The sequence below is a fragment of the Mastigoproctus giganteus genome, chromosome 11 (assembly GCF_048544385.1).
Source record: "Mastigoproctus giganteus isolate SK-2022 chromosome 11, ASM4854438v1, whole genome shotgun sequence".
NCBI lineage: Eukaryota > Metazoa > Arthropoda > Arachnida > Uropygi > Thelyphonidae > Mastigoproctus > Mastigoproctus giganteus.
Genome location: NC_143585.1, coordinates 74,332,360 through 74,404,448, shown reverse-complemented (window position 1 = coordinate 74,404,448; position 72,089 = coordinate 74,332,360).

The following is a 72,089-nucleotide window of genomic DNA, read 5'->3' as shown; positions in this document are numbered from 1 at the left end:
CCGCTCTCCGCTCTGTTTTCTTTCTACTGTTAATTTTTCTTTCACCCCTCTTTATTTCTTTCTGTTATTCTTTCTCTTTTTTTTCTCTCTTTACTCCCTCTCTTTTTTATTTCTGTTATTCTTTCTCTTTTCTCTCTCTCTTTTTTTCTTTCTCGTGTTCGCTTTTCTTTCTTTCATCTCCCTTTCTCTTCCCTCCCTCTGTTTATCTTTTTTTTCCGTTTTTCTTTCTTTTATCTTCCTTCCCCCCTCACTTTTTCTTTCTATTGTTTCTTTTTATTCACTTCTCTTCCTTTATTTTTCCTGTCGTTTCTTTTCTCTCTCTTCCTTTTTCTTTCGTTCTCTTTTTCCCTTCTCTTTTTTCTCTTTCTCTCCTCTCTCTCTTTTCTTCTCCCCCCTTTTTTGCTTTCTCTTGTTCATTTTTATTTCTCTTTTTCTCCCTTTGCTTCCTCTCTTTTTTTCTTTTCTATTGTTGGTTTTTTTCCACTTCTTTCTCTATTTATTTCTGTTCCTTTTCTCTCTCTCTATCTTTATTTCTTTCTGCTCCTTTTCTCTCTCTCTCTCTCTCTCTCTCTCTCTCTCTCTCTCTCTTGCTTTAACTAAAGAAGGGAAGGCTAATGGCCGGATCTGAGGGCACAGAAGGTTACTAGTATACGACTTTCTGGACAGGTTTTGATTACACAAGACATATCATAACCGTTCACGAAAAACAAGATAAGCAGAGTAAAGAACACTGTCGTCCTCTCTCTCTCTCTTTCTCTGATAGGACAGTGTAGTGCAGTGCAGAATTTTTAGGCCTAAAGTACCAACAAGTGCACACACACACACACACACACACACACACACACACACACACACACTGCTTCCTGCGTAAATGGACTTCCATTCTTGCCCTGAGAGCTCCAATACTACTTCCTAAACGATGGGGGGGGATTCTGTGGATGTACAAAAAATTTGACTTCTTAAAATTAGCGCGCACTCGGTTGAACGTTGCGAGTGTGACAAAAGAGTCGGATCGTTGCCCGTGAATAAGATAAACAGTTGACTTCAGTCCTTGATAAAGTACTTTGGACTTTTTATTTATTATTACTTTTTGCGACCGGGAATACAAGATGAAAGCATAACAAGTTAGAAATTCGTTTAATGTAAAAGCATACCATTCGGATTTGCGAAGATCAGCTGGAAAGTGTGAACCATTTCTTATTCTGAAAGACCAACGTTTAAGATCAAATGAAGTAAGATAAAAGGGATCCTCATTCCAGAATGTTCACAACTCGTTTGTTGCTCCACCGAAAAAAAAAAAAAAAGTAATAAAATGAGCTTTGTAGATTACACGAACAACTTCGGATAGCACAGAATAACTCGAATAACAGAGAAAATTGAAAAATAAATTGAACACAACCACATAACAAATAGGAGCCATCGTACACGAGTGGGAAAAAAAGAAGCGCACACAGAAAGAAGGGATGGGTGGGATAGAAAAACGAGATTTAGCTCCCGAAGATAAAGGAATAAATAGCGTATAGTACAAAGAAGAGAGAGATAATAAATGAAGGAAGATTTTGGACTAAATCGATCAGCAGTGACGAAAAAAGGAACAACCCTCACTTAGATAGCCCAAGTGGCAAGTTATAAACAAGGCACGAGAAATTTCTGGAACATCTTCCTCTTCCTCCGATGTGTCTCCATTAATTTACTTTCTGTTTACCGTTGGGCTTGTTAATCACAGACCTTCCGGCTTCGCTGTAGCCAAATCACGAGCCTTCTTGTTGACTAACGGACATCGCTGGTTCGTGCCGCCTGCGGATGGACGTCCGATACGTAATCTTTCAATGCCGAATTCGTAATCTTATAATCCGAATCCCTTGAGTAATTGATCACGTGGTCGGGACTTTCTATCTTTTGTCATTAGTACCGCGATTCATTTGTGAAGACGATCGCTTCCCCCACTAATTTGCTGGCTAACGAAGCCTAACGCTCAACTTTAATTAGCTCCTTTGTGTACTTTCTTATTTTGTGCCTAATCACGTATCCTGCATTCCTCCCCCTCCCCACTTTTTTTTTTTCCTTGTAAGAATCCGTGACAGCGTTCTTTCCCGGGATGCTGCTTATTTATCAATTTTTACATGGCCGTTATTCAGTTTGTAATTTTCTTTGTGCGTTTCTGATCATTACCAGCTTTCTTTTCTTCACCGTTCCGACACCGAATTTATCGTCATTGTCAGGCAGATTTCCTTTTTCTTTTTCTTAATGACTTCAGTTACTTACTACCTTGAAAGGCTAGTTGATGTCCCCCCCACCTCCTTACCCTATCCTTAGCTCTCATTTAAGCTTAATTTAATTTTTCTTTGAAAAATTCCTTGGAATGTCTGTTGCTAAGTGATATCATGGCTGGATGTTAACTGATTGCATTCAAAAAGTACTCATTAGCTTGGTTTCTCGGAAGCTAAAGGATATTTGACCTGCCATTAGGCAAAAGATTGTGCCTCTAGAATTCTAGAGGCACAATCTCTGATTAGACAGTGATGGGACAGTGTGTTATTAGCATATTTTTATATGTATATGATGATTTTTGTTAATGGAAAAGATTATAGATAGGTGAACTCAGGGATACATTTATCCACGATCAGGATTCTTACGGAACGCCGATTTTAAAATCATTTTGAATCCTTAGTAAAACTTAGGGGACAGAAAGATAAGGTAAAGGACAGTAAGATGTGATTCAGAATGTATTATACTCCCTCCCTCCCTCCCTCCAGTAACATTCTCCTTTGATGCTGCAGTCATAAAACATGTGCATACAAGTTAAAAATTCAGCTTTGAAAGGGCCTGACGGTTGGTCGAGAGCAATTTGTCGACGGATGGCTAATCGAAAAATTAATAAAAAAATAATTTACTAAGGCTAATAATCGCTGTTATCCATTTTGACTGTAATACCTAACAGGTGACAACGAACTGTTCTGTTGACCAATTAATTATCTTTCGATAAACTGTCCAGCTTTGAACATATGCCAGTACAAGGATGAGTCAAATGAAAAAAAAAAAAAAAAAAAACTCTATTTTCTCCACAACCAGAGATATGAATGATGTTTTAATATTTTTTCTTCCCAACCAGCCTTGAATGATGTTTTAATATGAAACGACGTGACTGTTTCACTTTGATACGTGCAGTGGTACAGCAAGAAACCTGGTGAATTGAAGAACAATACGAAATGATTGATCATTTCGTCTGCTTATCGAAAAATGGTATTATTATTATTATTATTATTATTATTATCATCAGTTTATTTGTCAACAAAAACGCAAACCATCTCGGGACGACTGTGTTCCAGGAGGATGTGCTATTTACAGACTGAGGTACGAGGTACCACATGTACAGTGGGTTACAAGTAGAGTATATGCGGGCTTGACCTGGGATATTTCAGAATATTACTTATAAATAAAAGATTGAAATAATATATACAAAGTTTGAAAATTATACATATAGTCTAAAGTTAAACTAAATTATTTTTAATAAGGCATTATTGGTCAGGTGCGAGTATCCATCACAGATTCATCAGTTTTCTTTCTGAAGAGCTTATCTTCGCAAAACGTATTTGGATGGATGCCTAATTTGTTGAAGATTTCAAGGCTCTTGGCAGGAATTATGTTCCTCAGAGATTAAGATTTGTCATAGTTAGCCGCAGAGAGAGGCAAGCGTCGGGGGCGATCTCTTCTTGCCTTCTTTGGACCGGGGATTAATAATGATACAGTTGGGGCATCTGTTCGCCCCGTTATAAGCCGTGCTAACACTGGGGTAATTTCTTGCAGTCATCAGATGGCTCTAGGGAGTGGTGTGTGGTGTCCATATTTGCTTGGAGGACGGATCTGGAAATTAAGAAGGTTGCCCATCACCCTGTTCATCCATTTTAGCAACCAATATTTTAAACCGAGGTACTTGTTTAGGTAGGAGGCAGGAGCAGTGGACCAAATTTCAGAAGCGTAGAGCGGTATTAAGTGTAATGCATACACTTCAGGATGTACTGACAAAGCAGCACTGTATTATGCACACCCACGAGCTCCTGTCATACCGCCCACAGTGCTGCGTAGGTCTTCTTTCTTATCCTGTCAAAGTGAGGTTGGAAAGTGAGCCCTTCATCCAAGGTGAGGCATAGGTCTGTGTGGGACGTCACCGTTTGCACTCGTTTACTGCTTACAAAGATTTGAATATCGTTTTTAACAATATTTTTTGGGAAATCGGTATTCGAGATGATTTTGAAGGGTTCAGATGCAGCCCAAATGTTTCAAGATATTTTTCTAGTCCTAGAAGCATGGTGGTCTATATCATGGTTCTGATTGGAATTATCTGAACTCACGTAGAACTTCAAGTCGTCGGCATAGGTAACAAAATTTAAATTAAGAAAGGCACCAAAACTGCTACAAAAAAGGATAGCTGAAAGCATACTCCCCTGCGAGATGCCTCGTGACGTCGAAGGTTACCTGGACGGTGTTGTGGGAAACAAACAGATGTCTTGAAAGTAAGATTGACTTCAAAATTTGTAGTATAGTATCTGAAAAGCTGAAGTAGTGTTTCAGTATAGTGAAAATAGCTGGTAGATATATATTCTGTCATACTCCGATTTAATCCAGGAAGATAATATCAGTCTGGGATTTTCTGTTGAGTGCCTGTTGTATTCTGAAGAAGGTATCTAGAAGATTGGTAGTTGTTGATCTTTTGTGTATAATGGTATTTAGGTACTGTGTCCAAAGCAATGCTAGGCAATTGTTGGCTGAATCACATTTTAAAATATTTTGAGTAGGAAACAGCTGATGGAGATTTTGGCTTCTTAATCTTTGGAATAGGCTTGACGTTATATGATTTCCAAATTAATGGAATGATTCCAAATTGCAAAATTCGTTTGAATATGCGAAGGAGAAAATCTACAATATATGTGCTGCATATTTTTGTTATGAAAAGTGGAAAACCATCTGGATCCACCCCAGTAGTTTTGTTTGGTAATTTGTTTATGACATCAATAAGGTTCTCTCTATATATTTTGATATCATCTGTCTGCGGCCCCTAGGTAATCAGCCATCCTGTGTGTGTGTGTGTGTGTGTGTGTGTGTGTGTGTGTGTGTGTGTGTGTGTGTGTGTGTGTGTGTGTGTGTGTGTGTGTGTGTGTGTGTGTGTGAGGATTCTGTATCAGGTAAATCTGTCTGCATTGTACCCATTCCTGGACTAGCTTTTGGTCACTGACGGAATGATGAGGACGGTGAGAAATAAGCTTAGTAAAGAGGTTCTTTTCTGGATTCTCATTACACAACTCTAGAGTCTAGACTAACGCTAAACTTATAGTCCACTTTAATTCTGCTGTCCTATCTGGTTTTTATATTCTTCCTATTTAATGAATAAAATAGAAAATATTCAGATACGTATCTTAAAATATTTACTTAGACAAGATAGAATCCTTACTTATCACAGTCATAAATGTCACTCTTATCTCGCCAAATATAAAATTAAACCCCCTGTTTATAAGAAGATACACTCAATGTTTGAGATTTATTTACAAAATCATACATAGTAAATATCAAAACATCTTATTCTCTAAAATGAATTTTAATATTCCCAAGAGAAATATACGTTCTCACAAAAATTCTTTATTGAGTTTTAGAACCGATATTGGCAAATTCAGTCCAATAAATGCTTGCCTTCACACTATTTTATATTGCTTTAAGTTACCCAGTTTTATCTTATTTTTAATTATTTATTCAAGCAGTCATTTGCCGTATTTATTGTGTTGCATTTGTTGTATTCATTATATTGCATGTATTATATTTATTTATTGAATCTGCTTTTATTGCTTAAACTTACTCCATCTCTTAAGATGCTCCTAAAACACTACTACAACAATAATTAAAATTAAAAGTTCTGGAATACAGTAGGTTTTTTTTTTTGTTTCTGTTTTGTTTTGTTATTCATGCACATGGTTCGATGTGGTGGGGTTTCAATCTTACAAATATAGTGGTATCACTACGTGTCACAAAATTGGACCTCGCGGGTGACGCAGTGGTTATATTTTTTTTCCGAGGAACTGGGGGTTTTTCGTCCGGCAAACAACAAACTGAACGAAAAATTAATACAATTAGAGACTCACACTGTCGCCTCATCGCCTTGGTTACTTAACACACCTAACCTAACTAATTTGGATGCTGGGTTTCGAAAATGTCGGACGTCGCCGAGTTGGCTGCTGCCAGGGTGCAGAAGCACACGCACTTTGAGTGGACTTTTGACTCAAGCCTACGTGACTGCTAAATACGGTTAATGGTTGTATTCGTTGTCAATATGATTAATGTAAACTTCCCTAACCTGATAGTCGTTCCTAAATATAAACAAAAATCCTTAAAGACCTTTGTAATCAGAGCTACAGTTAGCTGATCTCTGGCGGAGGGAGTAAAGTTTTCTTCATGATTTATCCCGGGTTTTCAGTTCGCTCCACATCCAAAAAAACGTACGAATACCATAAGAAGAACTGGTGCACTATGACCTGAGTAATCAATAAATTAGAAATTCCCGAGGATTAGAATAGACCTCTTCATTCAAAAAAACATCTCAACGAACGACCATGATTTATCAATGACGGATAGATAGATCATGGATAACTACATTTGGAGAACATTCACTTGATTATCACACGTGACAATCCCTTGGTGCTCTATTAAATAAATAACTGCTCAGCAATACTATCAACTACTGAAGATTTGAAAGAAAAAAAGATTCATAAATTTTATGAGTCATCAAACGTTTCATTGCAGCCATCTTATTTTATAGAGGGAGTACCCACACTTTTGGCTCGCCCTATTTATCCTCAAGGTAAACATTTCGTTTTTTCTGCGAACTGTAAAGGATCATACAGAAATGAGGTTCGTTTTGAAAGTTGGCTATGAAGCTATGAGAGCAGTGTGGGAAGAGCGAGTTGGAATTTAAAATGCTTAACAGAAAGGAGATACCAAGAACATGACTATTAATAACTGGCTTTCGTAGGTTCTTCAGTGACCCCGTCTAGCTGGTCGAGAGCCAAATATGTCGGTCAGAGTACGGCTGCATTTCTCCAATCCATTGGTAAAGTCTAAGTTATTCCCAAAGCGGGTAAGGAGCGGGGTAGGATGGGGGTCAGGAAGGTGGATCGGGCAGTTATTTGTGTAGTTGCCGGTCGGTTTACATTCGTTTGTTTTCTCAGGTTGTATTCGCAGCGGCGTTGCGACTGAAAATTGGGAATGAAAAATGACTTCCGCAACTTGGCCATGTGGAAATATAGTTACGGCTGACCTGTGAACGATCGCTCCAACTGCCATCGATACCAGATCTGCTGTATATCGACGGAAAATAAAGAGAGTCTGCCGAGTTAGATTTATACTTAGATTATCCCCAACAAGTGCTGTCTCTATACGCTGCTTCCTTCACATACCCTCAGAAGACGCTGTTATCATACAAAGAAACTTTCCTTTTCGAAGGGATCAAACTGTGGAATCGCTTTTGACATCGAGCTTTTCGAAATGATCTCACTACGTAATTGCGTTGCCATGGTTACTGCCTTCCATTCTACCCGTAGTAACCCTGCCTTTTTAAATCACAAAGACTGTTTTATTAAGCGGCTTGCTTCACTGAACCTTTCTGGGATTTAAAATATCAAAAATTTTTGTCAACTGCCCTGTAAGGATAGCAGACCTGGTACCTTCCTTACCGAACACGAAAGCATTTTTTGTTGAAGGTGAAACGTTTCAGTTCAAAATATTGTATATTGTCCTGATGTTTACTGATCATGGAGGAAAAACGCGTATAGGATTCTTCTGGTGAAAGCTGCTTAAGTAGATTTTAAATATACATAAAAATAGAACCAATTATTCGTCATTTGTGGGGGGGGGGTCGCCAAGGTCACCACTATTATAACCTGAGTCCGATCAATGTATTCTTTAATCAATTCAGTGTACATTGAATGGACAGAAATCATGGAATACGTATCTAGTAACGGTTAGGCCCACCTTTTGCCAGGATGAGGGCAGTCACACGGCGAGGCATTGAATCCACTAGTTCACGAAAACATTCAACAGGTATTTCCATCCATGCTTGCTGCACCGCTGTACATAATTCCGCCGCATTCCTGGGTGGAGGATCCAAAGCTCGAACGGACCTTTCCACAGCATCCCAAAGATGCTCCAGAGGGTTTATGTCCGGTGAACGGGAAGGCCATTCCATGGTGGTAAAATCTGCGGAATGCTCTTCGAACCATGTTCTAGTTACCACGGCTCTATGGGGAGGCGCATTGCCCTGTGGGTGCACGATGACCATGAAGGGATGCAGATGGTCTGCAGAGATGGACACGTAACTTGAACCGTTCAGAGATGCGTCTAGACGTACCATAGGTCCCAATGTGTGCCAGTTGAACACGCCCCAGACCATTACCGACCGTCCAACTGCCTGAACAGTTCCTTGTTGAAATGACGGGTGCATAGCTTCGTGCGGTTTCCGCCTGATATGCACCCTCCCGTCCGCTCGAAATAACTGGAAACGGGACTCATCGGACCAGGAAACCCGTCTCCAGTCATCCAAGGTCCAGTGCCGATGTTGTTTCGCGCAGTTGAGGCATAGAGACCTGTGTCGTCGTGTTAGCAATGGGACTCTTGTGGGTCGGCGGCTCCCATAAGGAGGCTAGTGATCGCCTGATGGTCTTGATGGAGACGTTTCTGGCACCTCCCTCGTTGAAGTCGGCGGTGATTTGTGCCACTGTTGCTTTCCGGTTGGCAAAGCAGGACAGAGGCCGACTGCGACGTTCATCCACCACATTTCTCCGCCCACAGCTTTGTCCACAATGAGATGGTATTCCGAAAATGGCGTATTCCCGATACACTCCAGGTACTGTCGAACGGGATAGTGCAATTTCTGTACCACTCCGGGGTAGAGTGACCCATGCATCGGGAACCCACTATCATCTCTCTTTCAAATTCGGTTAACTCACGACGTTCATCCATACTGACATCGAATTACGTGAATTCAGTGAACCGAGTGGTGCGTTGGTCCACTAGCGAGAGGGGTGACAGAGTCGCGTTGCCCAGCAACCAGAGGGTTAATGTTCGGTGAATTCTGCTTTCAGCGTGTATAATTATGCTATTCGATATCCAGTATTTTCTTATGATATGTATTTTGTGACTAATGTTCTGTACACTCACTTAATGATTTAGTATACTCAAATCCTTTCTCTATTTTTCTAATACTTTATTTAACTTATTCATTATTATTTTATTCTCAAATTTTTTTGGTTTATTCAGGAAACGGTCTTTACTTACATTGTTAATCCCTGGCCACTGCGACGTGACTGGCAGTTGCAACTGCACGACTATGCACATCACTATCTCTGTGTTACAATAAAGATTTCTCTCTCTCGTCTCTCTCAGGCGAATGGGTGGGTTTTTTTTTTTCTTTTCTTACTGAAATAGTTTTTCCTTTTTCCTCCGTGGAACGTGTAAGTTCTTGCAGACTTGCCTTGAATATACCCAATTTTCAGACACAATATATATTCTCTCCTCATGACCTTTGTTGCCCTTTGCACGTTTCGTTAACTACACTTTGAATTGACAATGAAAATGCAGTGTTACTGCAGCTGAAATTATATAATGCGCATGTGTAAAAGGCCACCAGTACCGTTCTTGTAAGCATTTTATTTTATTTTTTCCTTTTGTATTATATCAGCAGCTCGTTTAATTATAGTGAAATTAATTAACTTTTGGAATAATCAGCAATACTATTTGATTTTTTTAAATATTATTTAAAAGTACACGAAAGTTGGTTGCGACAGGGCGTTACTGTTTCTGTACGTGCACTCCCTTCTTGATTAATTAGTAAATCAATTAATTTACGTTTTTTTCATTTTACGTATTAATTTACTTAATGAATTCGCAAATTAGTTTCTTGTAAATTGAATTATGATTTTTATAACCCCGACCTTCTCTTACAGATTTCTAAATACGTCTCGGGAGCTTGAAACGTGCTGTTGAAGTACTTGCACAACTACTGTTCTGAAGAATATTTGCCGTTTAACACTAGAAAAACTTTCTGCGAGAAAGGTAGGTGGCTCCAATCTATCATAAGGAATAAGCTTATTTTCTTACCTCAAGATGAAAATTTCTGTAGCACTGCATTATCTTGAACATCACGATCAACATGTATATGATTCATCGTATTTTTAAGAGGGTTCCTTCTGTGTTTATTCATTACTGATGATACACTGGTGTGCAAAACTTAAGGACCAGTTAGGTTTTCACCTGTAGCTTCTCATAGGAGTAGCTTGTATATGGGAAAAGCATACCAAAGGAACCTCGTGAGGTACAGGAATGATGAAGGAAGCAACACCGACACAACAACGGAAACAAAACGGTACAAAGGGACTTTATTCAAAAATGGCAACATAGCACTGGCTGCCATGATACAGATGCATCACTGTCAAAGATGGAACAAAGGGAAGAGGTGGTTCTCAGTAGGAGATATAGCCACCCCTAATGTCGATGCAGGCTTGGCACCGCCTGTCCATACTTAGAACAATGTTGATAAGTTCTTGCGGTAACATCGTCCATTCCACTGTCAGTTCCATCTTCAGCTGGTGAACATTTTCTGGTGGAAGTGCCGCTAGGCATCTCCCCAGAGCGCCCGATCTAAATCCCATGGGATTTAGATCGGTGGGAACGGGCAAGTCAGTCCATACGAACAATGTCCTCACTTTCCAAAAACATATCAACAGGTGCAGTGCGATGGAGTGTGGCGTTTATCATCCATAAACACGAACTCGGGTCCAATGGCACCTCGGAACAGACGCACTTGAGGAAGGAATACCCCAGTACAGTAGCGTGCATTCGTTACAGTACTGCCTTCCAGTATCTGGAGTTGTTTACGTCAATCCAAGATAACGCCTCCACAGACGAGAACACATCGACCGCCATGTCGATTCCTTTCAGTGATGTTTGCGGGGTGATACCGTGTGCCAACCTCTCCCCAATTATCTGACATCCAGAATCGCTGCTGAGACTGAATCTACTCTCATCAGTAACGAGTACCTTACCCCATTGCGCTGCTGGCCAGTCCTTTTGTTCGATGCACCACTGTAAACGGTGTCTCCGATGGGTAGGTGTTAAAGGGACACAGCGTATTGGCCGTCGGGCAAACAGTCCACCTTTGTGGAGTCGCCTGGCCATTGTAAAGCGCGATATCCTGTATCCTGTGCAGCTGGTTTGCAATGGATCCTGCTGTCTGGTGTCGGTCCCTGTAGGAGTATATAGCTGTCATCATTGAGCGTTGTTTTTCGTGGACGACCACCACTGGTACTTCCAGAACGACTGTACCTGTCGTTCTGGAGGCCGACCACGCACGTGAGACGATGCTATGGGCGATACCAAACTCTGCAGCCACACTTCTCACACTTTGACCTTCCTTGAACTTCCCAATTATTCAGCACCGGGTAAAGTCATCCAGATGGTGTCTACTGTCCATTTCGTTGTCTGTAGCACTGTATGAAACCAATCGAGCGTCTGTAACAATCTTGCTCATCATTCGGTAATTTTCACATAACTGCTGAACTGCTGCTTTTATCTGTTTATGTGAGCCCTCTCATCACGATTCAAATTTTTGCTTGTGCACCAGCTTTCTACTGAACGGCCACAGTTATGCAAATCGCCACAGGCTGTTTCGTTTGATTTTGTGGTTGTAACCTTTAGAAATAGTGTTGGTCCTTAACACCAGTGTGTTTTGTCAGTATAAAGTACTTCACGAATCTTGAAGGATTGCTATATAATACTTGAGCACTGACATGAAACTGGTGTTTCGTGCCCATATCGCTTGGGGGACGACAGTTTGTATTACGAGAATGCAAACCACCAGGTTATATTTTTATTGCTAGTATCTACAAGGTGTCCGAAAAGTCTGTATCCAATGGCAAAAATATGTTTTTCTCTACAGGTGAAAAATTACATTAACACTGGATGAAAGTGTGGAAATAGTCCTTCTTAGTGGTCGTCAGGGATGGACCCAAAGGGAAGTGGTAGATGAGTTTAATGCTAGACATCTTGAAAGGAATCCAATAACGCACAACGTAGTTGGGAAACTGGTAGGAAGAAATTTAAAGAGACTGGATCTGTCGCCGACAAGCCTCGATATGGTCGCCCTTCTGTAAGTGAAGACACTGGAATTGGAGTCATTGCTAAGTTTCATGCCAGCTCACAGTAATCCGTTCGACGGACCAGTGCTGAAATCGGAGTGCCCAAGAGCACGGTGACATTCTGAACATCCGTAAAAACTGATCCGTACTTCCCAATATGCTGAGAAGAATCCAAACAAACATGGTAAACCGGCTGAGAAAATGCGTGGAGGGTCAGGGTGGATACGTTGAATACATATTGTAAACGAGTTGAATACATATTGTAAACCAATGTAAGTATACATTGGTTCCAGACTTTTCGGCTACCCTGTAATTCATGAACAAGTTTCTTAATAAATTATTAATTATTAACTTTATTAATTATTTATAAATTATTAACTGTACAGGATGTTCCATAAAAATTTTGTCATACTATCATGTTAATTTACGTATTCGACTGAGTTGTTGCTTACTCATAATGCCCTCGTATATAGCGCAGTTGATAGAATCACCATCCTCCGCACACCCGGTGGAAAAGACCTGGGTTTGACTACCGTCGTTGACAAGAGGAATTTTTATGGATCTTTTTCACAACGTAGCTGAGTTAGTCGGTCTCAGGCGATGGTAGTATGTTTTTTTCCTCCCGGAAACTCGGGTTTTTCGTCCAGGAAACAGAAAATCAACCACACAACACACGCAATTTACATACAGTACTGTATATACGGAGCAGTCTGGCCTTAGTCGCAAATGCTCCCAAAACCCAATAACTAACAAACAAACAAACAAGCTTTACACATAAAGAGAAAGTTGTCTCATGACTCTGTGTGCTGTAAGTAATACCAATATTATTTACTGTAATCGTTACGCAGATCACCATGTTACGTTATTCGAAAGTGATACCCGAGAGAAATATGTTAGGAAAGAGGTTACTTGCAATGGAGCTCTTTACATTAATGAAGGCTGCAGGCATGTTGTTATGCGTAGAGTAGGGTTACCATATTTTGAAAAAAAAAAAAAAAAAAAGATTAAAAAACTGTTTACAAGTATAATAAACAGGAACTAAAAATAAGGGGATCGTACGATTATTAATGCCTGTTGGTATAACTTCTAAGCTTTGGATGTCAACAGCGGTACTTCCCTTCTGGACAAGAATTCAGTAATGGATCTGTTTTAGTTTGATTTCTAACAGTTAATGTTTACAGACGTGGCGCCTTTGTGTATAGCACAATTAATCACCGTTCTCCCCAACACCGGGTAGAAAAGACCCGAGTTCGAATCCTGTCAATGACGCGAGGAATATTTATGGGTCTTTTTCACAACGTGGCTGAGGTAATCGATCTCAGGCGAGGGTAGCGTGGTTTTTTCCTCCGGGAACTGAGGTTTTTTTTTATCCAGAAAACAGCAAAAAGACTACAGAACATACACAATATACAGGAATTTTATATACGGTGCGATAAGTTAGCGATGCGCCTAAAACCCTACAACAACCAACCAGACATAGCAGGAAAAATACACGTTCTAAGAAAGGCTTTTTATCTTTTTTTATTACGTAGTGATTTGTGTATTTAATTTATAATTGTAATTGGAAACGTTCTTTCAGTATTGACGTTATGCGGGAGGGTAGAAAACATATTCAGTACATTTTTCTGAAAACTCATGCAATTTGTCTATCAGTGTAGCCTCCGTGTTGCTGGTGATTAACTTTAAACCAACTCTCAGTGCAGTTATTCACAAGAAACATTCTGTTTGATATGCGAAAAATTGTTTATGTCCCAGTGTACTAATTATTTTTAAAAAACCGGGACATTCAATGTGTACCGAGAAGTGTTCTCGAGTAGTAAAATCTGAAAAGTCTGACAACGTAATTAATCACCCAGTGATCCCTTGGCCATCTGGTTTTTGAAGTGTATATAACGTCATTGATGCTTCTGTTAAGAAATTCAGAGCTACTGGAATTTGTTCTTAAATATTTACTTGAAGGACTTTTACTGCTACCTTTTGGTTACGGTAAAAGGTGAGAAGCACATAAATTTCTTTTTCCTAATAATTCATCCAACATGGAATTCTTCCATTATAATTGCCTAGTCCATTTCTTCACTTGGTGAATCTATAGAAAATTCTAAACTGCTCTTTTTCAGAAACTGTCTGTTGAAGATGAGTAGACAAACTACTGGTATATTTATGATAATGGATAGCTAAGATTGGTTTTCAAATAACCTAATTTTCATCAACATTAAGGTTATTATCTTTGTAAGTTATCTGAAATACTGTTATTGTTCTTCGAGGCTAGAGATGGCTTCCTTATCTCTAGTTCATTTTACCTTTCAACCTGATATTGTGCCGAACTCCTTTCATTCACTCCGCGAGGAAAGAGTCTTACTTCGGGTTACACGGTGTTCCCCTCTCGGAAACTCGCGATTTTCATCCCGCAAAGCGCACAGATCGAATATAGGAGACATGCAATTTACAGACGCAATAAACCGAGGCTACAACAAACTTAATAGAGTTTGTATTTCCTTTCTGGAACAATAAATCTTTACCAGAGTTGCATCGACTGATAAACTAGAAAAGTTGGAATTGAATAATAAATATAACCCGTGATGTCGAGTGACTTGAAAAGTCACTCAACATCCTGAGTTATGTTTGTTATTCAATTCCAGTGTCAGAAAACAAAAGGAAAAGATCAGAAAATGTAAAGAAAAACGACTCCCATAATGACAATTAGTATTCTGTTTGCGTGCCACTACATTGATGAAAAATTCAAACAAGGGATTCCAGTCCTAGCGGGTCGTTCAGAACAGACAAGAAGCGATGAAAACAGAACATTGAATTTCAGGTAATAGGTGAGCATGATTTCGCTCGGACGCGAAGCTTTAGGGATGTTCGGAGACACAGCTGGCATTCCGACACTTGTCATCATCATCTTCCTGTTGTTGTGGGTTACGATGCGCCAGAGAGACGCTGTCTGACTGCTACTATAAACATAAATACCAACTAATGCTCTCCCCATCTGTGTGAGCTGCGAACAGGGACTTCCTGTTGTCACTGCGTTGGAGGGTATATAGCGAAAGCGAGGTGAGTGAAAAGCCGTGTTACGTTATGGCCAAAGGAGATGCTCTAAGTGGACGTATATGTTTGTCACCGAACTACGCAGCACTTCGAGTGCAGTGCATTCTGCTGGCTGGTAATGAGGCCGCGATTGTCTACGCTATTTGGGACTATTTCCTCAACACGTAGGTGCTATTGTTCATTTTAAGTGGTCCACAACAAGGGCTTTCTGTGTTTTGATACGTTGTTGAATCAGCAGACGTGATTTTACTGATTAGCAAGAACGGACCTGTCAGTGCTGACAAAGCTGATGTTTATAGATGGATGCTAACTCCATATCTAATTCCCGTCTGTTAAATACCACATTACCTATAGGATTTCGGTATATTGACTGCATATGATTTAAGATCGAATTATTTCTTTAAATTGAAGAAATGAACTTGAGGATCTCTTTATTAGTTGAGGCGATATAATAAAATTTAAAAGGTAGATGAGAGGAGGTACGGGCTACAGTGGTTAAAAAGAAGCAGGAACTACTAGAGCGGGATGAGGTGAGGTAAGATAGGTCGAATGGAGGCAGAATCTCAACTAATATATAATTCAGGGAAACTAATTTCGTAAACCTCCGAGGTTATGAGCTATTGATCAAGCTGATGTCTTTTTTTTAGGCGCATTAGCGACTTAGACGAAATTGTGTCTGGTTCTGTGGTCGGTTTACAGGAAGAAAAACCCGAGTTTCGGGGAGAAAAAAACCATGCCACCTCGCCTGAGACTGACTAACTCATCCACGTTGTGAAAAAAAGGCCTATAAAAATTCCTAATGTCATTGACGGGATTTGAACTCAGGTCTTTTTCACCCGGTAGGGGAAAGGGCAATGACTATACCAACTGTGCTATCCACGAGGTGATGTCACTTACCAAGTCTTTTTGAAGCCAACAATGGGCGTAGCCACCGGAGAGGGGTGGGAGCTGTTGAATAGATTAATTCAACCTCTTGAAAAAAATGATCGCTCTAATATTTTAATTTTTAGCGACCCTGTCTTGTGAAAATTCTTGGCGATGCATTCGATTATAATGTGAAGTCGAATAAACTTCGTTGTGACACGGTCTGACGTCATATTACGTGTCGGACATTCAAATGGTGTCGCTTTATTGGAACAAAGCTGATTAAAATCATAATACTTGAAAGAAACGCTTTTTGTTTGCTCTCAAGGTTAGTGTAGCAGATTGCATTACCATTCGCCCACACCGTGTGGGCGAATGGTATTGGGTTCGATGTTTGTCTTGGGCTCAATGCTTGTCGCCGATTGAAATAATAATAATAATAAATAAAATACAGACATACTCGAGCTTGACTACCAGGTCAGAGGAATTTACAATTAACTATTTTGGCAATGAATATATTAGTTAACCGTATATAGCAATCACTCGGGCTTGAACCATGGTCAACCCAAACGCGTATGTTGCTACATTCTCGTGTTTGGTAGTGCTTCCCGTAAGCACAAAAAGAATTTTTTATGCCTATTTTCACCACATGGTCGATACTGTAACCGGTACACGCTACTGTACTGACGTAATCCTGCCCGTTCCCATCGATCTGAATCCCATAGAACACATATGGGACGCTCTGGGGAGACGCCTAGCTGCACATCCACACACACACCAGAAAATGTTCACCAGCTGAAGATGGCGCTGACAGAGGAATGGACGATGTTACCGCAAGAACTTATCAACAACATTGTTCTAAGTATGGACAGGCGGTGCAAAGCCTGCATCGACATTAGGGGGTGGCCATATCTCTTACTGAGGATCACCTCTTCCCTTTGTTCCATCTTTGGCAGTGATGCATCTGTATCCTGGCAGCCAGTGCTATGTTGCCATTTTTGAATAAGTCCCTCTGCCATTTTTGAATAAAGTCCTTTTCTTCATCATTTCTGTACCTCACTAGGTTCCTTTGGTATGCTTCTCCCATATCCAGGCCACTCCTATGAGAAGCTACAGGTGAAAACCTGGCTGGTCCTTAAATTTTGCACACCAGTATATATATATATATATATAAAAGGCTCTGTGGTTCTTGAACCCTTGTACAGCATAAACTTTCTTAGATATGCAGATGACTTGAAATTCCTAATAACTTCTAAAGAGCAAACCTCGGTGCCAGATATCACCCAGAATTACAGTATATAGAAATTGGAAAGCTGCCTCTGGAGCATCGGTCTTTCTCTTAACCATACAAAACTTTCGCAACTAACGGTAACGATGAAGAGGAACAAGAAAAAAAAATCCCTATTTATGCCGGAAAATTTACAGTAGTGACGGAAACCATCCATCAGGACCTTACCTGCAATGAGGATTTTACTTTCGTCCACACGTTCCGTTATAAAAGGCCTAAACATATGCTGTGCTTTGGCGTAAGGCAAAAACTGATAGGCATACGAAACCTAGAACTCAAAAGCAGTCCAGAAGGGAAGGAGGAGTGGGTAGGGGATAAAATACCAGGACGTTGACGCATACATAGGTATAGTAAAATGAGGATGTGAAGTTCTCTGAGTAATGTGGAAAGGCTCCTGGAACAGCTCATCCGGGAATTTGTCAGTGATATACAGGAATTTAGCTAGCAGGGATAGGGAAATTATTGTCCCATTGCAGTGATATTAGTTAGGGTAACAAAAGGATACTCTTGCTATTTAAAAAAAAAAAAAAAAAAAGACTTCAGTGCTGCAAATTGCGGCATCTGAAAACTAGGCACCTGCAAGGAGATCTCATTAAGGTATTTAAGGCTCTGAATAAAGCCCTAAGCACCCCATTATTCGTGCTTTAACTAAAGTAAGGATGGCAACAACATACAAGACACATGAGAGGGCACAAATTTAAATTGAGGAAGGATGTTGCAGAATAGATGTGTGGAAATTGCTTTTAGCCAGCGAGTACTTGATTGTTGGAACAAATTTCCACCTGGTGTTGTGGAGGTAGGTGCTTTAATAAATTTCAAGAAGAACTAGACAGATTAATTATTAGAGGGGATGGACACGTGATGTGCGAAGTATTTTTTATTTTTGTTTTTTGCTGATACTGTATAAGTTTTCTTTCTTGCATCATTTGCCAATACTAATACTAAAACTTCAGCATTCTCCTGGAGACTGAGTGTGGGTTACTCATATGGCTGAATAGGATAACCGGAAAACCCCTTGACCATCTCTAAGCCGTACTCCACCCCAATCTAAACAGCCTTGGAAACGCCTGATTATAACCTGCAATATACGCATTCTCGCACAACTCCTGATCGATGAGCCTAGTCTAGTCTACCTGCTGTAGAAATTTTCTAACAACATGATATAAGCTTTGTTAATCAGAATGGCACGATATTTTACTAAATTCTTAAACAAAAACCAAGGTGCGAATGTTTTAATGATGCGATTTCATTATCATCAATGTCAACCACAATTTTGGTTACAAAACTCTTGTTATCTGAAGGTGCCTAAATATGTTTCGACATCTAAGTTTTGAGCTCATTACGAATCTGGACTTAATTTGAAAATACCAGAGGACAATTATACTATGTGTATAAAAAATAAATATTTAAGACCCCTTTGTTTGTGTTAAGCAACAAAGCAGCTAAGACTATGAAGCGTCAGTATATATTTTGTTTCTAAATTGGTGAATTCTGATCGATTTTCCTGTTTGTTGGACGGAAAACTTGAGCTGCTGGGAGAAAAAACGATGCAACCATCGCCTGAGACCGACTAACTCAGTCATGTCTTAAAAAAAGCCCATAAAAGTTCATCACGTCATTGATAGAATTTGAGTAAGATGATATTGAGATTGCATTCAGAGAAGTCTGAGGATAAAGATTTATTCTCAGACTTGTCTCTAAGTCTATTATTTTCAATGTGTGCTATATAGCGTCTGGCATTTATACCTGCAAAAATTTTAACTGGTGGATGCTGATAATTTTATGCTTGTTCTCTACTTTATTAAACATCATTACAAATCCTACTTGGTTGTCCTTGTTGGTAGAATAGTAGTTACAGTCGCTGTTCTTCCACATTGTGTGGAAAAGGCCTGTTCAATCGGTGGGATTTTTGGATTCTTTTTTTTTGGAAATTTTTCCTAACTTTTCGAACAACCCATCGAAGGATAAAGTGCCTGAACCCATCCTCAAGTCTGTTCATGTAAAAAGTGGGCCTGATAAATAAATAAATATATAATCTTTATTGTGTACAAAAGGATGTATACAATGTATCCTTCACGGCAGGAATGCCAGGGGCTTCATATTGGCTGGTGGACAAAGGCCTTGAGGACGGGGCCCGCATCGAAGTTCGGGTTCATACCCCAGGGCCAACAATATAATAAGTTTCAGTTAAATTATTCACAATATATTCATAAAGATATTATACAGTATTTTTGACATTATATACAATATTATACAGACATCCTTTTTTGAATTTATTATACTGCCACATTATTGTGCAGTTTGCCTGGTTGAGTTTAGGTCATCAAGGATCTCTCTCCTGTATTTGCGATCCTTGACAAATTTTTAGAGATCGCCTTCTTCGATTGCTTGAACTGTGATAAGCATCTGCTTAGGGAGAAAACGGTCGCTAAGGGCTAGTCTATTAGGGTGGGCTATAAGTGTGGGAGCTGACCTCAGTCCGGGTTGAGGGATTCTCCAGCTGCACAGTTCCCATATGTTTGGCTCCGATATTATTCCAGTGGTCATTTTGGCAGTTAGAGTGAGGCGCTTTTCCATTATAAGGTTTGGCAGTCGGGCAAAGTTCAGTGCGGTTGCCATCGCAGTTGTTCTTTCCTGGAGTGGACGATGATGTTTATGTGTGATCCAACGAAGGAGCCAGTATTAGGAGGAGTACACACGCTTGATATTCGTGGGGGCTGCAGATACCCATATTTCTGAGGCGTATAACACGACGAAGTATACAGAGGTGTATACGTACTGCCGAGTCACATCCAGATCCTTAACGTGAAGTAGTTGTTGTTTGGTAATCCACCGCATTTTGCAGAATTTTGTTATGAACTTGTCAATGTGGGGCTTTAAGGTCAGTTTGCAATCGAAGACGACTCCCAAGTCCATAGTATAATTACCACTGGGTGGAGAATGCCATGTAGGGAAGCTTGGACTTCAGTGGGTGGTACTTCAAATAAAAGACAATTTGGGCTGATTTTGCAGGATTAATAAGTAGTCCAAATTGATGGAGATGGGATTCTAAGTCGTGTAGCTTTCGACTGATCTTTTCATTAATTTTTGAGATATGTTCGCCCGGGTTAATCTGGGTGTGTAGCTTAATCTCTTGAACGAACGGAATAATGACTGCAGAGGACTCCGCCTTTGGGAACTCCCGCAGTGATTTTTCTTGAGATTATATCTTGATCCGCTGTAAGAACAATGATTCTGTCTGATAGTAGGGTTGTGATAAACCATAACATGTCACCTTTTATATGGAAGTAATTTTCTAGGAGGTGAACAAGCGGGGGAATGCTGATTGAGTCGAAAGCAGCTTCCAGGTCGACGTACGTGACGACAAGTTCTGCTTTAGCTTCTAGTGCTCTGAGAATGGTGTTGGTTATGGATGTTGAATTCGTGACTGTGGATCTTCCTGGACTGGCATAGTGAATTTGTGGGAGTTTGTGAGGCATGATTTGATTGGTGATGGTTGAAAGTAATGCCTTCTCCATAAGTTTCAAGAGGCTGGAAGAGCGAGAGATTGGCCTGAACTGTTTAATGAGGGATGCAGATTGGCATTTAGGATGTGGCCTGACAGCATATCTATTCCAGAGAGGGGGAAAGTAGGGCTGCGTTAAGACACGGTTAAAAATTTACAGTAGTGGATCGATGATAAACGTGCTGAGACACTTGATCATGAATTGTGGCACAAGGTCGGGGCCTGCGGTTGCAGTGGGTGGCAGTCCATTTATAGCAGTTATAAGCTGCTTCCTGGTGGTGCAAACGGTTGCGAGCATATCCGTTGGGTCGTTGTTGACAAGTAAGTTGCCTGGATATATCTGGGCCACATTGTTCGAGAACCGTGCAATGTGGTCTATCCACAGTTCAAGATCCAGTGTTTTAGGAATTCCTGTGTGCCGAGAGTCGTAAAATGGTTTGCCTTTTTGTAGGGTTGCTTTTAGATGTTTTTTGATTGCAGATGATTTCTGGCGGTTCAACACTGCCCTTGTTCTGGAGAAGGCAATTCGATCTTGTACAGCGCCTGACTCTCTCCATCTCTTATGCAGATTTTGTTTTCTTGGAAGGTTTTGTTCAGTGCAGGTGTCCACCAAGCTCTTGAACGGGAAGTGATGCAGACAGTCTTTGTCGCTCCGTAATTGGCAATGGCTCGGATCCACCTAGTCATGAGGTCCACAGCCAGATGGAGATCGCAATTGTTGAGAGCTTCCCAAGGGATGGAGGATGCGGCTTCGAGACATCGTGGTGGATCAATGAATTTGGGGGATGTTATTTATTTTTTCTTTTCTGGGCCTTGGATATCGAAGTTAGGTGCGGCTAAGTGCAGGAGTATGGCAATGGGTTCGTGGTCGGATTGAAAGAGATTGTGAGGGTTGTCTTAGAGGTCGCATGGTGCTGAGGAGAATACCAAATCTAAGAGATTAGATCCTCTCATCGGGTGGCAGTTCAGAAGGCCCAGTGATACCCAGTGAATCCATACTGCTAACGAGTGTCCTACTAAGATGTGCGAGAGTAGGTGGAAGATTGAAATCTCCCCAAACAATGTGCTTAGCAGAGGCATGGAGGTGATTCACTAGCCAATGGATTACATCTTCAATGATATCACTGTTTAGGCCTGGTGGAATATATATACTGTTGCTATGTCTATCAAGTAGGTGTTAAGCTTGAGGGACACCATGGCAGCTTCAAATGCAAGGGATTGACTTACCACAGAATGTACCAATAAAAGAGGGTGGTACTGTAGAGTATTGCGACTCCCCCTCCTCTACGATCCACTCTAGAGAAGCAGAGCATCTGATAACCAGCCTGAGGTGCACAGGCAAGGGAGTTCTGCCCATTCCCAAGCCATGTTTCAGCGATACAGAGGATACTAGGGTTTTCGAGAGTAGAAGCTGTTCGACAGTGTCTAGCTTGTTACAGATACTTCTTGCGTTTTGAAAGACAATTCGAATGGTGGTAGCCATAGCAATCGGAGTTAGTACGGGTGGCAAGTCTCTTTTTTGGGTCCGCATTGGTCTACTGTGCGTTCCGGTGTGTACAGGGACATTAGAGACAGGTTTGCAGCCTTGGGGATTGACATCATAAGTGGCTGGTAGTTGGATTGATTGATATGTGGACATTTTGTTTCCTATAGTAGGTTTGTTTTCAGTAGATTCATTTGAATTCTTTTGCATTTCTTTGGCTTGGCAGCATTACTATTGCATTTGTTGATGATTTTGGTGGTTTATCGCGGTTCTTGGCGTCTGGTCTAGGAAGGGTTTGACGAGAGTTCCAGGGGGCCATAGCCTTGGCTCCAACACGAAGCTCATCATCTCTGGGTGGCAGGTAAGGATGAAAGATGCGTAAGTTGGGTACCTAGTTCTTCTCTGTCTCACATCAATATTTATTCTGTGAAGTTCTGCAAACATGGCCTTAATGCTGCCTGGTTTAGTAGTTGGTTCCAGTCGAGAAATAAAGATTTGCCCACGAGTCTGGACCGCTGTGATATTGTACGAATATGAGTGATTCCCCTTAGTAGAGTGTTGTGTGCCACCTGTTTTCCCGTTTGTCTTCCACGTTCCATTTTCTGATAGGTTGAATATATGATCCCGGTTTCTTTTAAGTGAACCTGTTGATCGGCGAGATGAGACTTGGGCAGGGAGTGTATGCAGTTTGTAAGCGTTGCTGGTGGGATCTTTTGGATTTTACGATCATATTTTTTGGCTGGTGACTACTTCTGCAAATGTGGGTAAAGTAGATGTATGCTCCTCTCTTCATGAGATCGAGTTATTTGGACATTGAAGTTTAAACAGCGAGCAAATATCATTTTGTGCTCATCTAGAATTCTCACACTACTTTTCCCAGTCGCATACAAAACTTGCTGTTTGCTCGTTATTCGCATTGTGATGTTTTGGTATACGTAGTACTACGATTACAAGATAGTGATTATCAATGCAGTTTTTAAAAACTAATGAGTATCTTCGTGCATTTAATCGAAAGGGTGTTTGGGAGCAGTCTCAGATGTGTCACGATTATGCTGATGTAATTTTAATGAATAAAATTCACTGGACACGCTCCTGTAAAGAGTAGGCAAATACCCGCAGAGAACGCAACAGAGGAATCAGTAGCGAATGACAATCATTGATCAGGGACTTAGTGAAACGATAAATGTATTACATTATTAAGCCATTTGCTGCCACGATCAGTAAAGATATTTCTTAGAATACTTAAGTTATTCATGCACTGGATATTGATCCGAACAATGCAAATTTATTAGGGGGAGGGGAGCGGCGATGATCAGCTGCTATGGGGATTAAGGTAGCTGATCCTCTGCTAAGTGGGCTTTGCATTCATTTGCGTCACCTCGGATCTAACTTCCAGGCTGTCCTTGAAAGCCCGTATTAAGGCAGAGTTCTGGGGTGGGGCATGCTGCAATAACAAGCTTGCACGGTGTTTCCTCTCCATCGCTATGACGTTACCGGAGGAGACTTTGATGAGGCGGAATTTCATTAGGAGACCGTCTTGAGTGTTGAAAAGCGGTGATGTGGGGAAGATAACGACACGTGCAAAAACCACCGCGAGCACGTTGATGCTGCCGACAACGGCCTTCATCGGAAGGCGTCGTTCATGCAACGCTGCGCGAAACGTCACACCAGGATGTGAACACACACACAGTAGAGGGGAATGGAATGAAACGACCCTGTCCGCGATGTCGAATTCAGTCGGTGGACAGTCAATAACGTGTAAGCAGCTGGTTGTCGTCGCACCAGGAGAAACGCGATTTCTGGCAGGAGCAGCACCTAAACAAGTGCGGACAGATGGAGATGGAAGCTGCAGTGGAATGTTTTTACTAGAATGTATGATGCACGACAACGCCGACAGTCTTGTGCGACGGTACGACTCTGGAAGATATCGTGTGGAAGTGTTCAACTGTTTTTATTGCCTGTTAAACGTCAGTATTCTACTTACACTGCAAAACTTGTAATCCCCCTCAGTTTGCCTAGACGCATCAAGACACTTGTTGGATATCCTGGAACCCCCACTGTCACTTGACCTTAAAGGTTACACCCAATTATCCCTGCTATGATTTGGTTCCTGTCTTCATATCTCTTTCTCTTGTAGATTTTTTTACCCTCCGATGCTTCTCTCGCCTGCCCCTCTCTATGTAATCATCCGTTTTTCCTCCTTTGTCACTCCTTCCTCTCCATCTATTATCTGTTCCCTCCCTCTGTTTATATACGAGATGTAGCCATAAACTATACTAATTTTATAATAAATTTACCCATGTTAGTGAAGCTGTATACTATTACTAAGGATGCTGCCAATATTAAAAATATTTCTGAAACACTTCTTTTAAAATGTCCTTCGGAATACTTGCGCATCCTATTCAAAATGTTTTTTTTTTTTTTTTTTTTCATTGAGTTATTCAATTCGGAAAAGAGAAGGAAAAGAGAAAATATGAAAAATAAAGTAGATGATCAAAGCTACCAATTCCCATTTTTGTCCTCCAAAACTGAATTGTGGAAACCACATTGCAAGCGAACGCATTGTTAAAGTGAAGAATCTGTTTACTTTTCCCAAGATTTCTCCTGCGTTGAAAATAGTTCCTTAATTGTATTATAATTTCCAAATAAGGACATCTTTTCACCATTAGGTATGAATTCTGATCCAAAGAATACCATTATTTTTTCTTTATGATTCTGATATGCAGCTCTTTCTCGATTTTTGAACATTGAGAAGTTTTCCATTTAAAGACTGTTTTTTGTCTGGTTCATACAAAGGCATTCCGTTCAGTTTTCTTCTTAAACTCTGCTTGAAATATCAGAACAAATTTCAGTTCTTGTTTTCTCTCTCTCTCTCTCTCTCTCTCTCTCTCTCTCTCTTGTGGTAGATTTTATTCATGTTGTTATGCTTTTCAGATTTTCCCAGTTTCAAGCCAAATTATATTAATTTTTTCTCCTGATACACAATTGTATTCCAGAAGAAACAATTAATTATTTTTACTTATGCATCGGTAATGCATACACATCATTTCTACTAGCAAGATAGTTTAAATGCATCGTTTTAAATATTATCTCATATTGTGAATACCTTCACAACGAGTTACCATTGTATCGCAATACCGCGAATAAGTAAAACGCTTCACCTATTGAGAAGACTATTGTTACTTATTCTCGACGGATGCCACCACCCAGACAGCACCGTTTGCAAAATAGTATGGGATAAGATGCCCTGTTATCCACATACTGTTAGGAAAGCAAAAAAGGTGTAGGAAAGTGATAGTAGGAGAGGAAGAAGAAGAAATGCCGTCGAAAGAGGAAAGGGACAGCTACTCCTTCAACTCATACCACTCAAAAACCCCTCGAATAAGCAACGCTTAGAGAAGACTGTTGTTACCTATTCTTGGAAACTCTGGGCAGCATCAGGCTCCCCCTGGTGACCCTTTCAGGGCTATTTGGCCCTTCTTCGGTGGATGGGTAGATACCCTGTTGTTGCAATAATGATAACCCAGTTATGAAGTATAACTCCACAATATGAGAAATGCCTGAAGGTATCCGTGGTTTAATATAAAAGATATTTCTTGGCTAAATATATAAGCCTAAGAAATATCTTTTAGATTAAACCACGATATTTTTTGGCTAAATCCCTAAGAGAATATATTTAGCCAAGAAATAGTTTTTAGATTAAACCACGCTCACCATCAGGTATCTCTCATATTGTGGAGTTATACTTCATAACTGGGATGTCACTAATGCAACAACAGGGTACCTATCCACCCACCAAAGAGATGCCAAAAAGCCTTGAAATGGTGCCGTCTGGGTGGTGGTATCTGCCGAGAATAAGTAACAATAGTCTTCTCCATAGGTGAAGCTTTACGTATTCGAGGTAGTGCAATAATATGGCAACTCGTTGTGAAGGTATTCACAATATGAGATATAATTAAAACGATGCATTAAGACTACCTTGGTAGTACAAATGATGTGTGTGCATTACCCATGCATAAGTAAACTCCTTCATACTCTTAGGCATTTAGCCAATAAAAAGAGTAATCCAATTCTTTTATGACAATTGCTAATGCACGATGAACATGCCAGAACAAGTTGCAGTTGGCATGTTCAGATATCCTGTAGAAGACACACAATTAAATCAGTCTCATTACTTTTTATTGCACTTCGTATTTTTTCCTTTCTAAATTTAAATTTTTCTTTTATATATCATTTCTTTTTTTCTTCCACTCCCTCTTTTATCTGCTCTGTAAAACCCTTCTTCCTTTTTCTCTTTTAGCCATATATTTCGATGGCTGTTTTCTCTGTTTTTTTTGTAGCACCATTCCGTCTCTTTCGTCTTTATTTCTGCTCCAAGTAAAGCTATAACTTCAACTTGAGAACATGCCAAAAGTGTTTATGTATCTTTCGGGCTACATACAGTATATCACTCGGTTCAGTTGAACTGTAATGCAAGCGGTAATCACTATGATTCAATGTCTAACGATGTAGTCAAATATGCCAGAGTAAAAGATCAATGTCTCCTGTTCTAAGTAACTTCTTCAAATAACTACGGAATGTACAAAGTATCTATTGCTACGGCCCTTCATCATCCTGTTTGACACTTCCCCAGAGAACTGTTGGGCAGGGGAGTTAGTCATGGACGATAAAGCGTTTAACTTTTTTTCCCCTAAGTTTCTGAATATAACAGTCGTATCGGTATTGCATGTTTAACAAACGTAACTGTAAAAATAAACAAAATCTGTTCTACACCAGTTGAATATGTAATTGCTGTTTACTACGTGCAAAGAAATATTCATGAATTTAGCGCTTTAAAGTATTTCCAGTTTTTTAAGAGCATTCCGACTTGCACTACACAAGTAGGAAGGCGGAAGTGATATTCGTTTTTGTCCATCACTTAGAGGTTTTTTCCCTTCGGATATGCCATGTAATTTTATACAGGGTGTTTCAGTTAAACGTTTCAGAACTTCTAAGAGGGGTAGGGTACATCCTGACAACTCGAAATCATATAGCAATGTGGGGTCGGAAATGCTTTCCTGAAGCGGTGTTGTACACAGAAGCACCATAAAGAAAAGAGACCGTAAGTGAGAAATCGTTTTAATAATACATGAAAAGAAGCAAAAGGTACATGGATTAAAGTAAGTGTTCGAAGTTTCTTCCACGGGCTACAATGCACGCCTCACATCTCCGACGCATGGACATCCGAACATTCTGGAATTCTCCAAGCGAATTTCGAATTTCTTGAACAAGAACGCCAAGTTAGTAGGATGGATGATTACACGAACGCAGAGTTAGCCGATATGCATTTGGCGTACGGGGCTGCAAATTGTAGTGGGCCAGCCGCACAGCGTTTGTACGTGGAACGATATCCGACGAGGCGTATTCTCAGTCATAATTTCTTTGCAAGACTGCACCAGAGGTTAGCTGAGAGAGGTTCATTTGAAAGAGCTGACAGGGACAGGGTAAGAACAGCACGGACTCCAGCCGTCGAACAGAATGTGCTGCAGCATGTACAGGGGAATCCAAGAACGAGTACACGAAGTCTAGCAAACGAAGTCGGGGTTTCCCATTGCAGCGTCTGGAGGATTCTCCGAGAACAAGACATGCATCCGTCTCACGTGCAGCGTGTCCAGACACAGCAACCGGAGGATTATGCACCTCGTATTGCTTTCGCACAGTGGTACCTTGGAAAATGTGCTACAAATCCCCTTTTTCCTGCTGAAGTGTTGTTTTCCGATGAGGCATCCTTCACAAGAGAAGGAATTTTCAACACGCATAACGACCATATCTGGGCGGTCGAGAACCCGCATGCAATACGACGTCGTGCAGCACAGATTCGATTTTCGGTCAATGTATGGGCCGGTATTATGGGAGATCACCTCATCGGACCTTACCTGTTACCGTGTCGTCTAACCGGACCTATCTACTTGATCTTTCTGCAGCAAGTATTGCCACAACTTTTGAGAGATGAACAGATTTCTGCATCGACGCAACAGACAATGTGGTTCCAACACGATGGAGCCCCTGCCCATTATAGCGGAGATGTTCGTAACTACCTGGATGTCACATTTGGTCAACAGTGGATCGGACGTGGTGGTCCCGTGCGTTGGCCTGCTCGGTCACCCGACCTATCATGTCTTGATTTTTATTTCTGGGGTCATATGAAATCGCTAGTTTATGACACCCCTGTTGACAATGCTGAGGAGCTGGTTGCAAGAATCGCAGTAGCTGCCGAAGAAATTCGAAATTCGCCTGGAGTATTCCAGAATGTTCGGATGTCCATGCGTCGGAGATGTGAGGCGTGCATTGTAGCCCGTGGAAGAAACTTCGAACACTTACTTTAATCCATGTACCTTTTGCTTCTTTTCATGTATTATTAAAACGATTTCTCACTTACGGTCTCTTTTCTTTATGGTGCTTCTGTGTACAACACCGCTTCAGGAAAGCATTTCCGACCCCACATTGCTATATGATTTCGAGTTGTCAGGATGTACCCTACCCCTCTTAGAAGTTCTGAAACGTTTAACTGAAACACCCTGTATAACACTTATATACCCCCGTATAGGTTCTCATATTTATACCTCTAGACGCTGAGCCAAGGACCTAAAACAGGTTCTTGGCTCAGCGTTTAGAGGTTCAGAAGGTTCAGATACCTCCTTTCTTGTTATACGAGGGCTGTTTGAAAAGAAAGGTAACAGACGTTTTTGAAGTAAACCCGCCTTCCACAACGGGGAAATGCTGCATGAATAAAGTCATACACATGTAACCTTTCGTATTTTTATTTTATTTTATTTTATTTTTAACATATAATATACACAACAGGCATGCGCCCAGTTAAAGTGTATAACAGAGCAGAAAAAAATATAACAGAACAAAGATTGTACAAAACATAAAAATAAATAATAGAATAATACACTTTGTACAATGAAAGTTCAATCAAACGGTAAAAGTCCAATTCATAGAAATTAAAAAAGTATTCATGACGTCAAGTCCAGCGCCATGAAAATTCGCAGAGAGCAGGTTGCTGCAGGAGACATCATCATACACACACGAATTAATGAGGACATCTTTAGCCCAGAACTCATCCGTCAACCAGTCAACGTACTCCAAATAGTTCTGTGAAACTGTTTCTTGTTCACAGCCATATCCAAGTCAAACTTGTTCATGAGTGCCAATGTTCTTTTGAAGAAGAAGTTTCTGGATATCTCTAATCTAGAGTTACTGATGTGTAATATCGTCTTCTGTCTGGTAGCCACCGCTGGAGCGTGAAGGTCAATATGGCATAGAAGATCCGGCAGGTAGGTTGAACCAGTGAAGATGTGGTACAACAGTTTTAAATCAAGAACAGTTCGCCGAGTTTCCAGAGATTGAAGCTTGAAGTAGGAACAGAGATTCCGGTAGAAGATTCTGTGGTAAAACATGGGGTTATGTCTGGAAAGATAGTGGATAAATTTCATCTGGAGCGATTCTATTTGCTGTATCGAGTATGCATAGTGTGGGTTCCATATAGGAAAAGCAAACTCCAGTATAGGGAGTACAGTTGTTTTGAATAGGAGCACAGAGAACTGAGGATCTTGAAATCTGTACGTCTGCCGTTCAGTGAAGCCAATTAGTTTTTTCGCTTGGTTTAATATATTTCTTACATGTTTATCAAACCCACATGCAGCAGTAAAAGTAACTACCAGATCTTTAACTTCGTCAACTCTGGAAATCAGCATCAGCTTGATGTAATATTGATTAACTAAAGCCTTAGTTTTCCTCGAAGCTGCAAAGGAAATAGAGCTGCATTTCCTAGGATTAACCTCCAGACCATTCAAAGCAACCCAATCAGCGAAAGAGTTAAGAGCAGCCTGAAGGTTAACTGCATCATCTTGACTACTGATATGTGAACATAGTTTCACATCATGGGCAACATTAGGATCTTAATACCACCTCTCTCAACAAATTGCGGTAGATCGTTGATAAAGATGATGAATAAAAGAGGCTCAAGAGATGATCCCTGTGGTACTCCTCTCGATGGAAAAAATTCGCTTGAGACTTCCTGTCCGATGATCACCCTATGTTTTTGATATGAAATATAACTCATCAACTAGGACAGTAAAGGGTCAAATATTCCATAGTGGCTTAGTTTTTTAGCAAGTTCATTGTGCGCGACACTGTCAAAAGACTTAGTAAGGTCTGTGTAGATCACATCAACCTGTCCTCCGCGATCGACGGTATCTAGAACCTGCTGCCAGATAGTGAGATTAGTGGTTGTTGATCGGCCCCTGGTGAAGCCATGTTGGCAATCGCAGATGAAGTGCTGAAAATATTCCATTAATCGGTTGTGAATGATAGTGTCCAGAATTTTTGCCAGCGAGTTCAGAAGGCAGATGGGACGGTAATTCTCTAGTAAGTGGATTGCGCTTCTCTTTGGGATAGGAATAAAATTAACTGTTTTGAAGTGAGCGGGGTAAATACCAGTCTTAACAGAAAGATTGAATATATGCAATATTATATATTTAAGTTGTGGAAAGCATTTCTTCCACAAGATAAGTGGAATCTTATCTGGGCCAGCTGAAAAATCTTTTGTAAGTTTCCGAAGCGCTTGAATGATATCAGCTGTGTCCACCGAGAGATTATTCAGTGTATCATCCTTAATGACTTGAAATTGATAAGTTGAAGTAGCAGTAGCTGCAGTTTTCTCGGAAAAGGAGAGGTCGCAAAAAGACCTACTTTAGTTTTGTCACAGGTTGTGGGCTTGCCATCGGAATCAATGATCCTAGTTCCTGTTGATCGGTTATTAGAATTCTTAAGAATGTTCCAAAATGGCTTCAGGTCTCTATTCACTGTGAAACTGATTGAATATAACGAGCGTACTGATTTCTGATCAACCTTTTAATGTTGTGCCATATGTGCTTCACCTTTTAATGAACAGTGCCATATGTGCTTCATCGTGTGCCGCCCTAAAGTGTTTTCTGCACTGCTCTTTGGCTCGGATAATCGCAATTATGTCTGTCTTGATCCAATGAGGGAATCTATTCCTGTAATTTTTACTGAGAGGTACGAACTCTTGAATGATAGAGGAGATTGTGCTAATAAGATGATCGGTGACTGCGTCAAGATCATTAATCCGTGGGAAGGAGAACCAATCAATGCAATCAAGTTTACGCCCCTAATAATTGCCAGTCTGCTCTCCTAAAGTTAAGCTTGGCTGAGACAAGAGTAGTGCATCTGCTCTTCTGTGATATGTTTATTTGACAGCTTAAAAGCCTTGTGATCAATCGGCAGAAATGGAACTGCTTCTAAAATAAGGATCTGCTTAGATGCAAAAATGAGATCCAGCATCGCCTTGCCTCTAGTACAAGTATTGTTATACTGCTTGAGGCCCAGTTCAGACATGATGTCATATAGCAGCCTAGTTGTAGCGGATGACTCCTCAGTGCCTAGTGGAGAGTGTCGCGTATTGAAGTCTCCAAACAAGTAAACATCATCCGACTGGTTAAAAAACGATTCAAACTCACAGAGCGCTTGCGACAGCCTCTCCATAAGAAGATCGACATGGGGCGGAAAGTAGATAGCTGCAATGAGAACGGTTTTGTTATGAACCTTCAGCTGACAAAAGATTCTTTCGATATTGTGGAAAGTCCTGTGCATTATTACTGCAAATTGGTTTGAGATAATGATCGCGACAGCACCTCCCCTAGATCCCTGTCTCTTTTGAGGACAGCATAGCCCATTGCTCCCACTTCCGAATCCAGTAAAAAATTGCATGTCTTTTTAGGAAACGTGTTTTGCATGTCTTTTTAGGAAACGTGTAGCCATATTTCTGTGAAGATATATACATCAAACTCCAGAGAGCAGAGCAAGATTCTAAATTTGTCAATTTTATTCACTAGACTCCTACAATTCTGATAATATATATGAAGAGATTGCTGATAGCCATCATCGCCTGTCCCTGTATAGCCAGAAACAGTAGAGGCCTGGAAAAGAAGAGAACAAGAGTTGTTTCTGCACCGTGATTGCTCCTCTTGTTACAATCTTTTCTTCCCCGAAGGAATTGGTAACTAAGGATCCAGTCAGCAGCTTATAAAATGGTGTCATAGTCGGAACTGGAGGAATATAAATTACAATGATATCAATTAGCGAGTAGTTGCATTTGTGGGAAATTGCAAGTCTTGTATGCGGACATCTGAATGGACACCTTTGACTACAGAGAGTGAAGAGGAATTGGTTGAAGAAAAATAACTACATGCCCGCTCCTGTGATCATTCCTTGAGTTGAACCAAGCCACCTCTAAATGCGAGAAGGATCTAATCAAGAATACCAGGCTTGTTTCGCAAATGTTTGATAAATGTGAAGAGTAAAACCCTGCGGACTTTTATAAGTGCAGAAGGCGAGCAAGGTTGTTTTCTATATTCTTGCTCTAATTGGTGGTGGCCTAGTGATAGCCCTGACTGATATATTTACTGGCGACTTCGGCCATAGGCTGTATATCTGATAAGCAGGTGATTACTACAGGCAGCGATCATGTAGTAATTAGGGTTGATGACTGGAATATAGTCTGCGTGGGCATCACAGTAGTATCGTCACCGTCCTCCCCACACCGGGTGGAAAAGGCGCGGGTTCGAATCCCGTCGATGACGCGAGTAACTTTAATGGGTTTTTTTCACTCCGTGGCTGAGTTATTCGGTCTCAGGCGTAGATAGCAAGGTCCCCCCCCCCTCAGAAGCTGGGGTTTTTCGTTCAGCAAAACAGACAAATTGACCATAGAACACACGCAATTAACAGACATATGACACACAACACAGCAAGATGAATTTAATTATTCGGGTGGCCTAAAAATAATAGTTTAGGTTTTTTTTTTTTTTTTTTTGACTGGAACTATAGAACTCAAACTATCATCAGTGGCAGAGAGTCAAGCGACTCTCTTTTGGTGGAACACATAGAAGATTTTTTAGTACAGTGTCCTTCGTAACAACTTAGTCGTCGCCGTACTTAGGCGTCTGGCATTCATTTGGAGAGGTATTGGTTTGATTACCTCACGGAAATCGAACCAAGACCTCTCCACGTGATGTGTGGGATGAAAAACCCGTGGAAATCGGCCCGTGAACACCCACTTCTACTGATATAAAATATTATATGGATATGAACGAACAACTGTTACGTTACTTCCACCCCCATATAAAACTGGGATTGATGAAACTGTTTGTGAAGGCATTAAAAAGAACTACTTCGAATATATTTTACATTTGCGGGACATTCCCGGCTCTCGCGCACTATAAAGTTAAAGGAACTGTTTGAAGGAGCAATGAGCCAAGCTCCTCAAATGAAGACAACCCACTTCTCTTGAAAGAGAAGTGGGCTGTCTTCAGAAACGTTATTGCGAACAGGAGAAGTAGTAGTAGTAATGGAGGCATGTGATGCAAGAAAGAAAGCGCATAAGCTTATGTAGCATCAGCCAAAAAAAAAAAAAAAATTACACACATCCATTCCCTCTAAAAGTTTGCCCAGTTCCTCCTTGAATTTATTTAAGCTATCAACTTCCACAACGACAGATGGAAGTTTGTTCCAGCAATTAACCACCCGCTGGCTAGAGGCAAATTTCCGCACATCTATTCTACAACTGTCTTTCCTCAATTTGAATCTATGCCCCCTCGGGTTCGTAATCTAAGCAAACGGAAGAATCCCATCAGAATTTAGCGTACTCAACCCTTTCAAGGCCTTATACACCTCAATCAGATCACCTCGCAGGTGCTTAGTCTCCAGCCGCTGAAATTTGCAGCACTTAAGCCTTTCTTGGTAAGAGGACCCCTTCGTTTCCCTCACCAATCTTGTTGCCCCTCTCTGTACTCGCTCAAGCAACTCCACATCCTTCCTAAAATGAGGCCTCCAGACCTGTAAGGTTCCTACTCGAAGGTTCATTCTTGTATTCCTAATGTAGATTATTTTCCCGAAGAATTTGCTAGTGTCGGCAAAGATAAAATAAAGCGATTTTACCAGAGCATCAAGCCCTTGTAAAGAGATATCAAGGAAAATGGAATATCAGATTAATGGCTGGTGATTACTGCTGGTTCACTCCGGCAAGACATAAAAAAAAATAAAAAAATAAAATAAAATAAAATAAAATAAATAAAAATTCAGAACTGTGTTATGTTTTACCCTGTAAAGAATGCTTCTCTGAAATACAGACAACCATAATAATGCACTTGTCTAAACATTCTTCTAAATTGGTCATAAATATGTCGGCCTGGGGGAGAGGGTTATTTACAGTTGACCAAGAAATTTTAAATAGCGTCCATTATGTCTGTTGTTCCTAGAAATTGGAGGATTTCTCCTTTAAGCGAATTTCCCAAGGACTGTCCTCAGAAAGGTCAAAAATAACCCATCTAATGTGGCGTCTAATGTCCAAACGTTATATTACAAGTCGCATCCCAACAGACAAAGAGAAGATGGGAAGATGTAACTGATTACCAAACGCACATTTACGTCAAGTTAGTTTCTATAAAAGCTATTCTTTCTCCATCAATCTCATGTAGAGAAAAAAAAAAAAAAGAGAGAGAGAGAGAGAGAGAGAGAGAGGAATTAAATGTAATCAGCAGGCATTACGCAGCCGCCTTAATTGTAAGATAACTGCGTTGGACTCTGCGCAGAAAAAGTGACAACCTTTGATGAGTTGATTCGTTTAAACATTGCTGGCATTCATCGTACATTTGGTGACCCTTCGTTCTGATGCTTTTTCCACGCGCTTGTCTAGCGATGTTCGAGCTGTAGTCGGCTGTCTGGCGCCTATTGTTGCACGAGGCGCGAGCTAATTTCATTGAACTAAACAATGGGATTGTGTGACGACGTTTTCATCCAGTAAATTCATTGAACAAAATGGATTTTGTGAAGAGAAAAGGGAAAAAGGAAGTATTTAAGATAGTAGTAACAAACGGGGTATGAAGCACAAAGAAATGCTTCATTAATCAATATTTTCCGTTATTTCTAAACAGCTTTTGTTACGGAAGAAGAAAAGTAGACTGCTCTGTTTTAAGCAACGTGTTTTCTATAGAAACGTCCATAATTTTCAATCCCTTAAGCAAACTTAGTCTCGGCTCGATTTTTCCCCTTGCCGATAGGTGTCTCTGATAGCTATTATTAGCTGCTTATTATAGTAACTGCATCGCACCTAAAAGTCTCTTATCTTACCCACCGAATTTTCTCAAACTGCCAACCTCTCTTTTCTTAATCGTTATCAGGGATGCACTTCACCACTAATCTGCCCTCTACGTTTATCGTTATCGGTGCCTGCGACCGACGCCCTCTCTCCAGTGGAGGGTAGTTCCGGCGTATTGTTTGTCTTTCCGTTGATTTCAGCCATGCCTTAATCAGTTAGCTAAACACTAGCGAGAAACATTCACTCGTGAAAGTTATTGGGAGCGCGATGCTCTCAATGATTTCCTATGTTCCATTACTGGAGATTAGGGTTAGGCTCGAGACTTTCTTTATGGTGGTCTGCCATTGTGCGCGAAAACGTACGGCCCTTTTCAGTTCCATGAAAAATGATTTAACGGACTTGTTGCTACAGGTGTAATGAATGCTGTGTGTGTGTGCTAGTATTTTCTTTGAAGATAAACTAATCGATTTTTTTTGTTTCCTTTACCTTCGGTTCGGGTTTTCTATCTTGTGGTCTCGGGTGTTTATGTAATACATTATCCTGTTTAGAAATTTGGGTTGTAGTTTAGACTGCTGCCATAGCCATGCTTATCGTGATGGCAATGAGCCAGTTAATTGTAAATAAATACATTGAGCCGAAAGTAAAAGCTTCAGGGAGGTTGAAATCTAATGGAATCTGTTTGTCCAAAGATAACGCCGTAATTTAAAATTATCAAACACAAAACAGTTCTAGAGATCTTGAAGAAAGAGATATTAATGGAAAGATTCGATAGCTGAAGTTTTCACTTAATAAACTTTTTACTATTTTGTTACTTTTTTTTTATTGTTGTTCCTGTTGTCGTTGTGGAGCCGTGGCAAAAATTCAAATTGTCATTTTAACAACACCCGAGCTTGTCGTTCATAGCCGTATGAGTGTTTTTTTTTTTTTTTTTTTTTTTTTTGTCTGTAGAAGTGTGTCTCTTACTGGCCGATGTCGAAGCATAAGAACTGGAATAATATTAGCAAAAAAACTTACTCCCTCTTTCTGAGGTCCGCTAATTACTGCCTTGATTGAAAAGGACTTTATAAATTCCGCCATTCAATGATGGGAATTGAACCTACATCTTTCCAAATGAGTGGCAGATGATGACGTGTTGTCCCGACTAGGCTACTACGGAGGATGGAGCAATACTATGTGGATGGGTTTGAATTAGGAAGCCGGAAAAAAAAAAAAAAAAACCTCTTTAAATTTGTAAGATTTTATATATTCGTTAAATAGAAGTTGGGAGGAGGCTTTGGAAGTCTTCTACAAGAAGATCCAAGTAGTTACTCTAGTGATAGGCATGGAAGAATATTGTTCCCCAAAGTGGTCGAAATATATTCTCATTTTTGCAATTAAGGTATGCGAAAATACAGGGGCAAATATAGATAAATTCATGTGAACCACATATTGTCAGAGGAATTTATAAGGTGAGAAAATACAAGAACGTCACCGTATTTACAGTTATATGGGCTAGAACCATAGTCAGCTCAAATGTGAGAGTACAATAGTAAATGCAACACTGTATGATTCATCGCGGAAGAAATTATCGTTGTGAAGGATCTGGACTCCAAAGCAAATGAAGTCCTTAATGATGTAGTACAGTAGTAAATTGTTAAAGCTCAACTCTAACAGAACAGTTATTTTCCATTTCAGGTAACTAAATCTGGTCACAATTATAATTTCATTTAATGGAAGTCAGATTAAGAAAAAGAGTTTCTTCGTGACGTGTTGGAACTCAAGGGCGAACTCCTGATGTTCCTTTCTCAACATAACTACAGCACTCTGGCTGAAATATTCTGCTATATAAGACAGCCCTTAATTCTGTCTGACCAACGTGTTTGAAAATAGTAATGCTATTTATTATGGACGCCACTTATCTTGATCACTTCGAGACATAATAATAACTGAAGAAATGAGAATGCAGCTGTTCAACGTTGTTTATTGATGCAGAGCGGAAATGTGTACATTTTTAAAAAAAGGTGGAAGTGGACAGAAAGAAAACATTTCATGTTTTCCTTCTGGACTCCGAAGGCGATTGGCGCGGAATTTTTTTTCAACGTAGCTGAGTTAGTTGATCTCAGGAGAGGGCTGCATGTTTTTTGTTTCTCTCTCTCTCTCCGAAACTCGGATTTTTCGTTCAGTAAACAACAAACAACTGAAGAATGCAGACAATTATACTGACGCCTCATAGCCTTAGTTTCCACCCCTTTACGGGCATACACGCCCACCCATAATAAACAATCCCCTGGAAGATCATTATGAATTGAAGTATGTTCATTATGTTTTCTGCGTATTTCCTTTCACTCGTTAACGAAATATTGATGATTTCATAAGTCCTTGCCTAATAGGACATCCTGTGCAGAATAAAAGTCATAACAACGTTAAACACAAACCAATAAAACAATTGCATTTATGTTTCTGCGAGATTCAAACATATAAAGAACAAGAACTAAACTGGTTGCTATGGTTTTACATGCGCCTTTAAGGAAATAAGAGGTGGTTAAAGAAACTGTTTAATATGACCATGACCAACATTTAGTTGACTTGTCCTGATTTTTGATATAATGAGGCTGGCTATCGAGACCTGATCATAAAATTTTATTTATTCACGTCGTTTAAATCAGTGCAAGTGGTATTATCCACATGCAAGGAATCTAAGTTGGAAAGAATTTAAAAAAAAAAAAACAAAAAACAAAAAAAAAAAACATTAAACTCCATAGACATTTCTCAGTGAAATGCAAATTACTGAGATTAAAACAAAACGTTGGAACAAAAAAAAAAAGAAATGGAATAAGACATCTTAGTCAAAGAATTGTTTCTATCCAACAGATTGAAAACCTATGGCTGTTGCTGTTGCATGCGCATAGTATGGCAACGAAACAGTACAAAAGGTTATATCAAAGTTGATAATACTGATAAAGTACATAGAAACAAAACGCTGTTTGTATATGTGTGCGTGTGCGCCCGCTCGCCACTTGACATTGCTCCACATACCACTTCTTTTTTCTTTCTAACTGTTCAATATTGCTGTCATACTAGTATGTGTAACTGAAGTTTTACATCCTGGTTTCTTGCCTGACGTCACAACAGTTATGCTGTGCGTTTTGCATGTCTTTTTAGGAATTAGATTTTTTTTTTTTTGTTCTTTTGTGCGCGTGTGCGCATGAGAAACAACTTATGAAGGAGACTTCGTGTCTTGAGGCCGACAATATTGGAAGTGGGTCCTCCAAATACCGAACACCTCACTTTTAATTTTGATAGGTGAACCCGCAGTTTACTGTGGAAAATCTTTATTTTATTTTCACAGAATTTTGCATCTTATCATAAGCATCTTCACTTTATGGTGTGCTTATGTATCATTGCAACTTCAGACGTTTACAGAGCACCATGTCCGATTATGTGGTAACCTTTATTGTTCCAAACAAAATGTTCTACATCTGACATCATTGTCGGATGTCCATGCAATGTTCCCAGTCTGTTCTTTTAGTTAAACACTGTGCGACACAAGAAAAATATTACAACAGTCACTCTGAAAAAGAGGTTTAATCAACTTTGAAACGGCGTCGGCTGTTGTTTCTGTTACCTAGGGTACACTATAAACCGGACACACCTGGAATTTGGGAAAAATGAACCATACCTTCAACCAATTGTCAGAAAAGCAACTTTGTTCACACTTGAAATAAACAGATCAGCGAAATAGTATATATGGGTTGATATGTTCAGCTTAGCAATCTCCAACTGGACGTCATCATAGGATGCCATATTAGCAATCTGCTCGTGCCATTGCAGAACTGAAGTACCCGAGATCAGCGTTGGCTGATGTAATCACCAGATGGAAACGTCACGATGCTGCTACAGCTGGGATTCGAGCAGACCACAGAATTAACGAAAAGAGACTAGAAGATGCTCAGAAAAGTGGTACATAGATTCAATCAGCCCTCATTAAATAGTATTAATTAGAAGTTCAGGGAGGCCAGGAACTAATATTAGTACAAGGACAATACGCAGGAAGGCACAGCGTAGGCTTGCTCGGTGCACAACCCATCTTAATTCGTCCGTGAAACGTTAGAGATATGTGTTATGGAGTACACAGTACACAATTTTCTTGCTGAAGTCTGGCGAATACCAGAAAACATTATTTACCAAAATGTGTCATTAGAACCAAGAAGTTTGCCTGAAGGTGCTGTCACCGACTAGGGTTGTTTCTAGTAGTTTGGCTTAGACCAAATTGGCCATCGTTTCTGGAAAAATGAGTGCAATGCGATGCATTGGCATTCTAGACATTCCGCTCTTTATACACTGTAGCAGCAATATGGAAAGGGCCCTTTTCTGTTCAGCATGACAGTGCATCATGTCAACCTATAACTTGGTTAGAAGGCATGGCATGTGCAAAAGCTTGTTTGATCTACCCAGATCTCCGGCCTTAACCCTATTGAAGATCTTTGGGATGAACTTGAACTTCGGATTGGGCCAGCTAACAGGCCCGAAGTGAGCAGCTAAATTGACCGCGATGTTGAAGGAAGATTGGATTAAAACACCGCCTTTCTGTTATCCTCGTCGATAGACTCCTCGCAAATTTTTGTTCGCAGTCTACCGACGAAGATTAAGACCAAATATAGGTCGACACATTATTAAGTATTACGTCAATAAAAATAAAACCTTGAAACATGAAGGTGTTTGGTTATTTATTTATTTTATTTATTTATTTTTTTTAATTTATTGAATAATGCGGCTCCTAGCCAAAAAAAATCTGGCAAATCCGCCATACATATAGAAATAGTATAGTACAGTATACAATTATTTACAATACAAATTTCACATTCACATTACAAATCAACTGTACTGTGCAGTGGTTATCCCCTCAGCTGCAGCACAACAACCTGTCAAGTAGACTACAGCAGAAACCGACGAAGAGACACTGTCCACAGATGAGCACAAGCATCACATTCTAGAGACTGATCATCACAACGAGCTGGACAAGTAGGCTACAACAGAAACCGATGAAGAGACGCTTTCACAGTGAGCACGAGCATCACATCCTAGAGATTGATCATCGCTGGTATTCTCCAAAAGACAAAGTGTTCAACGAGCAGCCATCTACCAGCAGCCAGAGAGCTCAACAGAAGTTACTCATATTAACCAGCAAAACCAAGCTGGAAGAAGGTGTTACTGCAGGATCAAATCCAAGAAAAACAACTAAGGCTTCTTGCCAACTGCGTTGGCAGGAGCAGAAGTGGATACCCACCCATTAAGGAAACAGAGTACCAACATCCTGTCCACCTCTGCAAAGAATTTTCTCTGTTCCTATATAAAAAATAACATACTTTTCCATGTAAAGAAGATGGTACAGTCCACCAATTCATCCATTATTCAATCTTAACTCTTCCGATTGCAAAAGTATATTCCTTCTCACGAAAACTGAATTTGCAAAATTTTGAAAGGCAATAAAATTTTCCCTTATTTTAATAAGTAATGGCTCAATCCCATCCACCAGGCGAGTTACATTATCAAATTATTCAGTAAATCCAAACGCAAATCAGCATATTGTATTCCAAACAATTAAACACAACATATTTCCAGATCACCACACGTATAGTTGCATCTTGCTACGATTCCAAGACTACTCAGTTTAGCAAAAAATAATCCGTGACCAGTTAGTAAGAATGTACAACGTAGATTTGGTACTAACCAGATTGGTTTAATATAATTCACACCATTAACATAAGGGAAAAATTTGAATGTTATTCTATCATTTTCCGAACGATTCCATCTGTTTTTCCATTTTTGTAAAAGGAGCTCCCAATTCCTCTTCTTTTCGTTTCTCAAGTCATTTAAAGTGTTAATTTCGATGTCCAGCAACTCGGATTTTATACCTCTTCTCAAATAAAAGGGTAGGCTTCTAAACACTAACCGCAAATCAAATGGCATTTTGCCAACTAACACTTGCAAAGCTTCTGTGGAAACCGTTCTGCAGGCCATAACCATTTTGAGTAACGTAACTCGATGTATAGAATAGAGCTTTCTGGTGTTGCTTACTTTGATTGTATGGCCACCCCAGATTGATACACCATACGTAACAATCGGCAGAAAAATGCAATCATAAATAAAATGGAGTGCTTTCCCCTTTTATCCCCCACGTCACCCGCGTTATTCTTGAGATCATTGCAATAAATTTCTTCACTTTCTCCGATATATAATTAATATGTGGGATAAAGTTCAAGCCAATAGCAATACATATTCCCAAGTATTTAATCATTAACACCTGCTGTAAGGAAATACCATTCAGCCTTACGAGCGGAGGTCTACTAAGAGCCAATTTACCCTTCAACATCATGATTTTAGTTTTGGATGGAGAGATTGTCAACCTATGTAAATTACACCATTCGCATAATTATTTCAATATACAATCAGACCTCATTTCAATAACCCAGGTGTTAATCTAGAACATCGTCATATGCAGGCGTTGAATGAGTCGTATGGCAACGACATTGAAGAATTACCTTTTACTTATGATGAACTTCTCACCGTTGTTAAGTCCATTAAAAATAACAAATGTCAGGTGTGGACCTTCTGGAGGGAGAGGTAATTAGAAAGTTCTCTAATCGTTATTCGAACGAATTGTTACAAGTTTTTAATAACTGTCTAAGAGATGCTGTATTTCCGTCTCCTTGGAAGGATGCACTGCTCAAGACTATCCTAAAATCTCCAACTAAGCCAACCAGTTCACCTGCTTCATATAAACCTATTGCACTGCATCCTGGTCTTGGTAAAGTTTATGAGAAGCTTTTAGCCATGCGGATTGCTATCTACCAAAGAAGTAATATTGGCGTTTCTAACAAACAATATGGTTTCACTCCTGATGGTAGGTACTGAGGATGCACTTTACTCTTTAGTTCGCAATGTTCGGGAATCGAATTATAAATATACCTTGGGAATTTTTGTAGACTTTGCTGGTGCCTTTGATTCCGTTAGTTGGGACAGTGTACTGATGATGTTGCGCATGGCTAAATGTTCTTTTAATATTTTCTCTATAATTAAAGATTACTTTAGGATCAGTTACACGTCGTGTGACTCGAGGCTGTCCGCAGGGGTCTATCTTTGGTCCTTTAATGTGGAACTTGGTTTTGGAAGATTGGCTCAAGAGAGAATTGACCACTCACACACAATAGCTTATGCAGATGATATGGTAATACTTCTGCACGGAAACACCAAAAAGGAGCTTGAAGGTGTCTGGTTACTTTTGTCAGGGCAGTGTATATTGCAATGTTCTTTTACTTTCTACATAAAAAAATACAATTAAGATTAAGTCTGTATCGCCTTCAGCCATACATAAATAGAAAAGGAAATGGCCTCTTTATCAAATTGGTTGATTTATACTGAAAATTATTTTTTTATTATTATTATTTTTGTGTTCTGTTCCTCATTGAACATTGACCTTTTCAGTGTGACGATGTTTATAATTGAGTTTCCATCCATATAATATTCCGTAACCAGAAAAAGATTTTTGCAGATCTTTTGGACAAGAAAGATTTAATCGTTTCAAGTCCATACTCTGTTCTACTTTTATGCGCATGCAGTGTATGCGTTTTATGAAGAACGAACTTTGTTTAGAGAAGATGATCACCCTCATTATTTCTTTACGTGCGGCACTGGGCGCACCAAAAAAGGAAACTGGGAGTTGATAGGAAGAACGAGTAGAGGCAATATTACAACAAATGAGTGATGTTTGACTTGCTGAAGATGACGTAAAGCCGATGTGAAGGGGGAACTACCACATCCCAACTAGCTAGCGATGCGGAAAGAGCTGATAACGCCGGTTTTAAATGATAACCGAACATTAATCATGGCGGCCATTCTGTAAACAAAGTGCACAGATACACGCCTGTATTAATAGAACCTCAGCTTCTAAAAAGTCACATGGGAACCGGCAAAGAGATCAAGCGATAGGGATTGTTGCATCGTCTCCTTTGGGTCTTAAAATTATCTGTCTATATATCTATCTACTCGAGATTCAACGGAACAGTATTCCATTTTGCAGAAGGCTATCGTAAAATGGAATACTGTACTTGTTTCATTCAGTTCATAGCCTTTGACTACGAACTGAACGAAACAAGCAAATACGCCATTAAACCTTCTTGCAACAACAAAAATTAAAAACTTACGTGTTAAAAATGCGAAATTTTTCTTAATCAGAACTGTTATCTTCAGTTTTTTTTTTACTTCTTTTTTTTAAAAATAAATTGAGGATCAGAGATTTCTTAGAGTTAATATACTTTCGCGAAGGGAATCTCTGTAATTAAAATTGAACTTATAGATTATTGTTAATAATGTAATACTTAATTAAGTACTACTTTACTGTAACTAATTGCTTTGCTTACTTTAATTAATTTACCAATTAATTACTTAAAATATTTCTTAATTAATTAAGAATAAGGTAGCTTAATTTAATTTATTATGATACTCACCTTTTTATAATCTGCATTGATGTTGGAATAAATTGGATGATAATTTTAAATTTAAGTTAGCATGAATAAGTTAGGATTTAAAAACAAAATTAAAATGTGCGCAAGGAAGTAGAAGTGCACGTCTTCGTCCTTGGTTGTCAATGTTGAAATTTGAAACGATTTTAGTTATACGGTTGGAAACAGAAGGCCAATAGCCATAACAAGTTACTTTCGTTTTACACGTCTTCAGTTGGCAATGGTAGAATGAGAGTAAACGCATGTATTTAAGAATACTAGGTTCCCATGATGCTCCTGGATACACGTGGGAATCTCAGGTGCATGAGATTCCAGACCGGTGCTATGTTATAGGGTGGTTTGGAATTTAATACTTGAAGAGTGGAATGGCGGCGAAACCATTCTATAACTAGGGCTTCATATTGGAAAATTTTAAAACTGGATTTTAATTTGATAATAGGAATGGCTGAATCTACTAAGGGGGTGTGGTGTGGTTGTGGGATTGAACATGTGTTGCTAATTCAGTATTGGACTGTCCCGTCCTAAAGCTTTGTAGTGGTAGTAAGCACGTGTGTTTGATGTTTTGGTAGAACCGTATATTGTGGTGGTGCTACCAATGTAGCAAGCGTTACAGTTACCTTGACATTTTATTAAGTAGATGATATTATTCATGTCACTAATGTGGTAATTTTGTGTATCTTTATATGAGTTGAATAATGAACCTAGTTTATTGTAAGATGAGAATGTAAGGGTGATATCAGTACTTTTGAATAAACGGCGGAATTGGTTGGCAAAATTAGGCCGCCGTAGCCTAGTGGTCAGGCGCGCGGGTGCATAAGTACACGTGCCTTGAGTGACCGGGGTTCAAGCCCGTGACTGCTGAATACGGTGCTGTTTCTTATATTCTGTGTATCTTGTAAACTCCTCTGATCGTTTGGTCGTCCCGGAGTATAAACAGAAAATTTATTTAAATTTATTTTTACTATGGTAAGGGAGGATAATACGTGGATTATTATTGGACATGCGTTTGGGTGGGTTGTTGATATTATTTTGGACTGTGATAATAGTTTGTTTGATTAATTGAATAGGATATTTCCTAGATATGAATTTACTTGTAAGATATTGTAGTTCATTATTAAGGTCATAATGCGTGGAACTGTATTTTATAGCATTGTAAATTTGATTAAAAAGGACTGCTTTTTTGTGTTGAGGGGGTGATGTGATTCAAAGTGTAAGTATTTGCCCGTGTGAGTATTTTTTCTGAAAATTGTTGTTCCTAGTTTTGTATCGCTTCTGTATATAGTGAGGTTTAGGAAATTAATTTGTCCCTTTTCTTCCAATTCCAGGGTATATTTTAATCTATTATGCATGGAATTAAATTTAATGAAAAGATCATTTATTGTGGATTTGTGCCCTATTAAGAGGATATCGTCAGCGTATCGTAAAGGGTGATTTTTTTTTTTGGGTGAAGGAGGGGGGGGCCTTCCCTCAACAGATTCACCGATTGTTCCCATCATTTATGCGTGGATGAAAAAAAAAAAAATTTTAAGAAAATTGGAACTCTATTGCATACCTATTCTGTTACATATAGTGTAACAGAACATGCTGAATTCAGGATCTTTTTTTTTCATAAGAATCAATTTGTTAATATCACGTGCAGTACAGTGTTTTTTATATAATTTAACTACTTAACAAACCACGTGGTTTTACTCAGTATAGCCTTAGTTATGTACGAACTTAGAAGCATCTCAACACACACACACACACACACGGTGCTAAGTGATGAACTGTGAATGTCCTTGAGGCATATCATTTCATAGTCTTTGAAACTGGATATTCTATATCCAGTTTCAAAGAATATGGAAAGATAGCAATAGATAGTTATTTCGTACTCGGGAATAATTACACGCTATTTTGTAATAACTTTGTTTCTCCAAACCAGACATTGTTTCATCTAACAGAAAATCCTATAGGAAAAGAAAGAAGTATCTGAAACGGGAAGATTTTAAAAATGCAAAACGTAGTATTTTTCTTTCTTGTTTAATTTCAAATAAGAGCGCTGAAATCCATTAGTTTTTGTTATTAGCCATCTTGTAGTATGAAAATTTCAACCATTTGAATTTCCAAATTACGAATCATACTGCGGTGTGGTGTATATCGTATATTCAAAATAGTGTTACGAGAGGCGAGAAGTAAATGGAATGAGGTATCGTTTTTCGATTCGCGTTGAAAGGAATTCTTCGAGAGAGAGTTTCCCTTTAAATATTAATTTTAGTGGATCACAAGCGCTGGTAACGAAAACGATCAACATTTTTCAGTTTCTCATAAGCAGCCTAGGCTTTGAACACATGAATATAATGTTTATCCTTTGGCGGCGCCTGAAAAGCAGGAAAAAACTCGGTTCTAGACATTGCCGCCAAAGACGTCTGGAGTGCACTTCCTTTAAAGCAGTGCAGACTGCGAATTTTTCGGGCGTGCAATCCGTATAAGGCAATTCTGATAGGCATTCCTTTTAATTTTTCATTCCGTCATTTTCCCAGTGTTCGTTTAGAACTCAATTGTGGAATTCGCTGAACTGAATATTTTATTTATGGTTTTTTTTTTTTTTTCTTTAAATTGAGGCTGTTTGAAAACCAGGCATGCTGTGTGACTGCTGGACGGAGAAGTGATTGACATAATGATTTATAGTAAATAAACATGCGATGCTTTATCTGAAATCTGTGTTATTTTTAAATCTCATTAGGCAATGCATTTAAAATAATGTTTTTCGTAGTGTTTGATTTAATGAACTTTTTCCGGGTTCATTATTTTCCTTATTTATTAATTTTAAAAAATTCTACATTTTCTTCCTTCCCTCCTTTTCAACGTGTTGTATGTGCCAGATGGCGGACCTTAAGAAAATAAACGAAAAAGACATATTTCTATTTAGAATAATATAAACATTCATCACTTTTCTAAGAATTTAGCACCATGAAAACTAGTTTATTTTCGAGGATGCATATTTTCACTTGTCGAAACTGTCCTGCTGTTCACACAAGTAGAAATCATCTTTATCGAACTTCTTTTAGTAAGCGCTCAAATGAAGAAGATATTGAAGAGCTATATGCATTCAGGGAAGAAATAAAGTTTCCAATCAGAAAAGCAATTCCAGACACCATCAGAAAAAAAGGAAAAAAAGTACAGTGCAGTACTTTCGCAGTTCCATTGCACTAACAACACAAAAGTAAAACTCTACTCTTTAGTATCAAGTGAAAAATAGATTGTCTGCATGACGTTTCCAGAACCACTGAAAATAACTACATTAAAATATAATTTTTTCCAGTGATGAACTATCTTGCAAATATAGCTTTTGTTATATGCTTGATTGCGTTAAGCGCCAAGAAACTAAAGCTATGAGGTGTTGGCATATTGAATCTGTAAACTGCGTGTGTTCTGTGTTCGAGTTGCTTGTCTGCTGAACGAAAAATATATCTTTATTGCACTCAATGAATAGTTACATAGATGCTTCATGCAATACCCATAGCAGCGATAATGCTGGGGGTTTAACATAAAAACGTAGCCTTCCGGGAGAAAAAAAATGGACCACCCTTGATGAGACTGACTAACACTGCCACCTTCTGAAAAAAGTCCATAAAAATTCCTCGCGTCTTGACAGGATTCGAACCTAGGCCTTTCCACCCGCTGTGGGTAGGCTGGTAATTAGATCCACTGTACTACTACCCGCAGAGGGGGTTTTATATTCTGCATTCAGAATTGAATTTTCAAGGCCAGTGCCGAATACGCAGTGGAGACCGATACCACTCTCTTCTAACGTCTGTTGTCACTCGGTCTTTGGTTCTTTAGACAAATATTTCTCCTCTGGCCGTTATTGATCTCAACAATGAATATCTAGAATAGGCTTATCACAAGTTAATACAACCAGCATCATTTAATCGTAAAAGTTTTTAGAGCTCAGGATTATCCTTAACCGGCAGTCTTCCACAGTATCAAAATAAGTTACCAATGCTTTATACAGTATCTCGATTTTACCAATTCTCATCGATGGTAAACTCCCTGAATGCCTTAGAAATTAGTTTAAAATATAAAATACTTAACCCCCCCCTTTTTTTTTTTTTTTCAATAAGCCAACACAGTCAGTCACTTCCCATGGACGGAACCAAAATTGGAGAATTTTTATCTCTTAAAGAATATGAAAGACATTATAATCTTTAAGCCATTATCCATTATTCGAAAGACATAAAGCTATTATAAGGATACATAAAATCTAGGTTTGCTAGGCACTTTAAGTTTACTTCCAAGCAGAAGTACTAAGAAACTTAGAGAGCGGCAATTAACTTCGATGGCCTATAGCAGTTACACGGATATCTGGGGCTCCAGTCAGAGAGCTAATAATTCTAGCCGACCTTGATGGAATGTTTCCAGGGGTAACGTTGTGATTGGAACAGAGAATAGACCTGAATTGGTGAATGAGTTTAAGGTGACTGTTAATCCACTTCAGGATCCAATACCCTACATCGAAAAGTTTTTCCAAATGAATGAGAGGGGGCAGAGACCCGTATGACGGAATCTTACACTACAATAAGCATAAGGCATCTCTGAGCATATTGAAACCTAAAATAGTATTGTATATTCATTTTGAATGCGGAATGGACATCATCATTATCAACCCAAGTTAGATCAAGATCTATATGAAAGTATGGGACCTGACTTTCCTAATACATTTATTACCTACTTTTTCAGCGATATCATCCTAAATCTTTTCTTTTGTAATAGTTAAATCCAGGCGTACTTTTCTATTCTGAACCAGTTAATAAATAAGAAGATTAATTTAAGTTTGAGTAATAAGATTAACTGACAGATTTTTTTCCTATAATTTAAAAGTAGTTGAATAACACTTCTGTGTCATACCGACTGAACACCAATTGGAAACAGAATCCATACTGTGATTATTAAATAAATAAATAAATCTTTATTGTGAAGTAGAGTTACAGCACAATATCCCATCACGGCGACGAGCGCCAGGGGTTCACATATAGCAGTTAGAGAAAAGATAAGTACAGCGAACAAATACAAAATGCTACAAAATACAGTTTACAAATTCAAAAGCCTACAAAATACCGCGAACAAATTCAAAAGGCTACAAAAATACAGCGAACAAATACAAAAGGCTACAAAATACCGATCACAAATGCAAAAGCAATACAAATACAGCATAAAAACGCAGAGCTAGACATAAATACAGAAATAAATACAAATTGGCCATATATCAGGGTTCAAGGGCTTTGATAAAGTTCTGTCTGTCCTTCTTACTTATTATGCTGTCGATGTCGGCGTCCACACGGTTGAGGGCAGCGAGCATCTGCTTGGGAAGAAATCTATCAGTGAGTACAAGCCTGTTGTGGTGAGCCACGAGTGTTGGTACCGACCTTAGGCTTGGCTGTGGAATCCTCCAAGAGCAAGCGTTCCAAATATTTGGAGATGATATCTGGCCTGTGATGAGTTTGGCTGTGAAGACCAGCCTCTTTTCCACGATCAGGAACTTCAACCTCGGGATGTCGAGTGCTTGTGCCATCATGGTGCTTGTTATTGGCCCATTTCAGTAACCAGTATTCAGCGGTGTACATCCGCTTGAGGTTTGTAGGTGCAGCAGAGGCCCATATTTCTGCACCATAGAGAATGGCGGGGTAAACGGTGGAGGTGATGAACCTTTTGACAGTGACAGGATGCCGGACATGTAGCAGCTGCTGCTGCTTTGAGATCCACCGTAAACGAGAGAATTTGGTACTGATTTTGTTGATCTGGTTGACAAAGGACATCTTTTGGTCAAACAGAACGCCAAGATCTGTGTGCGAGGGTACATTTGGTATTCGTACCCCTGCGAGTGAAACGTTGAGTACTGTCGGCATGGATTTAAGGGAGAATATAACCTGGGCAGACTTCACTGGGTTGATTTTTAGATTGAAGTTTGCCAGGTACAATTCTAGATCCTTAAGTTGAGAATTGATCTTGTTACTGAGCTGAACGGGATTGTCGCCAGGGTTAATTTGAGTCAGCAGTTTGAGGTCATCGGCATAGCATAGGAGACCATTCATTGAGGCAATAATGGGCACGATGATAGCTGTGAAGAGGACACCGGATAGGACACCCCCCCTGCGGTACTCCAGCAGTAATGTCGCAGGATAGGGTGTGTTGTTGCCGATGGAGAATAAGTATTCTGTGACAGAGAAGCGATTCCAAAAAGCACAGCATATCACCTCGAATGTTAAATTTCTCCTTAAGTAGGAGAAGCAAGGCCGGGATCGACACGGCATCAAAGGCTGCGCTTATGTCAAGATATGTGGTTGCTAGCTCAGCTCTTTGTTCGAATGCTGAGAGGATGCGTTCTGTGGTGGCTGCCAAGTTAGTGACTGATGATTTTCCTGCGATGGCATAGTGGATTTCGGATGGTTTCGTCTGGAGGATTTGGTGAGTGATTGTGGGTAGCAAAGCCTTTTCAAGAGTTTTTAGCAGACAAGAAGCAACTGATATGGGTCTGAACTGATTGACGTTTGTGGCAAATTTGTTTTTAGGGATGGGGCACACTCTGTACTTATTCCACTGGGGTGGGAAATAATGCTCAGTGAGGCATCTGTTGTAGATCGAGAGAAGAGGGTCTATGATGAATGCGCTCAAGCATTTGATCATAAATTGCGGAATTCCATCCTCCCCAACAGTGGCTGTTGTGGGAAGGGAATTGATGGCACGTATGAGCTCCTGTTTCGTGATCTGGATAGTCCCTAGGACATCTGAAGGGTTTTCATAGTCAGACTGGACAACTGTGGATGGGACTGTGGTTGTATTTGAAAACTGGCGATGTATTTTAGCCATTCTTGAGGATCAGGCATATGATTGGATCCACCATGTGGGGCAGCATAGAATGGCTTTCCTTTCCTCAGAGTGCGGTTAAGATTTACTTGGATTGCAGCAGCTTTCTTTCGATTAAAGTGGGCCCTGGCGCGGGAAAAGGCTATTCTGTCTTGACTGCCATTCGTAAGTTTCCATTTCTTATGTAGGCCTTGTTTCATTTTGAAGCTGTTGTTGAGGTCAGCAGTCCACCACGCTCTGGAACGGGGAGTTACTGTTACTCGTTTGGTGGCAGTATAGTCGGTGACGGATTTAATCCAATTAGACAAGAGTGTCACTGCGAGGCTGAGGTCGCAGTCAATGAGGACATCCCAAGGAATGCAGGATGCTGCTTCTACACAGAGTTGAGGATTGAGGTATTTAGGTGCTGAAACATATTTGATTATTTTGTTGTCAGGGATGTTGAAATTTGGCACCTGCAATGACCACGTCTCTCCATTATTCAGTGGTTCAATTTCTTTTTGTCGTCTCGTTCGGCTAGTTAAAAATGAAAATTATTAAAATTAAAACTAAAGAAACACTTTACTGCATAAAAGTAAAGTGTTCCGTTTTCTTATAAGATCCTGTTAATTCTTATTCAACGTACGGAAACTGCACTTAATCGGTATCTTTCCGTCAGTCAGCAATAATTTTCTTATCCCTGGTCAATGTGAGCCCAACCTGAAGGGATCCTACATTGCCTCAAATGATTTCTTCTGAAAATCTCAACAGAGATTTTCTCTCTAGTATGAATTATTCGGGCGAATCGATGATCGATAGGAGTAAGAAGCAGAGAAGTCGAAAGCTAACGCGAGGGGCTCGCGTTAGCTTTCGCCCCTGTGCAAAGTGCATGACGGGCCTCTCCCCCTTGTTTTTGAATAAATGTTTGCGTTTGTTCCATGTAGATGTGAAGGTTAAAAAGAAAAAAAAATCAATCTTAACATATAATAAATCAGTAAGATATAATTAATAAAATAAAACATTTTTATTACTGTTGTGAATAACATTTTTATTATTTCAAGTTTGTAGGGTTTTTTTTTTGCCAGTTATTGAAAATGAATTTAATTACTTAAAAAATAATATTAAAGTCTTGGCCGGGCCCCTTGAAAAAAATGGACCCGGGTACTGTATACCCCTAATCCTCCCCTCCCTCATCGAGCCTGGACGGTAAGAAGTTAGCTGTAGCAGTGGTCAAAGGCGAGGATACAGTAGTACACGCGTTTGAGTAGACATGGTTCGAGCCAACATGACCGCTAAATACGGTGATGTTCTTGTATTCTCTCTATTTTGTAAAGTTTTCTGATTCTATGTACTCGTCCTAAAGTATAAACCGAAAATTTATTTTTATTTAATGCAGTATTTAAGTATATTTAATAAAGTATTACACATAAATTCCTAGTTTGACAAAAAAGAAAAATAAAATTCTACGTGTTTCTCGGAATACCTACGGAAATGAAGTGCTTGTCATTCGCTCATCATTTTGAAAATGTGGGCATTATTCCCCCTCTCCCCCTCCCCAAAGTAATAAATGTTCGCACACTGAAAAGCTAACTTACTGCTAAGATTTATTTGATCCTTCAAATGAATTTGTTCCTGACTTCACATTCACAAATATCGCTTAATGGTTCTGCAGTTTCTTGTCTTTTTTTATTCAACACCTTCGCTATTGTATATCTGAACCTTCCGACGTTACCGTCTTTAATAGAATGGCGAAGACACGATTGCTTCATGGCAATTTCAGTTCATGACGCCAGCGGAAACGTTGCAGCAGTGATTAATTTGTGGTGGTAAAACCAGTGATTCCTTGAAATGTTTCGTAAACGATACATACGGATAAAATGTAAAGTAAACAAAAAAAATCACATGTCTACATTAAAGATAAACTATAATGATTTAATACCATATGTTTAAAACCGCAAAATGCGTTGGTTTTTCCTCGATATTTTGTAACTGGTGATAAGTCAGTCTATTAGAAGAAACGAAGTAGGTGGTAGCAAACATGTTTCTTTGCTATCTCCCAATTTTTTTTTTTTTTTAATTAAAGGATAGTTTTTGTCTGTAACGTGTGAACACACGTTACAGATGTGGTCGGTTTGCCTGTTTGCTGGATCAGCTGTGCAACCCTCGCGTGTGAAACCGACTAACTCATAAATGTTGTGAAAAAAGCCAATAAAAATTCCTCATGTAATTGACGGGTTCGAACCAGGACCTTTTCCACCTGGTATGGAGGAGACTGGTTTAGATCAGTGCTTCTGCTTCTCAAACTATCTGTGGTGAAGGACCAGTTTCTTTTATTTCCAATCCATCGCGGACCGATACTTTTGTAAAATACGATAAAGATGAAATGCCAAAAAAATGAAATAAAAAAAAATTTTAAAAAACCAAAGACATACAAGTCCAAATTTTTTATTAATAAATTTAACAGACATAAAATTACATTTCAATAAATATAATCAGAACACACATAACATATAAGAAAAAAAAAAAAAAAGAATTATAACAACTCTACACGTGTTCATTGAAAGTGTTCGTGTAGTAAACGCTACTCGCAAAGGATAATGTATATCTAAACTGTTTCTATATTTTGTTTTTACTAATACTCATAGTAGAGAAACCAGTCTCACAAAGGTATGTTAACGGGAATGGAAGAAGAGATTTTAAAGCAATTTCAGAAGCTCAGGATATTCATTCTTATCTTTTATCCAAAATGAGGCAAGTGATGCTGTATTTTCAAAATTCATCTTCAATCCTTCAATTCAATCAGTAGCCAATTCCAACAATTTATCCCGTAAATTTATATTAAAATATAAATTATTTTTCGATGAAAAAAAATGGATTCCGGATCCATGAATTTCCTATGCGTGGATCTTCTTTTGATGGAAAATAAAATTCAAAATGTTCCATCAAATTCGTAAGGTGTTCGATGATAACTTTTTGCAGATGTGCAATATCAAGATCAGTACCTACTTCATTGATAATTGCTGTTAAATTATGGAACATGTCATAACAATCTGTAGAACCTCTGTTCTTTCAAGCTTCTAATTTTCGTTTTTCCCCTTCGATCTTATCTGCTATTGAAAAACATGTTGCATTCCTTCCTTGCATGAAAATATCAAGATCATTAAAAATACCAAAGATATCAGACAAATAAGCAAGACTGGCTGTCCAATTCACATCTTTAAAAAGTTGGGACCAAACTGGTTTCTTATCTTGCAGAAACACTAAGAGTTCGTTCTGTAGTTCAAATATTCTCGATAGAACTTTTCCCCTCGATAACCATCGTATCTCACCATGCAATAACAGTTGTTTATGATCAGCTTCCGTATTACCATAGTATGTTTGTACATACTTCTACACAAAACGTAAACTCTAAACTACATTTGTTGACAACGTAATCAACCATTATGTTCAAATCGCATATATACTAAAAGAATTGTCATGTTAGCAATATCTGTGCATTCGTCAAGTTGCAATGAAAAACACTTTGCTAGCTTTATTTGTTCTATGAATTGGTCTTCCATATCATTAGCCAGTTCCTGAATACGTCGAGCTTTCATGTGGTGTCATTGGAAAGTGTTACTTTCCAATGATTCACCCAACATTTCCAACAAACATCTTTGATGCAGTTTTTCATTAATGTTTCAGCAATTGTATGTTTTTGAGCCTTATCAACGAAGTACTACTTTATAAGAGGCTCGCAAAGTATATGTGAATTATTGAACATTTGCTTCTATGGGTTTTTTAATTGAATACTCTTTCTTTCCAAGAATTATTTTGGTTTTGAACTTATTTGTTTATGTTTTGTATGTAAATGGCGCTTAAGTTTTGATGATTTCATTGCTTCCTTAGCCAGTACGTCTCCGCAAATAACACACTGTGGTTTTAGCACTTCAGCATCAATTATGGCTACAAAACCGAACCCAATATATGAGGGATCATACTTCCGAGTAAAACTTGTACGAACTCCTTTGGTCTTCATTTCTTTGGAATCACTTCTATCGTCGTCATTTGGTTTACTACTTTTTTTTTTTGGTAGTTGTTGGCGCATAGGCTTCTGTGGCCATAATGCACCTCCCAAGGTTTTTGCAGTACTTTGATCCAAGCCCGAGGCGGGAATCGAACCCACGACCTTTGGGTTGCCAGGCAGGCACTTTATTCACCCGGCTAGCCCGGTCGGCTGGTTTACTACTACTGCCACTTTCAGAAAAGGCTTGTCTTTTCTTGACAAAAAAGTCCAGTGAACCTTGTTAAAAATAAATAATACAAATATTTCTTCCCTAATTTAGTTAATAATGTTAAACTATAAATTACAAAACAGGCTTGATTAAAAATTAAAATGATTGTAAAAATAAAAAGTTATAAAATAAAAAATGCTTACGTTTGCTCAGATTTTTATACATTTTTGGGTTACAGTTGAAAAACTAACCTTAAAATATCACATGTTCTAATGGGGTCCTACTTCGCATGACCTTATGCGCAAGTCATGCCACATGCGACTCACCAGGCAAGTTCGCATTTCCCGAACTGGTCTATACCCTGTATAACGAGACGAGCCCACTGATCGCGCCCCTGGATGTCGCAGCAATGTCCAATTGCTTTAAAAGTTTCCAAACGCTTACTCTATTTCTGTGCTTATATCGTCGCGAACTGGTAAACAGTTCGCGGACCGGCGCTGGTCCGCGGATCACACTTTGAGTAGCACTGGTTTAGATGATTCTTTGAGATGGCGAGGCGGTAGCGACTTCAACAGGGCAGTCGCAGGCGGAGATAGCTTTTTGGCTTAATATGTTACCCAATGTCCTCTCGGCACTAAGGAAACAGTTTCAAGAGACACGAACGATTACAAGAAGAGCTGCCTAAAGTCGCTCGAGGGCTACGTCAACCAGAACAGACCGCTATCTGGCTCTAGCAGCAAGACGGAACCCTACGATGTCCTGTCAACTGTCTCTTGAGGTTGTTGCAGCCACGAATAAAACATTTCCAACCGTTCTGTTTTAAGAAAGCTCAATTCAAGGGGAGGGACTCTAACCCCCATTAACCCCCAACCACCGCAGAGCTCGTCAAAACTGGTAACATGAACATGACTTGGAGCCCTGAAAAATGGCCTACAGTTCTGTTTTCTGCTGAGTCCGTGTTAGCCTACAACCAGATTCTAAACGTTATTTCATCTCGAGACAGTGAGGAATGCGGTGCCATCCCTACAATATCAGAGAAAGGAACACTTACGGCTGAGGCGCTGTTCTCATGTGGGGCGGAATAATGATAAACGGCCTGTTCATGTTTTTGATAAGGGTACCATGAACCATATGTGCGACTTTTTAGGAGTGCGGTTGGCCCAGATTTTATTTTCATGCAAAACAATGCCACTGCACATAGAGCTCAAGTGGTGGAGGAATATCTTGAAACTGAAAATATACAACGACTTCCATGGCCAGCACGATCAACGGACTTAAATCCGATTGAACGTGCGTGAGGCGCCCTTGGGGGTCGCATTGCATACCGACAGCCAACTCCTCGGTCACTTGGTGTGCTAAGGTCTGTGCTGGGGGAAGAATGGGATTTTTGCCATAGAATCTTATCTTATAGACACTCTTATTTCGAGCATGGTTCACCGCTGTTAGGTCTCTTTAGCTATTGAAGGGGAACATACGCCGTACTGATGTTATGTGACCATATTTTCGAGCATCTTGTATCGACTTCTGTAATGTGACCTTTTTGGTAATTCTTGTACAACCTCTATAAATGTCCCTTATACTTGTCCGAAGTTTCTCATTGTCTCCTTATTTCATCGTTATTCTATGGTATACCACTATACCAAATTTTGTCCCGCTTCATTGCAAGCTGGTCGAGTTACACCACGTTTTCTATGTGTTCTGTTAATTTTGTCGAACAGTGTAATAAAATACTCGAAAGTGTTTAAATTTAACGTAAACCATTCTTATCCTCACCGCCGCATTTGTACTTTGTATTACTATTAATAAGTTTTTAGGAACTGCACCACAAACAATAGTTGGAAGTTGACTGTCTGTTTCGTTTTTGCAACAAAGAAACTAACGTTTGAGGTCTTGGGTATGAAATTTGCATGAATTCTGTGGAGGGATGAAAATCCCTTTTGTTGGATGAAAATTTCGAGTTTTCTGTTCAGAATAATCCCATAATTTCCACTTCTAGCTTCCATTTATCGTTCTTTTAGTGAACTGTATCTTCTTTGCAATGAGTTTACTCAGCATAGTTCTTGTTTTATCTTTATTCTTAATACATAATAAACTTCACTTGATTTGATATACGACCCTGGTATACACAGAGATCATGTATTATGGAAATTATCAATACCAGACCTCCTGTCGTTATGCAAAAGAACACATCCGAACAGTGAAACTGAGTTATTATTTTGAAGAGAAGACCAGTTGGAACTATGTCTTCTATTAATTTTGTGATTTCTATTAAAGGCCTACTCAACACAATTTTGGATAGAAGCCAGGGAAGTTTGCCAAACAAATAGTCTCTCCACAAACAGAACTACATAAGAAGAAAATTCAAATAAATTCAACTTGCCCTTCATCGCTAAAGAATTGTTAGAAAAGTTGTTTAGCTGAGTAAGAAATAGGGCAGAATCAAAAAGGCCCATTTGTTAAAAGATTCACTTCCTATTCGCCAAAGTTTTAGAGTACCAAATGTAGGTTTTTGCGCATGCTAACTCCGATAATTTTGCACAGTGCTTGAAATGGATAAGAAAAGGGAGCGCGATGATTTGTGTGACGGTTTTTACAGATGAAAAAAAAAAAAAAAAAAAAAAAAGCAGGGGTATGGTCTGTAAATCTCTTGAATAAACTCCAGGACCTTTCAAGTCCACTAAAAAGTAGCAGGAAGTTGGGCTTCCTGGAAAGAGGTGATATAGCATCCAACCCCACTTTAACTACTGAATACAGGTGAAAATAAAAATAAATAAATAAAGTACGAAGGCGAACTGTAAGAGAATCATATCAAAGAATCTTTGAGCTTTTCCCCCCTCTACGAAAGGCATGTAACCATCTTTGAGACATGTGATCTCTACTCTACTGTTGTATTTTCACGTTGCCATGGTTCCAGATTCGTGCTAGCAATTTTCTTCTTTTCTTTGCTTGCTGTAGAATGGACGTGATTTACAGATGAAAAATTCCATGTGAACGGTGAACTCTGCTAATAGATATCCTGTATGTTCAGAGTTCGCGATTTTCATAGTAAGCATTAGTTGATCATTTGTTTTTCAAATTCTTACCCTATAACTAATCCATTTAAACTGCAGTCATTACAAATGAATTTTTCGATTCTAAAAGTTTATTATGAAAATAATAATAATAACAAAGATATAATTAATAAGAAAATCTTTTCCTTCAAATTATTTAAATTTGTTGGCATTGTTAAAAAAAAAATTGATATAATCCCAGAAGACAAAAACAGGGAAGCGGTTCCCCTAGGAGCTTTTGTCGGGCGTACGAGTCGGCCAAGGATAACGCCCCTCATGACCAATAATCAGAAATGTTCAGTCAGAAATGAAATGTAACATTATTGTGAAAATGTGGCCATGCACCATCGTTCTGCATGAAAACATCTGGTTTCATGTAACATTTTGGAATCAAGAACAGCTCCAGTATATCGCAGTATAATACCGTTGGTTGTTGTTTCGGCAACGAGGAATGGGCTTACACCAGGGTGGCCAACCCGCGACACACGTGCCACTCGTGGCCCGTGCTTCTTTTGTTAGTAGCACGCTCACCGATGTGAATAAAATAACGTAAAAAAATTATTTACCACCGATTTGAAAAATTAGGAAACATACATCACAGCTTTCCAAAGGGTGTCGCCAGATTCTTGCATCACATCAGAATTGTTTTCACTTTGATTTTCTTTCACTGCATATAGTGTTAGTATTAAAATGGTAAATGATGCAAGTAAGTAAACTTATTGTGCATCTCTCCCTCCCAAAAAAGAACTGTTACATCGACAGTTTTTATGCAAGTTCGCTTAATTGCATCATTTCTGATTTCCATCGTCAAAATATATTGATATAATTAATTGATTAAACTAAAACGCTTTTAGGGCTTAAGCCTCAGGCTGCGAGAAAGTTTTACAACATACAAGTTTGTGCAATAGTATCATGTTAGTATGCAGCAAACTCTAAAATAGCTAAAAACGGCATCGTTTTAGGTGTATCTCATATTGCGAATACCTTCACAACGACTTGCCATGATATTGCACTACCTCGAATAAGTAACGCTTCACCAATGGAGAGGACTATTGTTACTTATTCTCAGCGAATACCACCATTCAGACGGCACCGTTTCAAGGCTATTTGGCCCATCTTCGGTGGGTGGGTAGGTACCCTGGTGATGCAACGACGGTATACACAATATGAGATAAACAGTTTGCTGCGTACTAACATGATGCTATTGCACAAACTTGTATGTTGTTAAACTTTCACGCAGCCTCAGGTTTAAGCCCTAAAAGCGTTTTAGTCTGATTCAATTCATACACCACCAGGTATCTCTCATATTGTGGAGTTATACTTCATAACTCAATTGCCATCATTGCGTCACTGGGGTACCACCCACCGAAGAAGGGCCAAATAGCCCTGAAATGGTCACCAGGGTAAGCCTGATGCTGCCCGGAGTTTCCAAGAATAGTAAACAACAGTCTTCTCTACTGGGGAAGCGTTGCCTATTCGATGAGTTTTTGAGTGGTGTGAGTATGAGGAGTAACCGTCCCTTTCCTCTTTCGACGGCATTTCTTCTTCTTCCTCTCCTATTATCACTTTCCTACACCTTTTTTGCTTTCTTAAGTCTAATAGGGACAGGATGTGGATAACAGAGTATCTTATTCCATACCATTTTGCAAACGGTGCCGTCTGAGTGGCGGTGTCCGCTGAGAATAAGTAACAATATTCTTCTCCATTGGTGAAGCGTTACTTATTCGAGGTAGTGCAATATCATGGCAACTCGTTGTGAAGATATTTACAAATGAAATACACCTAAAACGATGCCGTTTTCAGCTATTTTAGAGTTTGCTGCTTACTAACGGTACTGTTGCACAAACTTGTACGTTAATTGATTAATATAACAAAAAATTACATTTATTTTTTCACATATTACATATTCGGAGGTCGGCGAGTCTGGACATGTTCTTTCTCTTTGAAAGCTATAGTAACGACTGATCGAGTCGATTTCAAAAGCCTTGGTTTAGTGTCCTCCCTCTTTATTACGCTTGTTTACATGTTTTTGGTCTGAAACAAAGGAAGTTACGTACCGTTGTATTTATCATCAACGCAAAGAACAAAATGGGTGGGCTGTAGAAATAATTAAAAAATTCTGGATGGGGATAGCTAATTATTCTTGGCACGTGCATAGTGTGCCGGCTTCAAAAATAAGTTTGAAAAGCACTGTCATGCAGTTTACATCCCACTTTTATTGACAGAAATTATGATCAGGGTTTCCTCATGACTGACGCTATTCATCCGCTCATATTTATTGCCTTTTAGCAAAGATCATTAGTGAGTTTTTTTATGCCATTGATTCTGTAAGAACGAACGTTTCTTCATTAACTTATAGTAAAGTTATTTTATCATAAAATTCCTTTACATAGTTAGAGAAGCAATTTGGTGGCATCAGAAGCGGATCAGTAGTGAGGGCTATTGATGCTGGTATTTTATGAAGCCGTCCATTGGTGGTATGCAAGGTATTTTCAACATATGTGGCACTCTGCAAAAAAGGATTAGCCACTCCAGGTCTGAACCTCTCAGCGGCACAGCACAGAACCCGTTAACTTTAGGACTGTTGTTTTGATTTCTTACCAAGGCAAATAAGGCTCTGTGGCGTCGCCGCATAGCATTTGTAAATTGCCTGTTTGTAGGATGAAAAACTTGAGTTTCCGGGATCACACACACACACACACACACACACACACACACACACACACACACACACACACACACACACACACACACACACACACCTCTCTAAAGGGTTGCATAGTTTTGTAGTGTTTTTTCACTTCGGACACTGTGTGAAAAAATATCCATAAAATTTTCTTCCTTCTAGACGACGCACCAAACCCCAATCCTTTTCCACAGAATGTGGAAGGGCGGTAATCGTAATACCACTGCTCTGTCTAGCTGAATAAAATGTAATCACTATTTGCCGTGAGGGCACCAAATGATATTCAAGAATGGAGTGTCCACTTCGGCGGATTTTTGTTTACTCTTACAAAGTTCTTGAAGACATTAATCACAGTTTTTATTGGTGATATTTGAATAAACAGAAAGCTTTCTGAGGATTACTGGATCACTACAGTAGGTTGTAATCCGGCCATTGTTTCGATCAAGTTTTCATCGAAAATATTTCATCAACTACAAAAAAAAGTTGTTGTTTTTAGTTTTAAAATAATATATAATTTATAAATTATTCAACATGTTCGTGAACTCCAGTACCCTTCATTAACTTCATAGGTGTTGAAGGTATTATATTGAATTTTTCCGGCAACTCTCGTGGACTTGGCTAGTTTCCTATAGTCCTACGCATTTGTAGCCTAACGACAATTAATGATTCAGCTTTATTTATTCCGAGCGATTGCATCATAGTTCATACCCCCATAACATTTGTCATCACAGCCAGTGACATCGTTGATGCGTCACACATGGAAGTAACAATTTAATTGTTGGAAAAATGACATTTTTATCTTACTGACGTAAGAGGCCTGGAAACCATTTTAACAAATGGGATAAAGTTCACTCACTCGAAACGTTATATATGGCTGTAAAAAAGTATAAACAGAACATTTATTTAGTAACCTCTCATGTTGGGAGAGGAAGCACATATTTGTGTTAGTTATTTTTCAACAATATTCAGAATGGTAATCTCTGAGAACTCATCCAGGGATATGAATGACGACTTTGCCATACGGCAAAGCATCCTTCATAGAGTTTGTAGTTTTATTTGTCGGTGTGTTTGTTTCTCCGCACTCTTTCTCATAGAGTGTTAATTCTGTCAGAATGAAACGCTTGTTTCTTCCAATTACTTTCTCTTATCAGCCCCTCTTTGCGACTCCGTTTTCTATACCGGCTTTATTTGAAGGAAGTTGGTAAAGACAAGAGGACTTTTGTATTGAAAGGAGAGAACGTCTCTTGTCCTTTTAATGCATTTGTGAGGTCCGTTGAATTAATTACTGTAGTGATCCAGTGAAGGACCGCTTTCAACAGGGCTTTCAACTGTCGGCTTATACCTCGAAGATTTGTACAAGTGGATTGCCAGGTCATTGTGCAGATCCGCACACACACTGGTTTATTTTAAAGAAATAAACATTAACTTCGAGCCTTAGCTTCACTACATCCTATTAACATTATCTATTCGTATTTATTTCTCTGTGTATGCAAACCATGTATCTTTCAACCGGCAGCTTCTGATCTCGAATTTCTGAAGAACTCCTTACACCACTTTATTATTCATATATAATTTCATGCCTTACTAACCACCTTCCTATCGTTAAATCACGAAGGAATAGACATACTCTAAAGAGTAATCTAATTTCCCTCTGAAGAGCTGCAGTGATGGCGAAATAGCCATCTGGGATTAGTGTTCAAAGCAAATACTTTCAAGACTTAGTGAGAAAGGTCACTCCTTCCAAACATATACGTGGACAATTTTTTATATGAGAATTTCAATTTGGTATAGCAAAAAAGAGCAAAGGATTCTAAGTTATATGTTTTCGAAGAAAGTTTCTCTGATAATATGGGAGCAGATGGCGTTTTGGCTTTCGGTGGTATTATGAAAATGTAATGAATAGGAGATGGTTACTTTGCCCTTTTCGAAGGTTAGTGTACTTTCTACGGATTCTCAACAACTTACCCTGACCACAGTTCTTCTGCGATCGGATTAAGGAGCTGGCTTAAGAACGCTACGGTTATGTTGCTCGTACATTAACTTCGGTAAGCTGCAGGCGTACGAGTGGAATAAAGGTCACGTGATTATAGGCTAAACGGGAAAGTGGTGACTAATGCTGGTGGAATGAATTCGGATGTGGGCGGTTGTTTGTTTCTGGTGGCAGGAACGTGCTATCCATGTCCACTGTAATGGAGGGATTAGCGCATCTGATGAACTCACGTGGTTAGGTGTGTGTGCATGCTGCATCCGGTAGCCCACAGCGGAGGAGCGTGAGGATGGGAGGGGGTTCTTATGCAGCTGTGTGTTAGTCACTGTACCACAGGCAGGTGGTTGTGTTTGGTGTGGCGAGTTCCCAACACACCATGCTTCCACTACCAAGAAGCCGCTACAATCCCTCCCACCCAGCTGATATGTCACATATGAATATAGGCTTCCGTAATACAGATTTTGTCCAAAACTTCAGCAAAAAAAAAAAAAATAAATAATTAAAAAAAAAAAAAAATATATATATATATATATATAATATTGATAGATAAAAATAATAGGATACAATGGCATTACTGAACAACTAAGTAAGAAAGAAAACGTATTAAATTATTAAGCTGGGGTTATGGATCCGACGCACTACTAGTTGTAGCAGAAATACCTGGCAACCATAATAAAATATAGACAAATATATATTATCAGTGTATTGAGTAGGGGTGCTGACCTGCCAAGTATAATTACCATGGAAAAATTGAGAAAACCTGCAAGGTAAAAGCAGATTACCTGAAATTAACATTAACATAAAAATAATAATGATAACAAAAATGGTACCTAATGCAGTGGGTTCTAGGACTTGAACTACTTCTTCATAGGGTCAACAGCCAAAACCGCAGGAGCCACCACAATAAGCAGTGTCTCTCTTTCTGTTATGAGTTATGATTCTTCCTTTTGATCTTTGTCGGGTCGGCTATGATGTATACGTACGTATGCATCACGACAGAAACAGAGACCCTGCTTATTGCGGTGGTTCCTAAAGAGGTCAAAGAAGTAGTCAAACTCCTAGGACCCATTGCATTAGGTATCATTTTTGTTATAATTTAATTTCAGGTAATCTGCTTTTACCTTGCAGGTTTTCTCAGTTTTTTTCATGGTAATTACACTTGACAGGTGTCAGGTATATATATATATATATATATATAGAGAGAGAGAGAGAGAGAGAAGTGTAGGTTAAATTAAAGAAATAAAAGGTAAAATAAAAATAAAATTACATCAGAATGTCAAATGACGGTAACGGCAGCTTGCATCAGATAAGGGCGGTAAAATTTGGCTATAATTCAAATCGGGAAAGTAAAGCAAATATGCAATTAAATATACAATTAAATCTGATGACAGCCAAAGTAAACATTGATACATGATCAGGTATTTCTTCAGTCTTTATACACTTGACTATGCATCAAAGGACTGCGTTTCCATACTTGCCCATAGCTATGTAAGAGAAAATTTATGAATAGAAATCTAGATACAAATGTGATTGAAAAGAAAAGCTATATATCTCTCACAAAATATGGAAAAGGTAGTCCCTACGCAGTGTTTATAATGAAAGTAAAATTAAAACTAGGTGTAAAATTACTAAGTACAAATGAAAGCTGAAAGATTAATAATTACTAAAAAGCGTAAAAAATCTATATCTGAAAATGACGACGCGAAAATACATGCGGTCAATACTCTAGTTACAACCAAAGCAGTAACAAATAGGGACAAATCTGTTATATAATAATAAAACTAACGTGACAGAGAGCTATGAAAAATTGATAACCAGTGACCTCTATAACAGCCATTTCTGTCATTTCGGATGTACAACAGACCTGTCTGTTGTACATCCTATCACATTTCTTCATACTTTTCTGCCTAAAATTTAGTATAGTTTCATTCTAAAAATGATTTATTATCTTAAAATACTATCTTCATTTTTGGAATATTTCGTTCCTTTTTATATCTCTATACACTCACATTTCAAAATTGATTATAGAGGTCACTTGGTATCGATTTTTCATAGCTCTCTTTCACGTACAAATTTGTGCAATGGCACCATGTTAGTACGCAGCAAACTCGTGTTAGTAAGGATGCAACATACTGGAACAAACTGATGTAAATTTGCTGCATACTAACATGATGCCATTGCACAAACTTGTACGTTGATGAACAAAATACTTAAAATAATGAAAAATAATCTAGTTATTACTTTGATTTACATGGCAATAGAAAAATTTTCAAAGTAGTCAAAATTAACCAAGACTTAAAGACTGGAAACCGTAAGTTTGGCAAAAAAATTTAACTAAAATTTTGACGGTAAAAGCCTATTTTAAGGTAAGCATTGTAAACAGAATATGTCCTTACCATCAAATTTTTAATTATCAATTAAAATTATAAATACGTCCTATCTCTAGATCAAGAAAGTTTTAAAAAAATTATAGTATTTGGGTACTGGAAAATAAATATTGTTGTTACTGTAAAAGCTTAAAATTCAGTAAATCCTAGAACTTACTGCTTTGCACTGATAAAAGCCCGAAATATTAATAATTTTTACTTTATTTCTGACTCTTATCTTTCCGATACTGTATATATATTGTTACTTTTGCAAGTTCATTCTGCAAAAGATGATGAAGGTGATTTGTAAAAATCAACGATTCAAAATAAGTAAAATTATTTATTTTTTTAGGAAAGTTTTCTTCACAAATTCTAGTTAGGAAAACATAAACTATATAAACAGAATGATCGAATACCTTATTCACTTTATTCAGAATATAGTGAATATATTACTCAGGCAACTTTATGGAACACCAGATATATCCCCCTCACCCTAGCTTAAAAAATCGGAAAAGTGAATGAAGCAGAAAATTATCACTGCTTCCCTTTTCACAGTATTCCTAACAATCTTTCGAGGATGTAATATCCAAAGAAATTAGCTTAACAGAATCTGTGAGACGTATCTCTTTCTGAAGGACAAGGATTCCAAATATGCAGTCGCACACGAAAATGTTTCACCAAGGAATTTTCGTGCAAAGCATCTAACATGGTATGTAATTTGAAGTGCCACGGAAGTTTACTGTGTAAAAGCAAGTTCTACAGTATTAATATATAAAGTATTACATCATAATAACTGTTTATGATTTATGTTCATATAATACACTAAAATTTGTGAGGAAACTTTCTTAAAAAAAATAAATAACTTTACGCATTTTGAATTGTTGGTTTTTAAAAAAATATCGCCGTCGTCAACCTTTCACCAAAATGAACTGGCAATATCAAAGCGGTACAAGTCTTAAATAAGGTGAAAAGTGTTGATATTTCGGACATTCCTAAGAGTTACTTGATTTCGGCTTTCTACAGTAACATAGATATAAATGTTAAAAAAATAAAAAAGAAACACAATATTTGAACTGTTTTAAACACAAGGGTGCAGTTTCAGGACCTTGGTCGTTGTTTTGACCGAGATAGCTTTTTTTTTTGATTAAATAATTTAGGATTAGTATTCGAAACAAATACTTTGCAGATCTGTTGGGTATTTATAAACGCATGGGCACTCCTCTGGCCGTGTGGTCGTCCCGGACTATAAAACAGAATTTCTCTCTCTCTCTACATTTTCCCAAGAGTGGAGTTCAGGATTATAGTTTGAATAATGTCAATAACGGCTTCTACCTTTATCAAAGGTCTACTCTTTTTTTTTTTTTTTTTTTTTATCAGTAAGGCAGCCGGTATGTTCACATTTTAATATCAACCTTCAAGTATTGAAATGAGCAAGGACCTTTACCTTTCTTCATAATTTATTCTCTTCTATCGCCTTTCAGGGCAGCCGTAGCATTATTATAGTTTTGATAATAACAACGAACAAAAGAAATCGTTGCTGCAAGCGAAGTTCACTCCTAACTATGAATTCTGATATTTCCAAGCTAGATGTTCCATCATTGCTATTTCGCTTTTCGTTCCTTATAAGCGGATAATAGCATGCTATGTTTACCTTTAACGAAATGTTTTTAGTAGTGAATGTACCAGGTAATCTGCATGATATTGTTCGACAAATTCTTCTTATTTGCACATTCTCCTTTCCTCAATATGGTTATGTCAAAAAATTTACATTTTTTCACGTTAAGTTACTTTATCATTACTCTGTAGACCATTTTTGTTTGTTGTTGGGTTCACGCGCATCAGCCACTAAGACCATATTGTGCCGTATATATTGTCTGTAAATGGTTGATTTTTCGCTTGCTGGACAAAAAATCGAGTTTCCGGAAGTTAAAAACCATGCTACCCTCGCCTGAGACCAACTAATTCAGCCACGTTGAGAAAAAGGCCCGTGAGGAATCTTATTCCTCACGTTATCGATGGGATTTGAACTCAGGTCTTTTCCAGCCAGTGTGGGGAGGACGGCGATTCTACCCACTGTGCTACTCAAGATGGCCGCAGACCATTGATATCATATCAATAACTATAGTGGATAGTGAATGAGTCTTTCTAAGTCCTACATAAGATACCATACATGGCTAAGTATAAGCTAAATCTTCTTCTTTAATCTTTATTGTATACAAACATGGTATATACAATAGACCCTTCACGGCAGCAATGCCAGGGGTTTTACATTAGATTTTAAATCTTAATTAACTAACTGTATTAGTCAGTTTAAGGTGTGTACCACGCAACATATTCATCCACCTCTTGCAGTGCAGCCATCCTCTTTACTGGAGATCAATGTTCAGTGACTTTACCTGTGGATGACCCCATTTCAACAACAAAACGTTAGGTTGTAACCAGTCAGATAGTGCTGTTTTTAAATAAATATACACGAATAAATATACACTAAAATACCATTTTAACTATTATAGGTTTGTGATGTAAAATGTAATTTTGCTTAAATTACATTTGTTAGCAATTAAATAAAATACGCGACAAAATAATCACAGTTAATATTAAATAACAGTACAAAACACTAGTGAATGGGTTAGGTAGGCTTATAAGTCCATCACTCTTTCACTTAATAATAAGTTCCTCTGAGAAAATCGAAATTCCTTATTCCATAGGGTGATGTTGTTGTTGAAGTGGGGTTTAATGGCGCGAGGACTACTATGGCCAAATTGCGCCCATTACCTTGGTCTAGAAAGTGACTGTATACATTATAGGAAATAGGTATAGAAGTGACTGTAAACTTTGATCATTTTCAGTTAAGTGAAAAGTTCTGAGAAATTGCGATCATCTCCAAGTATATGAGTTAGTTGTAGAGGTTTTTGCAAGTTAAGCTGTGATTTGAAACATGCAATTGCACACTCAATTAGAATAAGCTTAACGGTAAGTAGAGAGCTACAGTGTAAGCAAAGTGGGGGATCTTCTCCTCGCAGTAAAAAGAGGTGTGGTAGATGAGTATGGCCAATTCGTGTTCTTCCAAGTACGACCTCTTCATGCCTGTTTAATCTGAAATTGGATCTGCACAACTGTGGATTCTGTTTAATCTCAAGAAGCTTGTTTCCTGTCTGGGTATGCGACATTTCAGACCACATCTCAGTACACATCCGTCCGTTGTATGATTGATTTGAAATCAGAGTAAGGAACTGGGATGGAATCAAAGCAAGCAGGTCGCTTTGCTGCTTCGTCTGCACGCTCGTTTGGGAATTTTGTGATTTATTCTGTAAGGCATTCACTGCGCTTAAAGAGTCTGTATATATTATGAGCTGGATATTTAAATGGTTATTAAGGAGATTCAAAACCATTTTCAGTGCATAGAGTTCAGCTGTAAAAACTGCTGTTCAGCTGCATTCAATAGGTAACTGGACAGAGACAGTGGATGTAGAAAGGGATCACTGCAGCTCCTACGGATATATCAGTTTTTGAGTCCGTATATACATGAAGACTGTGAGCATTGGCCAATGTATGAGCCTCATGCAACTGTATAAAATTTTGATTCGATAGGGAGTATTTTCCCCACTGAAGAAAGGAGTTGTCGCAAAGGGGTATATACATTGGTGCTTGTACATTGGTGTTTAGCATGGTGCTTGCACTGCATCTGCAGCTTGAGATATATTTCCAAGATAGATGTTCCAGCATTGCATTAACTTTTGTAGCTGGATGTCAACAGGTTTGTTTTCATTGGGTTTATTTCTATATAAGTTTTCCCATTGAGGTTCAAAGATATAGGTCCAGATGGGGTGAGAAGGGATGCTACGTAATTTGGCTGCATAGCAAAGAAGCAGTACTTTTCTCCTAAGATATAGTGAAGGTTCATTGGCATCTATATACGAACTTTGCACTGGGGATGCCTTAAAAGCTCCTAAAGCAATCCTGAGAGCACTATGATGCACTGGATTGAGCCGAGCTAATGTTGTCCTACGTGCAGAATCATAAATTGGGACTCCATAGTCAAGACGAGATCTTATCAAGGTTAGATATAGGTGTAAAAGTGGGAAGTGATCGGCTCCCCATGCCATAGATGAGATAACTTTGAGGATATTCATCTTTTTAATGCACTGAGTTCACATTTACATTATATGGGCGTGAAAGACTCTAAAGCGTTTAGGGCATAAGCCTCAAGCTATGGGAGAGTCTAGACTATGTATATAAGACTATTTCTGATGCGCTTGAACTAAATTTATACATGGGCGTGAAAGTTAAGTTTCGTGTCGAGTACTAGGCTCAAGAACCGGATATTTTTGCTAAGTGCTATTGGATGAGTTCCTAACCTTAGCTCAGCATCTGGATGGAGCTGAAGTTTTTGCAAAAATGGATAGCAGTTGTTTTTGTTGCAGAGAGGCGATAGCCATTGTGGGATGCCCATGATTCTATTTTATTTATTGAGAGCTGCAATTGGCGCTCGATGGAGCGCATATTTTGTGAGAGGCAGGATATTGTAAGGTCATCCGCATATAGATAGGTGTCAACATTAACTGGAATATTCTCTGTTGCACTGTTTAGCATAAATGCAAATAGCGTCGCACTAACTAATCCTTGCGGGACCCCCCATAGTGTGATGTTTGAGGAAAACGGAAATAAATCGGCATAGCTGACACTACTTCAGTCGAGCCTAATGAAACCATTCCACTTTTTGCTTATAAACCAGTGAGTTTTCTAGTAATAAATTTCTGTATTTTTGATTATGGCTTGTCATATAAATACAAAATTGTCAGTAAAATATCTCGTCCATGTGTTAACTTGATAATCGTAATATTTACAGATATCTTTTCTGACATCCATTGCGATTTATTACCTTTTATTATTTTAATCTGTTTTAAAACGGAAAAAATTATTCAGTGCGCTATTAAGATATTAGTATTTAATGGAAATTGAGATAATGAATAGATCGACCCAAATTATAACGTCAGTCTATTTGTTAATAAATAGTAAACGTAAAATTTCTTTATACCTTTAGCTTAAAGTTTTGTAAAAATTAATGACATTCTTAATATATATTAGCAATATCAAACCTTACCTCCTGACCATATGGCTTGTTAAAAATAGTGAAAAAATTAAAATTACTTCATGTATAAATTTCTGAACTTATACAGTACGGAGCAGAACTAGGAGTCCTGACATTGAACTTTCGCTAAAACATTGCGAGTTGGTTCGAAATATCGTGTGGAGAAGAATCGTTTCAAAGGCTAGTCCCATGATCCATCACGAGTGCGTGAGTTAAAAATTTATTGTGCTTAAGCTGCCATGTTTATCATAGGTTCGCTGTGAGTTTACATTTTAAGTACGTTAATTCTTTGGCAATTGACGACCACTCAATAGCTATGGCTTCATATGTGTGTAATTTGTAGCTGGAATTCAACTTAATTATTGCAAAACCACTTAGAGGAGCATGGGCAGATAACCGAATGTGCTGGCCGAATTCAGTATTTGAATAATTAGTGGTCAGGCTGGTTTGGTGATAACATGCTCGTCGAGCGTTGCCAGTATAACAGCCGTTGAAGATTTTCTGGCATGGAATAAGATATACTGTACTTATTACTAATATCTTTAATACTCTATTTGAATGTTTGTTTATAGCTATTGAAATATGATCCTAGTTTATCATATGAAGGAAAGATTAATGCAGTGTTGGTGCCATAAAATATGTTTTTAAGAAGACGAGCCAATTGACAATGGTACGATAGAATGATTTTGGTATTTTTTTTTTTTTTTCTTTTTTGTAAACGATTGCATAGTTATTAAAGGGTATGATAATTTTTTTACTTCTGATATAGTATTGCATATTAATTGGGAGGGTATTTTCTCTTAGAAGAGACCTTAATTGCATACTGTACTGTAATTCGATTTCAAGGTCGTCATTCTTAGAGAAATATTTTGTGGCATTGTAGGTCTGTGTATATGGATGATATCAGTAGAAATGCAGTAACTTTTGCGAGTATTTCAGCCTTCGCGAATTTATCATCCTTTGTAACCAAGATCATTTCACCTCTCTCGATGCAGTCTAATTTAGTCTCAAACACGAGTCAAACTTGCGATTTAATCAGTAAAACCATTCTATCCGATAAGGTTATTATGGCTTCATTTGACGTAGTTTCTTATGCAAATGTGTCCTGTGTGAGTGTCTTTTAATTTATCTGATAGATGATAGATATTCTATCAGATAAATTAAAAGACACTTACACAGGACAGTACTTTAAAACGACGCTATTCATTTTAGATTTGAAACGTTTATGCACAAATATATGGATTGCCTACGGATATATCAGTTTCGAAATCCCCAATCCTATGGGTTTGGGGATTTCGGAATCCCCAAACCCATAGGATTGTGAAATCCCCATTGGTTTGTCATGGGTTTGGGGATTTCGGAATCTCCAAACCCATAGGCAATTATAGTTCAGAAATATTCTGAAAAGTTCAGAAATGTTCTAAGAATATTTCTGAACTGAGAAATATTCTTAGAATATTTCTGAGTTCAGAATACTTCTTCAACTATTGAAGAACATATTCTGAACCTATTTCGAATATTTATAAATACGATAACTAACTAAAAACTTGTAAATGTAGAAAAAATACTCACATATGAAAATGTCTGCACTTGTATATTCACATCACCCATACAAGTTAAAAAATATGTTTTACATACACTGATCTACAATGCCATAGGATATTGCTTCAAGAATGAAGACCGTGACACCGAATCACAGTATGTATCTGATTAGGGACTTTTTTTTCAGAGGAAATACCTTCCCCAGTCAATGCACAATACTATATTAGAAGTAACATTAAATGATCAAATTAAGCCTTTTCTGTAAATTATTTATTATCAAACCTTTAAATAACTAAGCAATTGTTT